At 44.7% G+C, this 72,089-nt stretch overlaps 1 protein-coding gene and 1 long non-coding RNA gene across 2 annotated transcripts; one reads left to right on the top strand and one right to left on the bottom strand.

The window, feature by feature from the left end:
• Positions 1-28,924: 28,924 nt before the first annotated feature.
• JUN (Jun proto-oncogene, AP-1 transcription factor subunit) lies at positions 28,925-30,692 on the bottom strand. The gene has a single exon (XM_070367949.1). The coding sequence runs from the start codon at positions 30,690-30,692 to the stop codon at positions 29,685-29,687; it is 1,008 nt and encodes a 335-aa protein (XP_070224050.1). The 3' UTR covers positions 28,925-29,684.
• Positions 30,693-31,853: 1,161 nt separating this feature from the next.
• LOC138987245 (uncharacterized) lies at positions 31,854-70,564 on the top strand. Its single transcript, XR_011463712.1, has 3 exons — positions 31,854-32,762; positions 40,403-40,522; positions 67,805-70,564. It is a non-coding gene; the product is annotated as an uncharacterized lncRNA (long non-coding RNA).
• Positions 70,565-72,089: the final 1,525 nt, after the last annotated feature.

Raw genomic sequence — 72,089 nt, 5'->3', positions numbered from 1 at the left:
CAGCCCTTCCTCTGCACCCATGTCCTGCACAGCGGGTCCCATGTGCCTGGTGAATGGCTCTTTCCGTGTTCATACCTGAGCATGCTTGTGTTCTTGGAGGGCAAGAACTCTGTTCCATTCACTTGTGCATCTCTCCCCAGGACCCAGAGACATACTCAACATTGGTGGGCATTTCATACGTGTTTGTAGACTTGCCTTTAGCTGAGAAGAGGCAGATTTGGAAAGAGACTTCAAACAAAAACTGCGGTAAAGGAGAAGTGCTTCCAAGGTTTGCTGCAACAGAGGCTTGGACTTTGGTCCTATAGTAAGTAATAGCGGAGAAGGCGATGGCACCCACTCCAGTACTCATGCCTGGAAAATCCCATGGATGGAGGAGCCTGGTAGGCTGCAGTCCATGGGGTCGTGAAGAGTCGGACACAACTGAGCGACTTCACTTTCACTTTTCACTTTCATGCATTGGAGAAGGAAATGGCAACCCACTCCAGTGTTCTTGCCTGGAGAATCCCAGGGACAGAGGAGCCTGGTGGGAGGCCGTCTATGGGGTCGCACAGAGTTGGACACGACTGAAGTGACTTAGCAGCAGCAGCAGTAAGTAACAGGGCTGACGTTCAAACCCCAGGACTGCATGCCTTCTAAGCCGTGTCCTACCCTTCCCCCATCCTTGCCCACATTCACTTGTTTATTCAAAATGCAGCTCAGTGTCTTTGGAGGCTAGGTGGACAAGCTTGGGAGTCAGGCTCTCTGGGTTTGAATCTCAACTCTGCCACCTGATGCTGTGTAACTCTGAGCAGGTATTTTAACCTTTTTACACCTCTATTCCTTCATCTGTAAAGCAGGGATGATAATGGTACCTCCCTCCAAGAGTTATTGAAGGAAAATATGTGAGATGATGCGTATAAAGCAAGTAGCATAAAGGCTGGCGTTTAGTATGTGCTTGTATGCTAGTGGTCACGCGTGCATGCTAAGTTGCTTCTGTCGTGTCTGACTCTTTGTGATCTTATGGACTATAACCCTCCAGGCTTTTCTGTCCATGGAATTCTCCAGGCAGAATACTGGAGTGGATTACCATGGCCTCCTCCAGGGGATCTTCCCGACCCAGGGATTGAACTTGTGTTTCTTATGTCTCCTGCATTAGGAGGTGGGTTCTTTACCACGAGCGCTACCTGGGAAGCCTAAAATGTGCTTTGAACTCTAAATCTGCTGTTGCTGATGCTGTTGTTATTGTTATTATTATTACTACTAGTAGTAGCAGTATTTGCCATACACTGGGTCAACAGTAGCAGTAGTAACAGCAGTAGAAGTTAATAGCAGTAGTCCTTGCCATGTGCTGAACGGGTAGTACCAGTAGTGGCGGCAGCAGCAGCAGTTACAGGAGTATAGCAGCAGTAGTATTAGTAGCAGCTTTGCCGTGCACTGGGCCAGTAATAGTAGTATTACTACTACTATTAGTAGTAGTAGCAGCAGCAGCAGTAGTAGCATTTGCTACACACAGGCTAGGAGCTGGATAACAAACAGACAAAGACTTTATTCCCATAGAATTCCCTGCGTATATTGCTGTAATTCCTTAAAGATCAGAGATGGGCCTTGATTCAAAAATGGAAGCAATCAGAGTGGTCCAGGTGAGAGTTGCTTTGTGTGTTAACCCAGTTGGAGGAGACACAACCCAGGACTTCATGAAATTACAAAGCAGAAAAGGAGGGAGAGGTGGCAATCCTGCCCAGCTGTGAAGTGTTACGTGCTAAGGGGGCAATCTCTTATATAAAGGTAAGATCTTTAGTCTATCACCACACCAATGAAAAAAATCTGAGATGATAGGGATCTTACAACAAAAATTAGATTTTTACAATAATCTAATTTCAACCTCTCAATCATAAAACCATGTCAGAGGTGCAAGAGTCCTTATGGATAAGTCCACTGTTTTACAAATGAATAACTGGAGGCCAGAGGGGGCTGGTGACCCCCTGGATGTCCTTCCCCCTTCTGGTTGCTGATGGAGTCAGGTCAAGATCTGGTTCCACCCTCCCCGTGGTTCCCTGTGCTTCACAGGATACCCGAGAGTGGTGGCAGGTTATTTGCAACTTGCTCAAGATCTTTCCTGATAGCTCAGTTGGTAAAGAATTCACCTGCAATGCAGGAGACCCCTATTTGATTCCTGGGTCAGGAAGATCTGCTGAAGAAGGGATAGGCTACACACTCCAGTATTCTTGGGCTTCCCTGGTGGCTCAGCTGGTAAAGAATCTGCCTGCAATGCAGGAGACCTGGGTTCGATCCCTGGATTGGGAAGATCCCCTGGAGAAGGGAAAGGCATGGAGTGGGTCACTCCAATATTCCGGCCTGGAGAATTCCTTGGACTGTATAGTCCGTGGGGTTGCAAAGAGTCAGACATGACTGAGTGACTTTCACTTTCAAGGTCACACACTTGGAAAGCAAAAATGGTGGGACATCTTCTCTCCCTTTCTTTTTTTCTTTCACTCAACATCTCATGAGGATGTCTGCTCCAAGCTTGGGTACTGCATACTGGTGGTTTTCAATAAAAATCTATCAGACAAAATGAGTTTTGAAGTAACTCAGAGCCCAGGAGTCTGAGAGATGTGGGTTCCTGTGCTGCCAGACCACTGACTACTGGTGGATCTTCAAGCCTCAGGCTGTGTAAAATGGAGGGGACAAAACTGCCCTCCCAGGCTGTTTCTGTGGGGTCATTTGAAGGTTTTATGATTAACCTAAATTAGAAGTAGAATGGGAGTTTCTAACACATCATGTCTCCCGTTGTCCTGCTTCATCTACTGTTCCGAGCAATGGGTTCTCTTCCTTCCTTATCTCCTTGGAAATACCGTGCTTGACCTAGATAACATACAGCCTTCTCTGTGTGGGTGGCATGCATTTGCATTCTCCACCAGATCTGTGGGATGTGTTTTCCAGCTTACTGAATAGACTGACCCATTCATCACATGAATCCGTTTGTGTCGGTTTGTATTTTTGCCCTTAAGTGCCACTGCGGCCCAAGCTAAGGTTGGGTCCTTGCAGCTCTCCTTTGCTCGCGATTGCTGCCTGCCAGCATCACAGAGCTTTCCTGGGGCTGGCATGAATTTCAGCCAGCAGACCCTGCACAGAGACCCAGGGCAATGGCTTCTGGTGGGAACTTGCTTTCAGTCACAGACACCACGATGCACTGGATGGAGAGCTGGCAGATGCCACCAGCAGATGCCCCTCGGAAGCTCTGGCTGTTTTGAAGCCTGGAGAAAAGCCAGGAGCAATGGGGCCCTGGCGGCAGCACCTCTGCTTTCCGAAAAGGAAGCTGGAGTGCTGCGGCCTCCCCCACGTGCACAGCGGCTGTGTCCAGACCTGAATGCCCCTCTCATTACTCACCGGAAGTGAGTAGGAACACTTCACGCAGGAAGATGACTCGCTTTTCTGACAAGATACAGAGAGCTTTTCCAAGGAAATGATTTGCAGGGTTTAAATATTCTATTTCTTAGTCTGCTTTTCCTCTGTTGAATCTGTTGCAAATTGATCCGGTGGTAGCATCCTTTGAACACCTTGGAGGAGTTTTAATTAGTACTTACATAGGTTATAAAACTTTAAGTGTAACTCCTCCCTTGATGCTTCTGCAGCATTTGCTGTGGAGAGGAATGGTTTGTCATAAGAGTGGGAAATGGCACAATGAGCCTGTTGCTTTTATAATTGGAGTTGAGTGACATAATGAAAAACAACAGCTCACAGTTGTCATGGGTCAGGCTGGAGTACAAGGCATTATGGATACCTAGCATGACTGAGTACCCACTCCAATGTTCTTGCCTGGAGAATCCCAGGGACGGGGGAGCCTGGTGGGCTGCCGTCTATGGGGTCGCACAGAGTCGGACATGACTGAAGCGACTTAGCAGCAGCAGCAGCAGTAGCAGCATGACTGAGTGAATGGGGAGATGAAACTGGGAGAAGGCAAGATGGGGGGATTGACCTCTCGGCCCCACTCAAGCCAGCTCAGGAGCAAGGCAACCTAGGAGACCAAACAGGGAAGCCACGGGAGTGGGTTAGTTTGCTTCTAACCCATTTACATTCATTCTCAAAGGTGCATGTGTCTGGAGAGGGAACTCCAGTTTGCATTCTCTGGAACCAGGTAGGAATTTGCCACCTTTGGGGAAGATCTGTCCACATGCAGGAGGTACCAACCATCAAGGACAGACTCCAGAACCCAGTCCCCAGGGAAAGGCGCTGAGAAAAGTCAGGCATGCTTCCAGGCCACCAACCAACGGGCAGGGACAGCAGTGGGCTCTGGGATCAGAGAAGAGGTACTTAGATAGAAGCTAGTCTTTACAGGATTGGGGAACGCAGCGTGGTATCACAGGAGCACATGCCTCTGCACTTGGAAAATCATCAATTCTAGTCTCAGTATTGGTATCTACTAGCTGTGTGATCTAGAGAAGGAAATGGCAACCCACTCCAGTATTCTTGCCTGGAGAATCCCAGGGACAGAGGAGCCTGGTGGGCTGCCGTCTGTGGGCACACAGAGTTGGACACAACTAAAGTGACTTAGCAGCAGCAGCAGCAGCAGCAGCAGCAGCTGTGTGATCCTGGGTAGGTCACTTTACTTCTTGGGCTGCTGTTTAGTCACTAAGTCATGTCCAACTCTTTGCGACCCTATGGCTGTAGCCCGCCAGCCTCCTCTGTCCATGGGATTTCCCAGGCAAGAATATTGGAGTGGGTAGCCATTACCAACTCCAAGGATCTTCCTGCTGCCAGGATCAAACCCGATTCTCCTGCATTGGCAGGAGGATTCTTTACCACTGAGCCACCTGGGAAGCCCTCACTTCTTGAGACACATCAGCAAAATCATTCCAAGAGAGGCAACATGGTAGCCAAGATCCTAGTTAGACAGACTTGGGTTCCAGGCTCTAGACCATTATTTATAAACCATAAATTCCTTAACTTCTGTAGTTACCTTTCATACTCTTCAGTCTCCCCATCTGTAGAAAGGGGATAAGAGTATCTCCTCATGTCTCATAAATCCGGTGTGAGGATTAATTGAAACAATGCAGGTAAAATACTTAGCATTATTCTCAGAACACAGAAAGCACTCCATGAATCAGTTCAGTTGCTCAGTCATGTCCGACTCTTTACAACTCCATGGACTACAGCATGCCAGGCTTCCCTGTCCATCACCAACTCCCAGAGTTTGCTCAAACTCATGTCCATGGAGGTGATGATGCCATCCAACCATCTCATCCTCTGTCATCCCCAAGTGAAGTGAGTGAGTGAAGTCGCTCAGTCATGTCCAATTTTTGCAACCTTGTGGACTGTAGCCTACCAGGCTTCTCCATCCATGGGATTCTCCAGGCAAGAATACTGGAGTGGGTTACCATTTCCTTCTCCAGGGGATCTTCCCGACCCAGGGATTGAACCCGGGTCTCCTGCATTGGAGGCAGATGCTTTAACCTCTGATCCACCAGGGAAGCCCCAAACCAGCCCCCAACTCAGCCACCACAGGGACTCGCTCTGTGCTCAGTACCATAGGGGAGGTGAAAAGCATGGGCCCTATTTCTGCCCTGCTGCAGTTTAATCACTAAGTCACGTCTGACTCTTTGCAACCCCATGGACTGTAGCCTACTAGCCTCCTCTGTCCATGGGATTCTCTGGGCAAGAATACTGGGGTGGGTTGCCATTTCCTTCTCCAGGGGATCTTCCCAGCCCAGGGATGGAACCTGTGTCTCCTGCTTGGCAGGTGTCTCTTACTTGGCAGGTGAATTCTTTACCACTGAGCCACCTGGGACATGGGTGCTAATAATAATCCTGGTGATGTAATAACAGTTACTACTGTTATTCAGCACTGTATTCAGTGCTCACTGAGGGTGCTAAGTGCTTTACATATGTGAAATAGGATTTATTGTATCCATTTCATAGAGATGATGAAAGGAAGGTTTAATGAGGTTGTTCCAGGATACTCACAGCTAGAGGAAGAGCTGGGATTGTAGTCCCTTATCAGTCTCTTTTCATTCCTCATGCCATCTCCCTTCCCTGACTGCTATGTTTTATTATGCAGTCAGTATAAGCCTAATTATATACAACAGACTATGAATCGTGCACAGTAGGAGCTGGGTATTCATTTCCCATCCCTCTGTCACTAAGCTACTGATGAAGCCCTTAGTGTTCAGATGTGACTAATGGGATTGTTCTTGTTCTGGTTTGATTTGAATTTCTACCTTGATTATTATGTAAGAACTTTAATCAACGGGGTGAACAATGGCATGAACAGTGCCCTTTTATAAATGCTGCTGTAACTGGCATTCGTTCTCACACTTTTTTCTCTCTTTTTTGAGTAGTTGTTCATGTTTTTTGACAATTTTTCACTTCAGTTATAAGAACATTTCATCTATCAGTGCTATAATGGATAAATAATTTATCTGAAGAAAATTATTTGAAGAAAATTAGTCTTATTTACTTGTCATATGTGTTAGAGATATGTTTCTCTGTGTTAGAGATATTTTTCCTACCCTGTCAATGATCTATTGACTGCATATATCATATTTGGGGGCATAACATAGTTCTGTATTAGTTTTAGGAAAGTGTTCTCACTACAAGAGAAAAAATAAATTATTTTGTATGCAAATCTTTTACTTTGTTTTCTGTTGTCTTCCACTGATTTATTGTTCTACTATTTCCCAATTCCAAATTGTTTTAATATTTATAACTTTATAATGTATTTTAACATATAAAATAAATGTTTTACTATATAAAAATAATATATTTTAGTGTATAACTACCTTTGTTATCCTTTTTCAGCTTTTTCCTGTCTTGTATATTGACTTTTTCTTAAAAAATACATATGCTATACCATTTTATAGAAAAATGAGAAGTACAGATTAAGTATAAAAATAAAAAAAATTTTTAATGAATATTAACACTATCCAAAAGTTACTGATACTAGTTTCTTGGAATATGTCATTTCAATCTTTTCCTATGTATAAACATACACACACATCTTTTTTCTAACAAAATTCAGGTCATGCTGTAGTAACAAATGTATTATCTGCAATCTGTATACCCATTGCCTGATTAGCAGGCTCATTGCCTAATATACTGTTTTATTTAACCATTCCTCTTTGTTGAGCATGCAAGTTATTTTTAATTTTTCACTCAAGCTACTTATGCTTATTTCTGCCTGTCTGTGAATGAATCCTTTGTACATTTCTCTAGCAAGTTGACTAACTTCTGGTCTAAGAGACTCTTTGGCACCTTGGGGTTGGGTTTGTGATGTCCACATCAGCTCATTAATATCTACTCAAAGACTCCTTCCTCCTTGAAAGAGACATTCAGATTTGCTCCGGGTGTAAAGGAAAACATGCACTGTGGAGGACGTTTGCACTGTGGTTAAGAGCATGAGCTGTTAAATCAGACAGAACCATGTGAATCTGGAGAAGTTGCTTAAACTCTGAGTCTGCTTCCTCATCTGTAAAATACAGATATCGATAGCTGCTCAGAGGATGACAGTGGGGATTAAGTGCGATTAGACTTGTGAAATCCTTAGCATTATGCCCAGCATACAGTAAGATGTTCAACAAGTGACAAGTACGCAAACGTTGTGCCCCTTCTGACTACTTGACCACAGCTGCCCTCCCTTGACCTTTTGAATTTTGCTGCTTGGCAGTCTGGAGATGAAGCCTCTGAGGATGGAGTCATATCCTTAGGAGCCTTGTGACACAGATATGGCTCCAGAACAAGGGGCATTTGCATCCCCCAAGCGTCTCAGAATCTGCAGAAAGGGCCCACTCAAGACCTATTCAATCATAGCTCGCATTTTAAAAAAGATTCCCAGGTGATCTTCACACATAATAAAGATTATGACTATATTGGTCCAGGTATCCAGGGAGCTGGTGGTGCTGTGTAGTGGGGGTAGGGTGGGGACACAGGAGCATATGGCATCTCTAGTCTTGAATTTTCTAGTCTGGAATTTGTGTTCTTTTGGTCTCAGGTCCATCACTCAGTAGCAAGGTGCTCTTCACAAAGCTCTGATGACCTTTACCACTGTAATGTGGTGGAACACACTCCATCTTCAGATTTAAAGAGACCTGAGTTTCAATTCCAACTTTGTTATTTAGAGGACTTCTTATTAGCCAGAAAACCTTGAGGTAAGTCATTTTGGCTTTCTGAGCCTAATTTCCTCATCTGTAAAATGTGAGTGATACACCTTTCTTGGGATGTGGTTAGAGATAACCAGTGACAAAGTATTTAGAAAGCTTGGCACATCATTGGGATATAAAACATATTTTGACTCCAAAAACCTGAGTTTGGATCTCAACTCCAGAAGCCACTTGACCAGTCACTTCCTCTCCTTGGACTTAAATTTCATCACCTATAAAATAGATGTTTAGATTAAATAACCCCTTAGGTTCTCTCTGCTTTGAAACCTGATAACTCTAAGGTATCAATATATTGCTGTACACATATTTGAATCCTAATGATAACTTGTGATTAGGAAAGAGACTCTCACCACCCTGACAAATCAGCTAAACTGCCTTTTGATTGGGAGATATGCAAAGAGGATAAATTTTCTATGTATCAATGCATTTGTTCCAACTGGTACAAATAAGAGACTCAAGGGAAGCGCTGACAGTTATTAAATGGAATTCCCATACCATAAGGACATTTACCTAGATGGTTATATGGTGGGTGCTGAGCTCTCCCATGCTGGATTTTGAACCTCAGGAGTGTTTGGAGCACCTATCTGAAACTGGAAGTTCTCTGATTTAAATTAGAAAACTATCAAGATCACCTTAATAGAAGATGCTTGATTGGGGGAAGAGAAATGAAAACCTGATTCTCACAAGGGAATCTTAATAAATGATAGACAAAGTAATTGGAAGTATCCTAAGCAATCCTTTCTCCCAGTCTTTTTTTTTTTTAAAGAATACACGATCAGGAAAGTCAAAACACACTTGAACTAGCAGTCTATATCACTGAGACAGAGCACTAATTCAAGCATTATTTATAATCCATTTGTGCATTCACTCCTTCATTTACCAAACTTGATTTGGGCACTACTATAGATAGACAAAAGCCTTTGACTGTGTGGATCACAACAAACCGTGGAAAATTCTGAAAGAGATGGGAATACCAGACCACCTGACCTGCCTCTTGAGAAACCTATATGCAGGTCAGGAAGCAACAGTTAGAACTGGACATGGAACAACACACTGGTTCCAAATAGGAAAAGGAGTATGTCAAGGCTATATATTGTCACCCTGCTTATTTAACTTCTATGCAGAGTACATCATGAGAAACGCTGGGCTGGAAGAAGCTCAAGCTGGAATGAAGATTTCTGGGAGAAATATCAATAACCTCAGATATGCAGATGACACCACCCTTATGGCAGAAAGTGAAAGAGGAACTAAAAAGCCTCTTGATGAAAGTGAAAGTGGAGAGTGAAAAAGTTGGCTTAAAGCTCAACATTCAGAAAACGAAGATCATGGCATCTGGTCCCATCACTTCATGGGAAATAGATGGGGAAACAGTGGAAACAGTGTCAGACTTTATTTTTCTGGGCTCCAAAATCACTGCAGATGGTGACTGCAGCCATGAAATTAAAAGACGCTTACTCTTTGGAAGAAAAATTATGACCAACCTAGATAGCATATTCAAAAGCAGAGACATTACTTTGCCAACAAAGGTCCAGCTAGTCAAGGCTATGGTTTTTCCAGTGGTCATGTATGGATGTGGGAGTTGGACTGTGAAGAAAGCTGAGTGTCGAAGAATTGATGCTTTTGAACTATGGTGTTGGAGAAGACTCTTGAGAGTCCCTTGGACTGCAAGGAGATCCAACCAGTCCATTCTGAAGGAGATCAGCCCTGGGATTTCTTTGGAAGGAATGATGCTAAAGCTGAAACTCCAGTACTTTGGCCAGCTCATGCAAAGAGTTGACTCATTGGAAAAGACTCTGATGCTGGGAGGGATTGGGGGCAGGAGGAGAAGGGGACAACAGAGGATGAGATGGCTGGATGGCATCACCGACTCGATGGATGTGAGTTTGAATGAACTCCGGGAGTTGGTGACGGACAGGGAGGCCTGGCGTGCTGCGATTCATGGGGTCGCAAAGAGTCGGACATGACTGAGCGACTGAACTGAACTGAACTGATAGATAGACACTGTTTTGGGAGATGGAGGGTCAGAGTGGAAATAAGTTAGACAGTTACAATGTGTTCTAAGAGATGAGACAGATACTCAGATAACTCTAATGCAAGATAAAAACTATCATCAGAGGGGAATGATGAAATGCTCTGAACATATAGGGAACAGAGAGATTACTTCTGGAGACTGGTACACATTAGACATGGCTCCTTAGCAGATGTAGCATCTAGTCTGGGTCTTGAATGATTGGATTTTATCCATCAATTCAGCAAATATTTGCTAGAAACCAGTTAACCACAATGAGTCACAGACGGTGTGTGTTCAGAGTTGCCTAGCTCTGAGGGAGTTGTTTGTCAATTACTAATTTTCTGTGATTTGCTCTTCTTCCTCTTCCGTTTACACCATCAGTTTGGGGAAGTTAAACTTGCAAATTTCTTGAGGAATTATCAAAACCAGCCGTTGCTAAATGTTAGTTTCTCCAAGCCAGACAAACCTGCACTCATTCAACACATATTTATCAGCTATAAACTGTGTGCCAGACATGATGCTAAGGAGTCAGAAATACAATGATGAGCCCAGGCAGTGTGCTTGTTATGCAGCTTACAGCTGGCTGGAAAGACAAGAGATGGTGTCAGATGATCTCACAGATACATGTGAAATTGTAATTGATGAGTGTAGAGAAGAGAAGAATGCTTTTGTTGCTAAAGAACTTATCATAAAGGGAGCTGATCAAGAGGGGGGCCAGGGAAGGTCTTGCTGACATTTGAACTTTGACATGCTTAAAGTGTGAACGGGAATTCATAGGGATGAGGGGAAGGATCAGTGTCTAGGTAGCCGCAATAGCCTGCACCTGAGCTACTTTCCAGAGGGGCTGGAGAGAGGTGTGAAAGGAAAGTGAAGCGAACTGAAGCTAGATCCATAGGGAGGTGACTGATCATGCTGCAGCCCTAGCCATAGAATTCAGTCTTTCTCCTAAGAGTCGGGAGAAGCCACTGAAAATGTCAAGCAGGAAAGGGAACGGTCAAGTTTATACTTTAAAAAGATCCTCCAGTTTGCAAGCCCTCAGTGTTAGACTAGTTGAGTTTATATACGTTCTGCCTGTGACAATGAGAATAAAGGCAGTACTTTATAGATAAGGGGGAGGCCTGTTAGAACTTAGCATTGTAGTTTAGAAGAAAGGTTGTGTTTTTCCGACTAAGGTGGTGGTGATGATGGACAGATTAGCTGGAGTTAAATGGATAGAATGGTGGATAGAACATGGGAAATGAATTTGAGCATCCGGGATATGTCTGAGGCTCCTACCTGCCAAGCATAATTGGATGGATGGAATATCTTTCACTGAAGTGAATCAACAGTTGGCCTTGTCTCAGGGCTGCCACAGACAGTTGTGTGAGTTGTACACTGCACAAGGCATCTGGCTGAGTGAAAAGGCAGGCAATGGGAGTCAGTCTGTACTCTGAACATTAAGCTGCGCATCCCGATTCAGGGCTATGTTGACTCAGTTCGGAGAAGGATTTGCTTAAAATTTGCAAAAAGGAGTCATTCATTTGGCAACACTAAAAATAACTAGACCTTTAAGCTCAGTATTGCAGGCATTCAGGCAAACCTGGCTGGGGTGCCATAAGTTGGGGGTGGGTGGGTGGCACGTTAGAGGTGGTAAAGCCAGGAGTAGAGTACCTGGATGGTGGGGGAAGGGGCTGGGGAAGTTGATGAGAAAATGAGAGGCTGCAAGGAACACCAGGCTCCATTTGTTTATTCTGCAGCAGCTATCTCTGGCCTTTCCTGGACTCCTGACCCACAGGGAGGGATCCTGCCTGTGGCTCACCCTTCCTGTTATTTTGACTCTTTTGTTGGATGCCTTTGATGAAGTAGATATGAAAACCCAGACTCACACAGAGCAGAAGCGGTTTAAGAACCATCTAGCTCTACTCTCTCAGTCTAGAGCTGAGAATGCTAAAGTCCAGGAGGATGGCAGGCTTTGTCCCATGGGACCATGCTGGGACTAGATCCCCACTTTACTTACTCACCACATCTTGCTGATCGTCCCTCTAACAAAAAGAATACATTTGAATCAGTTCTAATGAGGTGGATGAAACTGGAGCCTATTATACAGAGTGAAGTAAGCCAGAAAGAAAAACACCAATACAGTATACTTATGCATATATATGGAATTTAGAAAGATGATAACGATAACCCTGTATGTGAGACAGCAAAAGAGACACAGATGTATAGAACAGTCTTTTGGACTCTGTGGGAGAGGGAGAGGGTGGGATGATTTGGGAGAATGGCATTGAAACATGTATAAAATCATGTAAGAAACGAATCGCCAGTCCAGGTTCGATGCACGATACTGGATGCTTGGGGCTGGTGCACTGGGATGACCCAGAGGGATGGTATGGGGAGGGAGGTGGGAGGGGGGTTCAGGATGGGGAACACGTGTACACCCATGGCGGATTCATGTTGATGTATGGCAAAACCAATACAATATTGTAAAGTAATTAGCCTCCAATTAAAATAAATAAATTTATATTTTTTAAAAAAAGAAATAAACTGAGCTCTTGCAGGCAGCAAGGCACACCTACAGAGCACAGGTACTAGGCAGTGTCAAGCTGGATTTGGGGCCCCACTTGCCATTTCTCTGCTGTGTGATCTTGGGCAAGTTACTTAATCTCTCTGAGCTTCACTTTCTCTACCCGTAAGATGGAGATAAAAACACTCACTTTGAAGAGGTTTGTGAGAATTAACATAAAGCCTCTGGGACAGTATCTATGCACAAGCCATGGTCCAGACACCATTCTCCACTTCTGGTGTCTTCTCTAGCCCTTGTCTCCTCACCTACCCCTTCTCTGTTCCTGAGAGCTTGACAGGGATTTTCAGAAAACGTATTTCTTTGTAAGGTCTTTGTACAGCAGTACATAAATTCAGCATATCAGATAAACACAGTATTGAGAAATGACTCTACATTTCCACCTAACCTTGATTTGTGGATTCATATCCCTAAGATGCAAAGGGCAATTAAACTCTGGCTTCCTAAACCAGCCTTCTCCTTCCCCCTACCCGCCCATGATAAGTCTGCATGGATTTCAGGAAGCTTCATGCAGACTTGAAACCTGAAACACCTTGAAACCTGAAACAAAAGGAACTGGAAGGCTTCTGCAGGAAGTATAATATAAAAGCTAGCTTTGCAGAAGGTAGAGGGTGGGAGTTCAAAAAGAATAAGCAATCACCAGGAGGGTTTTGTTTTTTCTTTCAGAATGATTCTTGATGGCACATAGTACTTTCATTGGTTCCCTGACTTTGAGAGGCTGACAAATAGCAGTCTTATTTTGAAAATCTATTGTTACTCTTGAGGTTTTGTGCAGAGTGGGAAGGATTGTTTTGAACAATTTCTCATGGACAAGTGGAAGCTGTACTCTTGCTACAAATGATTCATCCGGGAGAAATGATATATAAACAAGACTGCCTGCTTGGAAAGCAGACGGGAGGGCGCAGTATTTTAGAAGGGTTTTTCACTTTCATGCCAGCTAATGATCAAAGCTAGCTCTTAAAATAGCGGGGGTGCTGTGGAATGGAGACTTCAGAAAGTTTTTTTTTTTTTTAATCTTACATCTCACAGTTAATATCAAAGGAAGTAGTTCTTAAATCTCTGACTAAGACCGTTTATTCTCACATGGTGATCATGTATCAATAGGTTGATTCAGTCCTTTTAAAAAGAACTCTTTCTTTTGTACTGGAATATATAGCTGATTGGGGCTTCCTAGGTGGTGTTGGTAAAGAACCCACCAGCCAATGCAGGAGACTGAAGAGATGCAGATTCAATTCCTGGGTCAGGAAGATCCCCTGGAGGAGGGCATGACAACCCACTCCAGTATTCTTGCCTGGAGAATCCCACGGACAGATAAGTCTTGGCAGGGGGTACAGTCCATAGGGTCACAAAGAGACAGGACGGAAGCGAATTAGCGTATACGTATTGTGAATAGCTAACATTTATTGGACACATTTATTTAATGGCCAGGTCATGGGAAAGCTCTTTTGTAAAGTGTTCACTATTATCCCATGCGTTGAGTATTATTATTTTGGCATAGACTGATAGGTGCCTACCCAGTGCTCATTCACCCATTCACAAACATTAAAGACTGTATTTCCCAGACTTCCTCGCAATTAGAAGCGGACAATGAAATGCACATGGAAATTGCTATGTGAGCTTCTGAGAAAGCTCTTTAAAGCTGGTAGGGTACCTTTTATTGCCCTGATAGTTTCCTCTGTCTTGGTAGGAATGGGGACTTGATAGCTGGAGGGCACCTTATCACCATGAAGTAACTTCAGGATGGAAGCCATGCGCAAACAGCAGGGGAGCACAGAGGAACCCGTGCTTCTGAAGACCGAGAGCTGCCGCCCCATCTCTATTCTCTTTTTGTGCAATAGAGGAAATAGATGTCTAGCATTTTTAAAGTCACTGTTATTTGGCTGTTCTGTTTTACTCAATAGCACCTAATCCTGATTGATTTAATTATCTTAATGATTATCTCATGAGGCAGACACAGATGGTACTCTCTAAGTATCTCTATGCTCCTCTACCTTTCTGTTTGCCTGGCAGTTGGATTGGATGTGTCAAATTTTGGCCAATGGGCTCTGAGCAGAAATGACATGTGTCACTTAAGAGCCAGTGTGCCCTCTCCAGCTCTCTCTTCCCTATCACAGCGTCATTGGAAGCCACACAATGAAATGGGGTGGTAGTGTCACAAGATAGAAAAAAAATGGGATCCCTGAGTCACTAGATGTAGAAGAGCTTCCATTAACCTGCCTTTTGTGAGACTTTGGGTGAATGAGAGATTTACTTTTGTTTTGCGAAGTCAGTGAGACTTCAGAATTTGTTATTACACTGTAGGCTAACCTATTCTGACTAATGTACCTTATTTTATAAATAAAAAAATTGAATCTTTCAGCATTTAAGTCACTTACCCTAATCAAAGGGGCTACTTAGTGACCAAGTCTATCTGACTCACAACAGCCAAATTCTGTGGTCTCCATATCTGCCTTGGTATTGGCCACCAGGGTATTTCTCATCCTGTTGGGTTCCTGTCGTTTGGTTCCATCCAGGTTGTTCCTCCCATCTCTCTGCATCTGTCTTTGGCCTAGACAAACTACAGTCTGCATGTCCAAGTCTTAAGCTATGACATTAAATCATAGAATTACACCTCATATTGTAATTCTGTCTTGGAATTTGAGTCTTGGCTGGTTGAGTTGGCCAATACTGAAAATGGCTGCTTAGCATCTGGCTTCTATTTGGTCTTTGGCTAAAACAAACAAACAAAAAAACCCTCAAAATTAATTTTCATCACTGAGTTTGTAGTATTTTCTGTTTTCTTCCCTGAGCATAATAAAGAAAAAAAATGTGAGATGTGACTATATCGCTGTAACTGAATCACTCAACTTGGTGGGTTGGAACAACTTGCTCATAAGAAAAACTCGTGTATTCAACAGATGTTATGTTGCAGAGGCCCTGATAGGTTCTGGGAATTCAAGGTAAATTTTTTACAACAGCCCTTGCTTTAAAGCAGTGCACAATCTAATGACCTGTATAAATAAATAAGAGGGAAAAATAATGTGATAAGCCCACAGGGAATAAGGGTGTATCAACACCGTGATGACACAAATGTGAAAGTTGTCTTGTGCACCTAGAATGGTCTGGATTCCCACATGAATGGGTTAGTGCCATGGCTGGAAGAATTTTTCAGAGATTGCTGAATAGTGAATGTTGTGTTAAGTGGTTTCCATAAATCAACTCTCCACACCCCCTTCCCCAACCACGCTTTACAACTATTACATCTATTCCAAAGATGAGTAAACTGTTGTTCAGTAAAGGAAAGAGCCTTGCCTAAGGTCACACAAGTAGGATTTTTAACTCATTTTTGTCCAACTCTAGAACTTTTCCCCCAAGTATACCAATCTGGTCTCTCTAATAAGACAGATGGGTTTATTTCTACAACCTCTGCTGTCTAATCCAATGAATTCCCTGAGCCAAGCCCTCCGCAGCTCCATCGCAGCTTGGGCTTCTTAGAAATTCGGTGCTCATCCTCAAGGGCTCGCTACCTGCTGAGCCTTCTTATTGATTTTGAAATAAGAGCTGCCCTATAAACAATATCTGCTGCTTACTTCCTGGAGTCCGGCTGGTGGGGTAAGAACATTTTCAGTGCACATGCTTCCCTATTCTGTAAAACTGTGTTTATGCTTGGTTCCCCTGAAGGCAAACGATGCCGGTACTTTTGTCTCAGCCAAATTTGTTGCCTGGGCTTTTTCTAATCGTTTACACCCCGAGAAGCAGAGCACTGCGCGTGCCCTTTGGCGCCATCTACTGGCACTATTGGGAGTCTGACGGCGTCTCCCGGAGAGGCTGCTACAGCTAAGTCGCTTCAGTCGTGTCCGACTCTGTGCGACCCCATAGACCCCAGCCCACCAGGCTCCCCCGTCCCTGGGACTCTCCAGGCAAGAATACTGGAGTGGGTTGCCATTTCCTTCTCCAATGCATGAAAGTGAAAAGTGAAAGTGAAATCGCTCAGTCGTGTCCGACTCTTAGCGACCCCATGGACTGCAGCCTACCAGGCTCCTCCGTCCATGGGGTTTTCCAGGCAAGAGTACTGGAGTGGGGTGCCATTGCCTTGAGTTGTGATATATTCAGTAACTAATTCAGTGAATTCTTTTTTCCTACACGGACTTGACAGTGACCAATTAGTAAAGAGAGCAGATATCAAATACACTGTTGTTACTCAGTTGCTCAGTCGTGTCTGACTCTTTGCGACTCCATGGAGGCAGCATGCCAGGCTTCCCTGTCCTTCACTGTCTCCCAAAGTTTGCTCAAACTCACGTCCCTTGAGTCGGTGATGCCATCCAACCATCTCATCCTCTGTCTCCCCCTTCTCCTCCTGCCCTCAATCTTTCCAAGCATTGGGGTCTTTTCTAATAAGCTGGCTCTTCACATTAGGTGGCCAAAGGATTGGAGTTTCAGCTTCAGTATCAGTCCTGACAATGAATATTCAGGGTTGATTTCCTTTAGAATTGACTGATTTGATCTCCTTGCAGTCCAAGGAACTCTAGAGCATCTTCTGCAGCACCACAGTTTGAAAGTATCAATTCTTCAGCACTCAGTCTTCCTTAGGGTCCAACTGTCACATCCGTGACCTAGTACTGGACCTAGTAGTCTAGTCAAACCATAGCTTTGACTAGATGAACCTTTGTTGCAAAGTGATATCTCTGCTTTTTAATATGCTGTCTAGCTTCATCATAGCTTTTCTTCCAAGGAGCAAGCATCTTTTAATTTCATGGCTGCAGTCACTGTCTGTGGTGATGTCAAATACATTATCTTACTTTAAAGAGACTAGAGTCTCCTCTCTCTCTCACTTTTCCCACCCCACCAGTTGTGACATTCTTTCATCTTCAACCCTCTCTCCCTTTAAAAATATTTATTTTCTTACTATATAGAGATCAGGGCATGGGGCACACAGCCACACACCTGAGCAAACAGAGGGGCTAACTGATTTGCTGGTATAATGAAAAACATTGTTTTTCAGCTCATTACTGTGATTCCACAATGGGCACCAAATCCCATTTGGGATCCACCCGGGAAGCCTTCAAAGGGACACTGTTCCAGGTCTGTACCTGGCAAACGTGCCGACTCTCAGAGTCTTTGCAAAGGAATAACCCATGTTTGGAGACCCAGGCCTGTCAGATCAAAACCAGACCTGGCCTCCAGACCTTCAGACAAGTCACAACAGTGAACTCAACTCATCCATTTTCAAAATGCGGCCTGTTCTCTTCACAGAATGGAGCAGAGCCTCTCAGATTGGCGCTGGCTGCTATATTTGATATATTAGGGAGAATCCTGACTCCTTCCAGATTTCTGCCGGTCTGTTTTAAATCCAAATAGCTTGGCTGAGTGTGGTTTTTAGTTATTTTTTCATTTGAAATGGAATTCAAAACAGCAGGGGCATAAAGCCCAGATACGAATGGGAAAGAAAATAAAAGGGTCCCTGGAGTTTCCCCTTCACCTTCCACATTAAGGAAAAGGAATATCATTGCAAACCAACTTTCTGTCAAAGTACCAGGCAGGGAGGGTGATATTGCTGAGCTGTTGGAATTTTACAATATTTCTAATGCTTTTGGTTTTCTTCAGAGGTGGTTTGATGGAGGGATCAGGGGCTCAGCTTTGGAGCCAAATCTGGGACTGCCTCTTACAGTCCCAGGGCCTTGGCCCTTTTCTGTAACCACCCAGTCTCAGTTTCCTCACCTGGGAGCAAGCTTGCCATAGTTACCTGATAGGGCGATTGTGAGGTTGAAACAAGGTAATACAGAAGGCATTTAGCATGGGCCTGGGCACATCACAAGAGCTTCGTAAACAGTTAATGTTATGGTCAGTCTCTCATAGCCAGAAATTGGAGCTTCTGCCCTGAGAATGAAGAGTGTGACTTTCAGACAAAGACTGGGCAGAGGTTTGTTCTAAATTTTCAATAGTTACATCACTTGCTTTCTAAGGATAAAACAATGACAGTTCACTAAACTCCTGACGTATCTTTATAATATCAACAGAGAGAAGTCATGAATATTAGTTGACTTGATTGAAATCAAGACATATTCACCAACACCCAAGAAAAAGTATAAGAAATGCTTCCTGGAAAAATCATATAATTAATTTATGTCCATGTTTACTAAATGATTAGCCTCTGTTTTGTAAACCACAGAAATCACAGTTCTCAAATCATTACATCAGAGGAATGACAATCTTTCTGGATGCTTGTAATCTGTATTTTGATCAAGGATCACAGAATGGATTGTAAAAGGCTTTATTTAGACTATGTAAATTAGTATATGTTAATTAATAAAACTGAATGGTAAAAAAAAAAAAAATTCCTGGGTCCTCTTTTCTCACTGTCATCTAGCCTTTCAGATTAAGACTTGGAGTTTGGGCGCTATAATTGGACATGCCACGCTCACTGCACCCCTTCTGGATCAACCTGCCCCATGACTACCTCCTCCACTCATCCCCTCCCACTGAGGGAACAGTATATTCTAAACAAATTGGTCTTCTTGTTACTTCTTTTTTTTAATTGAAAAAATAAATACATTTATTTATTTTTGGCTGTGGGAGTCTCTGTTGCTGCCGGGGTTTTGCTCTAGTTGCAGCGCGCAGGCTTCTTCTTGTGGTGGCTTCTCTGTTGCTGAGCACGGGCTCTAGGGCACATGGGCTTCAGTAGTCACGATGCCCAGGCTCCAGAGCCCAGGCTCAGTAGTTGTGGCTCACAGGCTTAGTTGCTCCAAGGCATGTGGAATCTTCCCAGATCAGGGATCAAACCTGTGTCTCCTGTATTGGCAGGTGGATTCTTTACCACTGAGCTTCCAGGGGAGCCCCTTCTTGTTACTTCTAACATATGCTCTAGCCTAAGACAGCAGTGCTGTCCCCACTTACCCCATGTGCCTGACTAATTCCTTCAGGCTTCCTCCAGGAGGCCTCCCTAATTTCCTGGACTGAGGCCAGCCCCTCCTCATCCCTCAGTGAAGGCTTGGGTTGTGGCTTCCCAGTCTCTGCAGGCACTGCTGTACACATTTTCTGCAGCACTCTGTAAAGGTCTGGGCTGGATAAAGTAATTGTGATAATATCTTTAATAATTTATTTGGTCTCTCTCTTTTTTTTACCTGACAATATGTGGGTAGGAACTCCCTCCATTTTGTCTGTGAATAGTTGACACTTACCTTAGTCCCCAATGTCCCATCTCCCTGGGGCACTATCTCCCCATTTTCCTATCAAACGCCTACTCATCTCTTTTAAGATACAATTCTAAATAGGCTCCTCAGTGAAGCCATTGCTGAATTCCCTTAGGTTGGGTTCTTATTCCTGAAGTACCCTGTATTTGTCTCTGTCGTGACAATTATGTATTGAAGCCACCTGACTTTGATAGCAGGATCCAGGTTTTATATAAATTCTCACCTGCAGTGCTTAGCAGGTACCTGGACAGAGGAGATGAATGAATTCAATAAGCACAGGGTGAATGAATAGAGCACGTGACCTTCTGAGAGAGTGACAATCATTAAGTCTCATAATGCTATCCTCAGGTGGAAAGATTTTAAGACTATTTATGTCAAGAACTGGTTACTATATTACCGCCCAGCAACGTTTTAAGCCACACAGTAGATACTCATCAACCTTTCTTGGCATTTCCTACTTGCAACACTGGATTTATCATTCACTTATGTTTATAGTCAGTTCTAAGGATTTTCAAAGATCCTTCTCACATTCTGGTTCTTGGGAGTAAAGATCTTTGATTTGTTGTAGGGAGGAAAAAGTATATTTCATTTTATATTGGATTCTCCTTTTTCAGGGTTCGGTCATGATGATAATTGATCTCAGACTTTTTTCTACTTCTACTACCTTAATGATTGAATTGTGCAAATCCTGGTGTAGAAACTGATACTGATACAGTTCAGTGGGTAGGGTAAGTAGAGAAAAACACAGACCAGAGATATACCTGGAGGGCTTCTTGATGTTTCAAAATCTTGCTTGGAGGATATTCAATTCTCTCTTTTAATTGGCTTATGTCAAGTTTTTACAGTGAATATCATAACCGCAACTAAGATTAATAATTTTTTCACAGAATATTTTTATGTGTTTATATCATTGAATACATCCCTCCTGAGCATTTTCCATCCAAGGAAGCATGTTCTTGATTTATATCTGGACTCATCAATTCATTAAAAGAGGTAAAACTGTGGATCGTGAGTGCCAACCTGATTTTGGAAGTGAAGTAGATGCCCCTTCATCCTGGTATGGGTTTGATAATAATAACAACAGATAATAATAATCTGTTTGACCTCCAGAACCTACTTTTTTGTAGGTTCTGATTGTCCTTTGAAGATCTTCTCCCTTATTCTCTTCTCTGGCCATGTGGTTTAATGGAACTCCCATCAATACTTAGGTTTTAGAGGTGGGCAATTGACCTACATATCTCAGCCAACCTAGTACTATAACAGTATGTCCTGTATCTGATTGGTCCAGGGATGGATATGAGGCCCAGTCAGATCAATGAAACACCATCCTGGGAGCACATGAGGAACTGCTACCTCCATCTCACTTATTCCTATGGGCAGAGTGGGAGCAGCTGGACACTATCACGTGGAGACTGGGGATGAAACTAACTCTTCTCTCAGCAACCTGAGAGAGAAGAGATGGCTGAGATGATGCCACACAGCCCTTCTGGCTGCTTTGCTGTGAAGTCATGGCCCTTCTCTGCGTGCCACCAATCGCTTCTTCCTTTCCTGGTCCAGAGCCATCCTCAGAGGCTCATTTGACAGCTCTCAGGGCAACCCAGGCTGAGAGGCACCCTGCTTGGATAAGGCATTTCACCGCTCGGGCATTCATGTGCAGCTGGCTGTTTGAAATCCTGCCTCTTCTGACTTCACTTCCTGAATGTGCTGACAGGCCTCTGAGCCAAGCCAAACAGGTTCCCAACGCCGTGCCTGCAGAGTATTCCCCTGTGAGTGCAGCTGGGGAAACAAAACTTTTCTCCAGCCCGCAGAGAGGACCTGCCAGCCCTTATATGACCAAGAAGCAGGTCCTAGGAGACCTCGTTGAATCTTAATGGAAAATGTTTTCATTTCAGTCATGGTGGTGTGGGGTGTGTATGTGTGTGTGTGTGTGTGTGTGTGTATGCATCTGCACTGGTTTGGGCAGGGAGGTGGGATTCCTGATCATTTCTTCTTAAGTTAACAAATCTACAGTGGAAAAATGACTAACTATTGCTTGCCTGTTCTATACGGGGCATCTGAACCTTCCAGCATATATCTGAACATTTTCGGCAACCTTCTGAGGTAGCCATGGCTGGCCTCATTTTTACAAAAGAAGGACTTAGCAACATTAAAGAAATTGATCTGCACCTCCCAGCTTTGAGCTTCCAGGCTGAACCCCTGGGTACCTGACTCCAAAATCCCTGTGTCGCCACTAAGTCCTAAAGCTCCACTCCTCTCTTCTAGCTTGTAACGTCTCGACTCTTCATGTGGTCAGAAGGGTAGCAAGGAACTATGGAAAGGGCAGAGTCTCTGGTGTGTTCCCAGTTTTGTAGTCTTGCAAGTTAGTTTTCTTCTCTGAATCTCAGTTTCCTCATTCGCAGTATGCAGTGATAGCAATGCCTATGGCAGGGAGGCTGTGAGGTTCCACTGAGATAGAAATTCATGTGGCAGTACTACTCAAGGGCAAGGTCATAGGTGAGCAAAGCAAGCTCTCTGGAATTAAGAAGAACCTGGATTCACTTCGAGCTTCCCCAAGTTACTTATTTTTTGAACCTGAATAAGATAGAAACCTCCATTTTCTCATGTATTACAATAAAACCCTAACATGTACCTTGTAAGTCCTTGTACAGTGTCTGCTACATAGTAGAAATTTACTGTTATGTATATTGAATATTTTACAGGTTTTTTGATTTAACTATACGTGTGGCAGACACTGTTGTTTCCTACTGGAGCAGTTAGGAAAGTCTAGGTAATGCTACAATAACAAGATGTCCTCAAATCTCTGTGTCTTAATACAACAAAGATTTAATCCTTGCGCCTGTTAAATGTCTACTGTAGATGCTGGGCGTGGGGAGGGACTCTAATCTGCATCAACGTCATTTAAGGACCAGGTTAATAGATGTTCCATCTCTGTGCTTCCACAGTTGCCAAGGCTGGGAAAAGGAAATGTGGCAAACCTCACACTTCCTCTTAAAGAAGTCAAGGATGTCACCACTGCTGGTATTTCATTGGCTGACAAAGTCACAAGGCCTCTTACTCAACATCCAAAAGGTAGAAGATAGGGAAGTACTACCCTACCTTGTACCCAAGAGGAAAACTGGAAATATCTGGTGGAGAGCAATAATGACTATCTACCAGTCCAAAAGCCATCCTCCAACTCAGTTATTTCTTACTATCAGAGCCTTGATTTTTACTTATTTGGTAAAAAATCATTATTTATCTGGCTGCATCAGGTCTTAGCTTCAGCACACAGGATCTTTCCTTGTGGAATGTAGGCTTAGTAGCTGTAGTACACGGAGCTTGTCCCAAGGCATGTGGGAGCTTAGTTCCCAACCAGGGATCAAGCCCCCATCCCTTGCACTAGAAGGCAGATTCTTAATCACTGGACTACCTGGGAAGTCCCTGTTGGTGCTGTCTTGAGTCCACACAAGGAGCATCTCTCACACCCTGAGGATGGTGAAAGGAAAAGATGAAAGCCCATGATGATGTTGCTGAGCTGCTATATTCGCCTGGGACCTTGTTTAAATTGTGCCTTCTGTTACTGGCCTGTGTAAGCATCCTAACTGGTAGCGTGATTGATTATATAATGGTCTAGGTGCCTGCTTATCTTTTTTCAAGATTTGCCATAAGGTCAGGATATTCCTTCCTACAAGCATGAATACAGGATGAATCAAATACACCCTGGAAGAGATCTGCTATCAGCAGAAGCTAATGTACAGAAAGTCCCAAGGAGGCCTGGGAAACACCCAGGTTCTGTCCAAGTAGCTAGTGAATATTTATAGCCCAAGAAGGCAGTAACTCAGTGATCTGGTAACCCAGTTTTTTGAAGGAATGATGAAGCAACCATCAGGCAATGTCTTTTAGTGGATGTACATGAAGGAAGTTTGTATAGCAAGAAATTGTCAGGGTTCTGGTCCCTCCAGAGTGGATGGGTTTGCATCAGGGCAAGGAGAGTTCATTAGACGTTACTAGCATGGATGAAATATCCCAGGAGACTATCTGATTACCTTTGCTCAGATGCTGTGCACATCAAAGAACCTTCTGATGACTAATTCAGTTCCTGAGGGTCCTTACTGTAGAATCAAGGTGTCCCGGGATCACCAGGCCATCTGGTTTGTGGAACAACAGAGGAGAACGATATGGTTCTTGATGGCTGGGGACCTAATCACGGCCCTGTCAGTCACTGGATGAGGAGCCTCATCAGAAACTCTTAAAACTCACTGGGAGCCTCAGCTTCTGTTCCTGTGAAACACAGTTACTAACAATGATGCATGCAGGGTAGTGGTGAAAATAAAGTGAAACTGAAGGGGAGAAAGCGCATTGGAGAGGACAAAAGTATAAACTGGTCAGCACCAATCTCAGTGCTCACTCCTCTCCTCTGCTCACCCGAATCCAAGGAGATAGGCCTTCCCGTCACGCTTGGGGCACCCTAGAGTTTTCCCCAGGCTTCCCCTCATGCTGACCCTTCCTCTCGAATTCCTTACCCTCTCTTTTCTACTCTTGACATGTTGAACTCTTAAATCATCTCGGTTCAGTTCAGTTGCCCATCACGTCTGACTTTCTGCGACCCCATGGACTGCAGCACGCCAGCCTCCCTGTCCATCACCAACTCTCAGAGTTTACCCAAACTCATGTCCATTGAGTCGGTGATGCCATCCAACCATCTCATCCTCTGTCATCCCCTTCTCCTCCTGCCTTCAATCTTTCCCAGCATCAGGGTCTTTTCAAATGAGTCAGTTCTTCACATCAGGTGGCCAAAGTATTGGAATTTCAGCTTCAACATCCGTCCTTCCAATGAATATTCAGGACTGATTTCCTTTAGGATGGACTGGTTGGATCTCCTTGTGGTCCAAGGGACTCTCAAGAGTCTTCTCTAACCCCATTTCAAAAGTATTAATCCTTTGGCGCTCAGCTTTCTTTAATCAGTCTCAATTTGAGTATTTTTCCATAAAGACTAGGATAACAACCAAACCTTGGCATGGAACAGATAGTACTTGACAAATGAAACCTTAAACTTTTCTGCTTCTCCTTCATTTTTCTTTTCACATCTTTATTTCCAGCCTCTCTAAGCAGCTTACAAGTCCCCCGTCACATGTTTTCTGATGCCTTGTGCCTTTGCATACAGGTTCCTCATCCATCGTTTTCTGCCTGCTGAGTTCCACCAAGATGTAACTTCACATGTGAAGTCTTTCCTGATAAAGACACCTCCTCCTGCATTTGGCACCTCTTTCCGCTTCATCTCTGTACTCCTCCCCACCAGACTGGGAGTTCCTAGAGAACAGGGTTTGTGTTGTAGGCCCAGGGCAATGCCCTTTTTGTGATGTCAAAAGTCCAAAACCAAAAAACTAGAGCCAAATTCCAGAGTTAGGAAGGGATTGTTTCATCTTCTGTAGCTATCCCAGCTTCTAGCCCTCTTCCCTTCTTCTATAATATTCTACTTGATACATACAGAAGTAGGTGGTGGGAGCAAGGGGTGAGCAAGACTGAAAGACATTTTTTTCCTTGGTTCAATCGATGTGCATCTTCTCTAATAATAAAATTACATGGGGATTAGATACATTAGCATGTCTCCATCAAGTAAACCTTGAGTACTAACTTCAGGACCCCTGAAATACATTAAATTTGCAAACAGAAATTTCTTTCAGTCATTACCAATGAAATAGTTGGTTTTAATAAAGCTACATCTAGAACTATTTTTTGTGCCTTCCTAATGATCACATTTTATCCTTCCCCATCTCCACCTCCAAGCCTAATGCTTCAAATAGGCCCATTTGATATAAGAAATGCCCACTTGCATTAGCAGAGGATGGAAGGGACATTCTGTGTGGCTGGGGAAGAATGAATGTAGTTTAGTTGCTTAGTTGTGTCTAACTCTTTGCGACCCCATGGACTGTAGCCTGCTAGGCTTCTCTGTCCAAATTTCCCAGGCAAGATTACTGGAGTGGGTTGTTATTTCCTTTTCCAGAGGATCTTTCCAACCCAGGGAACAAATTTGCATCTCCTGCACTGGCAGGTAGATTCTTTACCACTGAACTACCAGGGAAGCCAGGAAGAATGAAGGTGCTAACCAGTTTAATTCTCTTAAGAGCGCCCCACTCCAGTACTCTTGCCTGGAAAATCCCATGGATGGAGGAGCCTGGTAGGCTGCAGTCCATGGGGTCGCGAAGGATCAGACACGACTGAGCGACTTCACTTTCACTTTTCACTTTCATGCATTGGAGAAGGAAATGGCAACCCACTCCAGTGTTCTTGCCTGGAGAATCCCAGGGACGGGGGAGCCTGGTGGGCGGCCGTCTATGGGGTCACACAGAGTCAGACACGACTGAAGCGACTTAACAACAATAACAACAACAAAGAGCACTCATTGAGAACTAGGCTTAGTACCTGGTGATTGTCCAGACTTGACTTTTCTGAGGGTCTTCAATCCATTTGGAGTAGTACACTTGGAAATGGATGAAGTATATTGCACTAGAAGAAATTAACCTAGAATTATTTTGAAGCATTTACGTTCAATTGTCTATCCTGTTAACACACATTTATTTTATGAACATCTATGCAACGAGGAACTGTACTAGGAGTCTGGGGTCCACAGATGAATAGAGTAGGTTCTGACCACGACACAGGTTCACAATGATAATCCTTTGATAAGTGCTATCAGAAGTTTTGATAAAATGTTAGGGATGCTCAATGGAGAATATTCATTCCACCTGAAGAGGGAGTTAGCACGAAAGGCATCACAGAGAAGGTGCCACTTTTGCTAAGCCTTGACAAATGGGTAGGATTCAGCAGTTGAGCCAGAAGGAAAAGTATTCCAGGCAGAGAAATGTGTACAAGAAGCATGAAGAGGTGAAAATGCATGAAATTCAAATTCACACACAGATATGTTTTTCATAGTGAATGTATAAACATTCAGCTTAGAAATTAACCTTTTTTGAGTCATGGAACTTTTTGAGAACTAAACAGAGCTAATGATCTCTCTCCCTAGGGGAGTATGTGTGTGTGTGTGCACACACGTACACACCCATATGCAAACACAATTTTGTAGGCATTTTCACTGAGTTCACGAGCCCTCTGCCCCAGTGGACACAAAGAGTTAAGAATTTCTGAAATATACATATGTAAAACAAAGTAAAAGAGGATTCATGGTTTCATGTACCACTGGTTTCATCTTCTCCAACTGTTAGTGTTACCCAAACAATAACTCACTGATTGTCAAAATAACATTGACTTTTTTTAACATTGACTTTTGAGTGTCTGCAAATATCTGATTTTCTGTCTCCAAAGTTTATAGGAGATCACTGGTGAATTTCCTCTACCACAATTATTTTTTTCTGTCTCTTTTGTTAGAGTTTCAGGGATATACATTCAAAGCCATAATTGAAACAAAGGGAGTGATAGGTATAAGTTTCAGGCTTTTTTTTTCTTTTAAACATCAGAGTCTAAAGCAAACTGGGGAGTGGTGTGGCTTTTCTGTGCTGCTCTGTTGTCTGGGCTGTCTACCTTTGCAGGTAATTAATTCCCCAGCCTGCTTATTTTTTCTAGTTGGCTCTTGTTTAGCTTCCACAGAGCCCCACCCCAGAGTGCTTTATTGTCCCTCTGCTCACTATTCCTACATATGGTCAAAATAAACTCACCTTCCGGGTTGCTGACATCGGCAAATTCACTGTTTGGCAAACTCGTCTCTGCTCCCAGTAATCCTTTGTTAAAGAAGTATTATTACAATGGAGTATCTGATAGGTAACAACTCAGTCCAATCCCTTCCACTCCTAGATAACCTCCCAAGAAAAACTCTTTGTGTCTTTGGATTTACAGCCACAGGCAGGATATTAGCATTCTCAGACCTGTTGGGTACTAGAGCACTGCTAATGAGCAAACGGCCTGCCTCAATTAGTGGTTTGTGAAATATTCCTGGATATCAAATTGCTTGTGCTGCTTGATAATCACACTGGCTCTTGGGATTAAAAGCAACCAAGCAAAAATTGTTCCCTTGTTGAGTTCTGCCTTATTGATCTCCTAAGTTTTATCTGCAGACAGAATTTAAGTTTGCCATTTCCCCAGAGTGAAGGTTTATTAATACATAAGCAATCACTGCATTTATGTTCATGTTTTTTCTCTTGTGGATCTTTTTATAGTATCTAGATTACCATCTTTTGAGAGTCTATAATAATTTAAGCAAGGTTATTTTAGAGAGGAATGAAGAGACTATAGAAGAATTTGAAACAGTAAACTGCTATACTGGTAATTTGTCTAGGCACAGGTGTTTATTTCAGGGAGGGGTGAGTGGAAAGAGAAGTAGAGCGGGGAGAGAGAGAGAAAGAGAATGAATGAAGCAGGGAGAACATTTCATCCAGACTGCAACTTCTGTGTTGACTTTTCCTAAATTCTTTGCTTCTTAATTACCAAATAACTTCAGATGGCAGTAATGTTAACCCCAGCAACTGAAAAGAAAAGCTTCAGAAGAGAGCTTGGGAAGAAAAAAAGTAGAAAAGGGAAAGGAAATCAAGATCTGTTATTGGTATTTGAATACGTTTATTGTGACAAGAATGCTGTTATAAATATTCATAAGCAAAGACCATCTCTTTTATCTAGGAATTGTTAAAGATTCCAAATTGGAAGGATACAGCTTTTGTAAAAAATCTGCCACCGTTCCTGCTTTGAGAATAAGCATCTATTGTTTAAATTTCTACTAACATTATAAATGGTCACAGCACATGCCACTTGATATAATCCAAACTAAAATGTTAGATTTCCCAGTGGGCTGTCCCTCTCCACCACAACCTCCCTTCTCTCATCTTCCTGAAATGCTACACTATCCTTTGTAAGCAACTCTATGTAGATTGTTGGGGAGGGAAAAGTATGACTTGATGACAGCATCAGCTGCAGTTCTTTCTCAAGAACTGTTGTCCAGCAGACAACAGTTTTCAGGGCCTGCTAGTAAGAAGCACCCACAGTTATTTTAATTGACACTTAACTCTTTCAACTCCACCTACACAAGTAATCTATAGATAATGCAGAAAAGAGGTTGGGGGAGGGGTAACTTTTTCAATATTTTATTGTATTTTCTTAAATATCCTTTCTGGAATTTTCAGAAACAAAACATAAAAAAATTATATACTTTATTACAAATGGTAAACTCAGAGTGCTCCAAATCTCTTATTTACAAACAAGGCTGGGCAGGACACCCAAACAAACAAACATGAAATAACTTACAAAGGCATGAAGCTGTTTATTGACAGTAATCAGCTTTCATCAAATTAAAAAATATATATATGTACATACACAGTTATGGAAGGCAGGCCAGAAAGAGCTCATCTGCAGGCTGGGCCTCGCTCTCACAAACCTCCCTCCCGCCTCCCCTCCCCCACCCCCTTTGTGTTCTTAAGGAGTACTACAGAAGCGATCTACAGTCTCTATTGCAGTTTGCAACCCCCTCCCCCACCCCACCCCTTTAATACTGAATGAGATCGAATGTTAGGTCCATGCAGTTCTTGGTCAATGTTAAAGAAAAGTCTAACGTTCTGTTTGCGCGGGGACAGCCCGTCCGCAAAGCGGGGCAGCCCGCGAGCGGCCGTTCCCTGGCTCCTCGCCAAGGGAGGGCGCGCCAAGTCCTTCCTACTCGTGCACACTGGGGGCGCCGTCAGGACGCAACCCAGTCCAACTTGGATACCCTGGGCTTTAGTCCTCGGACACTTTTTTTTCTCTCTGTTTCCCTCTCGCAACTTGTCAAGTTCTCAAATCTGTCTGTGTTATTTATATTTTTTCTCCGTTGCCCCTCAGCCCCCGACAGTCTCGCTTCAAAACGTTTGCAACTGCTGCGTTAGCATGAGTTGGCACCCGCTGTTAACGTGGTTCATGACTTTCTGTTTAAGCTGGGCCACCTGTTCCCTGAGCATATTGGCCGTGGACGCCAGCTCCGAGTTCTGCGCTTTCAAGGTTTTCACTTTTTCCTCCAGCCGCGCGATCCTCTCCAGCTTCCTTTTCCGGCACTTGGAGGCAGCGATGCGGTTCCTCATGCGCTTCCTCTCTGCCTTGATCCGCTCCTGGGACTCCATGTCGATGGGGGACAGGGGCGGCGTTTCCCCGGGCATCTCGGGCACCGTCTGCGGCTCCTCCTTCAGGGCCTGCAGCCGCGGGTGCTGCACAGGGATCTGCTGGGGCAGGTGGTGCGGCGGCTGCGGCGGTTGCTGCTGCTGCTGCTGGGGCTGCGCGGGAAAGGCCAGGCCAGCCGCGCCGTAGGAGGGCGCCCCGCCGCCGCTGCTCAGCGAGCCGGGGTTGAAGTTGCTGAGGTTGGCGTAGACCGGCGGCTCGCTGTGCAGGCTGGCGCTGAAGCCACCGCTGCCGCTGCCGCCCGCCACCGAGGCCACCGCCGGGGCCACCAGGCCCGCCCCGCTGACCGGCTGCGCCGCCGACGTGACGCTGGGCAGCGTGTTCTGGCTGTGCAGTTCGGCCAGGGCGCGCACGAAGCCCTCGGCGAATCCCTCCTGCTCGTCCGTCACGTTCTTGGGGCACAGGAACTGGGTAGGGGTCGGCGTGGTGGTGATATGCCCGTTGCTGGACTGTATGATTAGGCGCTCCAGCTCGGGCGACGCCAGCTTGAGCAGCCCCACGTCGGGAGAGGTGAGGAGGTCGGAGTTCTTGGCCCGGAGGTGCGGCTTCAGGCTGCCCACCGGGTCGGCCAGATTCAGGGTCATGCTCTGCTTCAGAATCTTGGGGTTACTGTAGCCGTAGGCGCCGCTCTCAGACTGGAGGAACGAGGCGTTGAGGGCATCGTCGTAGAAGGTCGTTTCCATCTTTGCAGTCATAGAACAGTCCGTCACTTCGCGTGGGCTTAGTTTAAGCTGCGCGCAGAAGTTTCGGGGCCGCAACAGCGCGCTGGCAAGCGGGGGACACCCGCGCCTCCCCGGGCGGTAAGCAAGGAAAGTTTCTGGAAGAGCGCGCGCCCCCGCCGGCTGGCAGCCCCCGCCCCCGGCGTCCTCCTCACCAGCTCAGTCCGGGGGATCGCAGGGTTAAGGCGCCGCCCGCGCTCTTACTTGTCCGCTGGCGCGCGCCGCCCGGCTTTGAAAAGTCGCGGTCACTCACGGAGCTCTCTCGAGCGCAGCGGTTCCTCAGAGCCCGCAGACGAACTCGCTTCCCGGTGATAGGAGGGAGAGCGGACTTCGCGGTGGCCGGCCGGAGGCGGGTGTCCGCCGCCCCGACTCGGAACACTGTCCCCTCCTCCGCTGCGAGGGGGAGGGGGCGCCCGGCAGTCGCGGCTCGCGCTCGCCCAAGTTCAGCAACCGGTGCCAGCGAAGCGGAGCGCACGTCCTCCTCTCTCCGCCGCCTCTTTTTCTTCGCCGCCGCCGCGGCAGCTTCGGGCGGAGGCAAGGTTTGCAAAAGTTCGTTCCGGGACCCGGCGGCCACTTGTCTCCTGTCTTCCTGGCCGGGAAAAGTTCTTGCCGCTGCAGCCGCTCTCCGGACTTCCCCGGGCGGACAGTAGCCGCTCTCCGCGCTGTCAGCAGCGCCCGCGCAGCGGGGCTCTCCGCCTGGGGGCGGCTGGAGAAGGGGCTCTCCCGGCGCTCCCCAAAACACCAGGCCGGGAGCCACAAACGCTAGCTCCGGGCAGTTGGAGAGAAATTGGAGAATAGGATTTGCAGTCCTTCCCGACTGACTGTGCCTGTCTGCCTGCCTGCGTCCGCGCACCTCCACTCCCGCCTCGTAGCTTCAGCCACACTCTGTGCAACTCTGAACCCTTATCCAGCCGGAGCGCAACACTTATCTGCTACCAGTCAACCCCTAAAAATAGCCCATGATGTCACCCCAAGGCCTTCCCATTGGCTCGCGTAGCTCTCAGGGGGGCGGGCCCACCCGTCGCCATGGATACCCCACCCTAGAAGATTCTTCTCTGGGCCCGCGGAGGCTCACGGGATGAGGTAATGCTCCGCTGCCCTCCTACAGTTGGGCCCTTCTTTCTCCTCCTTCCCCCCCCCGACCCCCCTCCGCGCGACTCGCGCCCCTCTCTTCCCCCTCCCTCCCCGGCGCGTCTTTCCCGGCCCGCCCGGTGCATTGTGGGCTGACGTCTTGGGGTTTGACTGTCTAGTGACGGTGGCTGCCGCGAGCCGGGCGGACTCGGGCGCTCCCAGCCTCTGAGGGAAGTGGGCTGAAGTTTAGGGCTCGGACCGGAATGCCAGGGATGCTAGGACCCAGGGGGCCGGGGGAACCGAGCCAGGTGTCTGGGGCTGAGGGCGCGGGGCGGGTGGTATTTCCCCACTTGGGGGCTCGATGTCACCCGCCGGCACTTCGCCGCCGCGCGGGGCGGGCCGGGCCGGTTGAACGCCCGGGCCCCTGCCCCCCCCCCCCGCACTTCCGGGGGGCGGGAGCACCGCCCTTAAGGTGGCTCTGTTAAGTCCCCTGTGGGGGCGAGTGAAAGTGGTTTTGGGGGCAGTTCGTGCGAGTCGGCCCCCCACGTTGAGAATGCCCTGAAGTTTGTCTCCTGGTCAAGTTCAATAGCGACTGTCTGGCTATGTCTGGAAGCCCAGTGATTTGCATTGCTTGAAACTGGGTGTTCGGCTAAGTCCCCTCGGCACCCCCACCTCACCCTCCCGACCGTGGGAGAAAGGGTGCGGGCGTTCGCATCTTTGCCTCGGAAAGGTTTCTTACAGGAGGTGGATTTAGGGGGCAACTCGCGTCTAGTTGTGAACGAGCGTTTAGGGAATCCGAAACTCGGGGAACCCTGGTGATAGTCTACTCCCCGCCCCCGCACAACATGCATAGACACACCGCACATCACATGTACACACAAACACACACACGCACACGCCACTCCTCCCGCCCCGATTTGCTTCCGGGAAAACAAGTCCGAGAGCAGCAGACACTTGCCAAAAGTCACGCAGCAAGTGAGTAGAATAAAGATTTAAAATTTCTCCGCTCCCGGCCGGGTGGTGGGCCCATATCCTGCGTAGCCTCTAGGAAGCGCTAGACCCATGTAAGTGGTTCCTTTTTAGTGGTTGTTATTTTCTCCTCCCCCAACCCCGCGCCCCTTAGGGACGAAAGTGTACGGTGGAAAGAATACCGAAGTCTGGAATCGTGGGTTCTCTCCTGGCCAACACTGCCGCGGTGTGAAGGGAGCGAATCAGAGAACTTCCCTGAGTTTCTTCATCTGCAAGTGGGGCTGGTGAGACCCACCTCAAAGGCCTGGGTTAGTGTAGAGTCATCGCCTCCAGGGCTAGGAGGTGGTCACCAACAGCCCCCTTCCCTGCCCTTGATCGGAGCTTCCCGGAGCGTCCAAAGAAAGCGAGGATGTGTGACTTGGCAGGAACAGGTGGATTTAACCTGTGAGGAGGGTGAGGGAGGAAAGGGTCAGAACTCAGCTCCTTCCAGGGTTTTCTCCAGGACCGTGGTTTGACGTTGGACCTGCAGCAGTTTATGTCCCTAGGTCCTAATTCTGGCTTTTCAGCTTCTGAGCTTGCATAGCCCGGAGCTTTAAGGTATTTGTGGCTTTGAGAGTTGAGATTCAGCAGCCCAGCAGCAGCTGGTGTTAGGGACATCTTGACAGCTTTCCTTTACTTCCTTTACTTGCCCCTCATTCCCTCATGCAGCAGGGAAAACAGTGGCTCCTGTGAGCCAGGCAGTGCGGTGGGGGTGGGGAATACAGTGATGACAAGATGCAGTTACTTTTCTCCAGGAAGGAACATTTTCCTCTATATTGTTGCCCTGAATCATTTTCTTTTGTAATCAGGGAGATGCTGTTTTTTTATATATATATATATAATTTTAATGATAACAGTAATAAAAATGGATATCATATAATAAACACCTACTATCAGCCAGGCCTTCACCAGAGCAATTTATATATGCTGTTTCTCCCCACAACTATCTTGAGCTACATATATTATTATCCAGATTTAATATATGAGGAAGTAGGCCCAGAGACTTTAAGTATCCTGCTCAGGTCACACAGGCAGCTGGAAATTGACTTCAGGTGTTTGTTACATTCCCTTTTTATATCTTCTCTGCTATGGGAGACTTTCTTGTAAAGTATTGATTGTCTGCAGAGGAAACAGTGTTTAGATAGTGCGATGGAAGAAACTGTCTTGCCCAGTTCTCTGTAGCTCCTTTCAAAGCCTCCTTTCAGAGCTCCTGTATTTAGAAATTTCAAAACTTAGGACATTATATAAATATATATCTTTTGCCTAAGGGTTCTGTGTGTTCCTCTCTGCCTTATGTGGTTTAGTAGGCTGATTTTCTTCTTATGTTGAGAAATAGCATATTTCATCCAAAAAATAACAGATCTTTTCATGTTAACGCCCTTGCTTGGAAGCCTTCACTGGCTTCCCCTCACAACCAGGAGAGGGTTCAGATGCCTTTGTGTGGGAGGGGGACCTTTCACAGCCTGGCTCCTGCTCTCTAGCCCCATCCCTCACTCCTAGGATCAGGAAAGCCTGGGCTCTGTTGCCTCAACAAACAACCCTACCATCTCAGTGGCTTACCCCAGCAAGTTTGTTTCTTCTCATGCCATGTCCCCACTGTGAGTCTGCAGGGGAGTTTCATTCACCATGGGCTTGGGCTGAAGAAGGCTTCATCTTGATGCATACGTCTTGTTGCTGTCTCGGCTGGGTGGAGGGGAGGCAGCAGATCATTCACTGGCTCTCAGAGCATCCACCTGGAAATGACACACTGCACTCCTGCTCACGCATCCTTGGCCAGAGCCAGTCACGTGGCCTTGCCTGACTTTAAAGCTCTGTAATCCTGCCAAGTGTCTTGAAGGAAGAGAGCCAGGAATATTTGGGGAACAACACTAATGATTCGAACAGTCTCCCTTTCTGTTCACCAAATGTTTGGCTTACTGTCCTCCCTCAGGCAGAATTCCCTCACACTCTCAAGGGCGTTGACCCTGAAGACCCATCTAGTCACAGTATATCGAGCTCACTTTCCAGGTAGTGGGTGATACATAGTAGACTCTATATTGGCTCCAGGTGTGCCTATTCATCCAAAGGCAAGATGTCTGCCCAGCACACCCTCAGGGTGTAACAGTGGGACAGACAGGATAACTGCAATGGATAAACCAAAGTGAAGGAAGGGGACACCACTGTGGACTTTAATCCACAGGGCAGACATGTTGCCCATCCCACACCTCAACCAACACCCTGATCAGACCTGGATTCTGCTCCCTAAGTGTAGCCGCCCTGGCCATTGCTTTCTGTGACCCCTGGCCTTGTACTCTGAGAGACTCTTCCTTCTCTACATATAAAGCAGGCATAGGGAATAGGTTTTAAAATCAGCTTTTAAAAATAGGGATAGACGTGGGGGAATACAATCTCCTTTAATCCAGGCTGATATTCTTCTGGCAGTGTAGCTCTCCCCATAATGTACATTTCTTATCTATTTGATTCCAGGCTTTCTATGTGCCAGTAGCTGCAGCCAGTTCTTTTCTAGACAAGCATCCATGGTTCCCATGTTTCTTTGCTTTCTTGCTGTTGTGGCTGCTAATATCTATCTCATTCATCTCATTCTCATATTCTCTCTCTGTTTCTCTGTCTTTCTGTCTCCCTCTCTGCTGACTTGGTTTTGAGTGCTTTGGGCTTGTTGGGCTTAGGTGGGAGAGTCTTACTTTTCCTTCTTTTTCCAGAGCCCCTTTCTCTAATTGAAAGATATGCTGAGTAACATCTTAATCTATCCAGAAGTTTTAACAATAGGTTTGAGGCCATACCTTTAACTTTAGCCATACTTCGAGGCTGTTTTTCATTGGCCTTTTCTTGCTGAAAACCTTCCTTCATTTTATATTTTACTAGTTGAGATGGAGAAACAATACCTTCCTCTAACCCTTCATATCTCTGAATTTATAGTTTATCTGCACTCATTCCTGCCTACAAACTGGCCAAATCTTCTCTGCGCTCACCTCGTTTTTGTAATGTTTCTAAGTGCATCCAACAGCCACCAACACATGCTACTAACATTTTGTTTTACAACCTCTTCCTTTAGTTCATTAGGTTCATGATATGCCTTCTAGATTATCACAGTTCATCAAATAGATCCCCATCCTTTTACCTTCTGATAACAGAGTTCTTAATTACTGCCCTCTAAACAGTTCAATTATTGTTGTTATTACATTACCCTACGTCTAGGTGCCAGTCTTTATGTCTGTCAGGATAGGCTAGATTTGCCACCATAATAACCCTAATATCTCAGTGGCTTAACAAAACACTTTTATTTCTTGCTCATACTACTTGTTCAAGGTCAGAGGGGCTTTTCTCAATATACTCACTCAAAGAGAGTCTGAAGGTTTCATCTTGAAACGTGTGCTTCTACAATCACCCAGTCACCTTAACAGGAGAAAGAAAGCAAGTTGAATTTGTATTGGCTTTAAAAGTTGCCTCCAAGAAATGACATATGTTACTTGTGTTCATATAGTGTTGGTTAAAAACTAGTCATGTGACTTAGTCTTACTTAAAAGGTTCAGGAAAGTGCAATCCTACTATGTGCTTGGAAGTTAAGAGCTGGAAATGCACGCGTTTGTATAGGCCAGGCTATGCTATAGTAGCGATGCAAAAATCTGACCCAATGACAACCACAGAATTATTCCTCACTCCTGCTGCATGCCCATAACGGGCTGGCCATGTCTCTGCTTCACATGCATCATCTTTGCTCTGGGACCTTTTCGGAAACACTGCTGATTGTCATAGCAGAGGGAGAAGAACATGGTGCTTTAAAGCTTCTGCTGCAAGCAGTTCACGTGGCCAAGCCTGTTGTCTGTGGGGAGGGGCAGCAAGTATTTGCAAATAGTAATACAGTCTACCACACCCTACACTACACATTCCTCCCATTCCATAGTCTCAGCTACCCTAAGCATTTTCCTGGTTTTCCCTTTATTATATTTATTCCATTTATTTATTATTATTTTTCCATGTATTAAATTTCATTTATTATAAAATATCCTTAATCAAAATGCTATCTGGCCAACTCCTACTCATCCTTCAAGACCCTGCTTAAATAATTGCTCCCTCTGAAACTTGCTTCCACCCTCAAATAGTTATTATCTTCTTTGGCTCACCTCACTCAGTACACACCTGAAGCTGCGAATGTACCTCACGTATTCTGCTTACAACCCTGACTCCAAATACAGGAACTGTGTCTAACTCACTTTTTTGTGTTTCCAATGCTTAATGCAGGGTCTGGCACATGGAAGGAGAAAAGGTGCTCAGTAAATGCTTATTGATGGTTTTCTTAAAAACAGTCTTTTCTATACTGGTATTTGGTGTCTTAGTCAGTAAAGACTCTGCTTGCAACGCAGAAGACTCGGGTTTGATCCCTGGGTTGGGAAGATCCTCTGGAGAAGGGAATGGCAACCCACTCCAGTATTCTTGCCCAGAGAATCCCATAGACAGAGGAGCCTGGCAGGCTATAGTCCATGGGGTCGCAAAGAGTTGGACATGACTGAGTGGCTAACACTAATACACACATACTGGGATTAAGGGGGTATTTTACTAGTCAAATAGCAAGAGTAACTTGTTTTAATACATAAAATTTGGAACATGTCAAATTCCCCCACTGAACCCTCCCTAAGCACATGCTATTGGACTTGGGATAAAATCCAGATTCTTTACTTTGCCTATAAGATCCTACATGATCTGAGCTGTCCTACCTCACCAGCCTGAAATAACTTGTACCTATCCCCTCACTATTCTGCAGCTACACTGGCTATGATTGTATCAGTCAAGATAGCCTAGTAATGCTCCAGTAAAAAACAACTCCAGATCTTAGTGACAAAAAAGTCATATTTCTTCTTTCTGTTCCACATCTGTCAAGGGTTGTCAGGAACTCTGATCATTTTGCCTTCCTCTGGGATCCAGTCTGATGGAGGAGGTACTTTCAGGAACATTATAGATCTCATGGTAGATAGAGGGAAAGGGAGCTTTGAAGGACTTTGTGTGTGTTAGTCGCTCAGTCATGTCCGACTCTTTGTGACCCCTTGGACTGTAGCCTATCAGGCTCCCTAAAGGGCTTTAGCCAGGCAATTAGGTACATTTTCCAGGGGATGTCACATGACACTTCTTACAATTCATTGGCTAAAACAAGTCTAGTCACAAGCGGACCAGGAAATGCAATCCTATTTGCCTGGAAGGCAGTGAGCTAAAAGTTTCAGTCCTAATAACTCCTACACTAGACTTCTTCAGTTCCTCAAACAAGACAGACTGTTTCTTGTCTAAGAACCTTTATATGCACCCTCCACCTCTTCCCTGTTCCTTAGTCAATTTCTGTTTCTTTAGAGGTTAGCTTAAATGACACTTAAAGAGGCTTTCTTTCATACTATACCCCAACACCCATGCCCATCTAAATTAGGTCCCTCTCTTATGCTTTTTCATAAGTCTCTATGTTTTTTATAGAAGTTCAGGAGTGTGATAAATCACACCTCTTTCTTTCTCTCCCAAGTTCAGAACCAGCTGAAAGTTAGATACAGGAATCAGATGAATGGGGATTGCAGTGTCCACTTGATAGCTGATATGGGCTGGATTGGAGGGCATGGCAGACGTAATGGATTTCCTCATGTTTCACCCTTAATTAAACTTACCCACTGCTCTCTGGCAAAGGCAGGAAGTTGCAAAGCAAAGGTGAAATTAAAAGTGGCTCAGTTGTGTCTGACGTTTTGCAACCCCATGGACTATACAGTCCATGAATTCTCCAGGCCAGAATACTGGACTGGATAGCCTTTCCTTTCTCCAGGGAATCTTCCGAAACCAGGGATCGAAACCAGGTCTCCTGCATTGCAGATCTTTTCTAAATGGACATTGACTGTGTGCATCCTGTAGACAAGTCCATTCTGAGAAGAGAGAAAAGTGGCTGGGATGAGCACGCTGTTGTACACACCATCCCCCTGACTGTGATGTGTTTTCAGCACTCAGAACACCTACAAACTTTTTTTTAATTAATTTATTTTAATTGGAGACTAATTACTTTACAATATTGTGGTTTTTGCCATACACTGACATGAATCAGCCACAGATGTACGTGTCCCCCATCCTGAACCCACTTCCCACCTCCCTCCCCACCCCATCCCTCTGGGTTGTCCCAGTGCACCAGCTTTGAGTGCCTTGTTTCATGCATTGAATTTGGACTGGTCTTCTGTTTCACATAAGGTAATATACATGTTTCAATGCTATTCTCTCAAATCATCCCACCCTTGCCTTCTTCCACAGAGTCTAAAAGTCTGTTCTTTTTATCTGTGTCTCTTTTGCTGTCTTGTGTATAGGGGCATCATTACCATCTTTCTAAATTCCATATATATGCATTAATATACTGTATTGGTGTTTTTCTTTCTGACTTACTTCACTCTGTATAATAGGCTCCAGTTTCATCCACCTCATTAGAACTGATTCAAATGTGTTCTTTTTAATAGCTGAGTAATATTCCATTGTGTATATGTACCACAGCTTTCTTATCCATTCATCTGCCAATGGACATCTAAGTTACTTCCATGCCCTAGCTATTGTAAACAGTGCTGCGATGAACATTGGGGTACACATGTCTCTTTCAGTTCTAGTGTCCTCGGTGTATATGCCCAGCAGTGGGATTGCTGGGTCATAAGGCAGTTCTATTTCCAGTTTTTTAAGGAATCTCCACACTCTTCTCCATAGTGGCTGTACTAGTTTGCATTCCCACCAACAGTGTAAGGGGGTTCCCTTTTCTCCCCACCCTCTCCAGCATTTATTGCTTGTAGACTTTTTGATAGCAGCCATTCTGACTGGTGTGAGATGGTACCTCATTGTCATTTTGATTTGCATTTCTCTGACAATGAGTGATGTTGAGCATCTTTTTCATGTGTTTGTTAGCCATCTGAATGTCTTCTTTGAAGAAATGTCTGTTTAGTTCTTTGGCCCATTATTTGATTGGGTTGTTTATTTTTCTGGTATTGAGTGGCATGAGCTGCTTGTATATTTTGGAGATTAATTCTTCATTAGTTTCGTTTGCTATTATTTTATCCCATTATGAAGGCTGTCTTTTCATCTTGCTTATAGTTTCCTTCGTTGTGCAAAAGCTTTTAAGTTTAATTAGGTCCCATTTGCTTATTTTTGCTTTTATTTCCATTACTCTGGCAGGTGGGTCATAGAGGATCTTGCTGTGATTTATGTCAGAGAGTGTTTGCCTATGTTTTCCTCTAGGAGTTTTATAGTTTCTGGTCTTATGTTTAGATCTTTGATCCATTTTGGGTTTATTTTTGTATGTGGTGTTAGAAAGTGTTCTAGTTTCATTCTTTTACAGGTGGTTGACCAGTTTTCCCAGCACCACCTGTTAAAGATATTGTCTTTTCTCCATTGTAAATTTTTGCCTCTTTTGTCAAAGATAAGGTGTCCATAGGTGCATGGATTTATCTCTCGGCTTTCTATTTTGTTCCATTGATCTATATTTCTGTCTTTGAGAATACCTACAAACTTAAGGGATCATAAAGTAACAAGGGCCCTTAAAGCCATGTTCCAAGTCGTGCCCTTTCCCCAGTGCAGGAATCCCTTTGAAAGCATCATCTTTGCTTAAATCATTCTAGGGATCCTCAGAGCTGGGGCCTGATAAGCCTACTGAATACTGCTGATAGGACCTCATTGGAAACATTGTGGACATAAAATTGTGATCAATCCGTGAGATCTCAGAGAAGGTCAGCCAAATGGTAAGCAGCTCAAATATATGTCCAGTGGAGAAGAATTAAAGGAACTGGGAATATATACCCAGGGGGAGGAATAAAAGACCTTGAGACCATGTAGAGAAGTCTCCAAATAGTTGTGCAGCCATCACATGGGGGAGTTAACTTCTCCTGTAGGTTTTGAGATCAGAGCGAGAATAATGACTAGAAGTTACAGAGGAAAACTGCTGCAATTAAGGAAGAACTTTCTGAAGTTATAGCTGTTTATCAATGTGACAGTTGCTTTTAAAGTAGAATGGAAAAATCATCTACTCAATACATACTTACTGCTTACTATGTACCAGACTCAGTACTGGTTTCAGTTCAGTTCATTCGCTCAGTCGTGTCCGACTCTTGGCGACCCCATGAACCATAGCACACCAGACCTCCCTGTCCATCACCAACTCTCAGAGCCTATCCAGACTCATGTCCATTGATTCGGTGATGCCATCCAACCATCTCATCCTCTGTTGTCCCTTTCTCCTCCTGCCCTTAATCTTTCCCAGCATCAGAGTCTTTTCAAATGAGCTAGCTCTTCGCATCAGGTGGCTAAATTATTGGAGTTTCAGCTTCAACATCAGTCCTTCCAATGAACACCCAGGACTGGTCTCCTTTAGGATGGACTGGTTAGATCTTGCAGTCCAAGGGACTCTCAAGAGTCTTCTCCAACACCACAGTTCAAAAGTATCAATTCTTCAGTGCTCAGCTTTCTTTATAGTCCAACTCTCACATCCATACATGACCACTGGAAAAACCATAGCCTTGACTAGATGGACATTTGTTAACAAAGTAATGTCTCTGCTTTTTAATATGCTCTCTAGGTTGGTCATAACTTTCCTTCCAAGGAGTAAGCGTCTTTTAATTTCATGGCTGCAGTCACCATCTGCAGTGATTTTGGAGCCCCCCAAAATAAAGTCAGCCACTGTTTCCACTGTTTCCCTATCGATTTCCATGAAGTGATGGGACCGGATGCCGTGATCTTCGTTTTCTGAATGTTGAACTAAAAGCCAACTTTTTCACTCTCCTCTTTCACTCTCATCAAGAGGCTTTTTAGTTCCTCTTCACTTTCTGCCATAAGGGTGGTGTCATTTGCATATCTGAGGTTATTGATATTTCTCCTGGCAATCTTGATTCCAGCTTGTGCTTCTTCCAGCCCAGCATTTCTCATGATGTACTCTGCATAGAAGTTAAATAAGCAGGGTGACAATATACAGCCTTGACATACTCCTTTTCCTATTTGAAACCAATCTGTTGTTCCATGTCCAGTTCTAACTGTTTCTTCCTGACCTGCATACTGGTTTCTCAAGAGGCAGGTCAGGTGGTCTGGTATTCCCATCTGTTGAGGAATTTTCCACAGTTTATTGTGATCCACACAGTCAAAGGCTTTGGCATAGTCAATAAAGCAGAAATAGAAGTTTTTCTGGAACTCTCTTGCTTTTTCAATGATCCAGCAGATGTTGGCAATACTGGTTTAGTGTATGATAATTCCTAATGATCTTTTAGTAACCTATAGTATTCAAGTTACACTTATTTATTTTCAAAATTTATAAAAACCTTTTAAAATATTCTCTTTTAGAATTTGGGAGTGGTCGCCAGTATTAGTGGCTTTTGTTTCTCAGTTCTGGAACTGACCACCCTGTTTTTTTTCCTTTCAAAATGTGAAAACCTGAGATATTTTCTCATGTCAAATATTAGTTATATGGACATTCTTCTATCAAAACAAGTGTTTTTAATGTCTATAAGTCAAAATTACCTGTACTTGGGATCACTTACGACTGAATACTCCTGGGAATTCCCTGGTGGTCCAGCAGCTAAGACTCTGAACTCCTAATGCTGGGGACCCGGATTCAATCCCTGGTCAGGAAACTAGATCCCACATACTGTAACTAAGACATAGCCCAGCCAAATAAATTTAAAAAATAAAGTTAAATCTTAAAAGACTAGATAGTCCCTTACTATTTGTGGAAGAAGAACTACAAAGTTTTTCTAAAACTCCTTTTCCTTTCCTCCTGAGCATACAGCCCAGCCACATTTCCCAGCCTCCTGTGTAATTAGGTGTGGCCACGTGGCTGAGCTTAAACCAGTGCAAAAGAGGTGAATGTGATGTGTGCCACTTACAGACCTGGCTCATAAAACCATCTCTCCCCATCTTCTGGTTCAATGTCAGGTTCGAGGAGAAGGGCAGACCATAGGTAAAGGAGCCTGGATCTTGAATGACCACATGGAAGATTAATTGCCCACTGGCTAAGTTTTTTTTTTGCACTGGACTTTACCTGAATGAGAAATCAACTTTAGTGTTGAAACTCTGAGATTTTTGGAGTATATATGTTAAAGCTGTTAGTGTCTTCTTATTCCAACTTGTGCTGTAAGATGCCCTCCAAGAGAGAAGAAACGTGGAACTGAAGTTAGGGATTTTATTTCACCCTTTCTTGTTTAAAGAGAATCAGTGGAGGAAGCAGAAGTAAAAGACATCGCAGTTAATTACACACTGATGCTTTCTTTTTGCTCATGTTTTCTTCCCAAATGATTTATAAATTTAATGAGACATGTTGCTTTGTCTCTTATATATTTAATCTTTCGGTGGGTATTTATTGAGCAATTCCAGGTGCTTTGGGGATTTCAGAAGAAGTACAGGTAGCACAAATTATTAAATGTTATTCATTATTCAACAGTTTTTGAGAGTCCACTATGAGCTAGCCACTGGGAAACATTGGTGAACAAAAGCAACGGTACCTGCCCATAAATTGGGGTATAGCAAGGAAAATAGAAATAAAGAGGCAAGACTAGTTGAGCATGACAGTGCTGTGAGAAAGAAGGACAGGATCTTCTAGGATGCACATAGAAGGGACATCTGCAGCGGTGGCAGTCAGAGAATTGTCCTCTATTAAGGTAGTGAATGGAGAAGGAAATGGCAACCCACTCCAGTATTCTAGCCTGGAGAATCCCAGGGACGGGGGAACCTGGTGGGCTGCCATCTATGGGGTCGCATAGTCTGACACGGCTGAAGCGACTTAGCAGCAGCAGCAGCAAGGTAGTGAATATGTTGAGACCACGAGGATGAGTAGGATTAGCCAGAAGAAGAGGAGACAGTAGAGACAGGAAGAGTATTCTAGGAAGAGCAAATGCACGTACAAAGGCCTAGATACAGGCTTGAAGATGGGGGTGTGTTTGGAGGGACCATAAGGTAAGCTGAAAAGGAAGCATGGAGAAGATGAGCATGAGAGGAGGAACTCTTAATTTATGTATGCACATACTTGATAAATGCATGTGGAAGACCTGGTACTTTATATGTATGCATTTTCTTGTTGTTCAGTCACTAAATCCTGTCGGACTCGTTGTGACTCCATGGACTGCAGCACACCAGGCTTCCTTGTCCTTCACTATCTCCTAGAGTTTGCTCAAACTCATGTCCATTGATTCAGTGATGTCATCCAACCATCTCATCGTCTTTTGCCCCCCTTCTCTTCCTGCCCTCAATCTTTTCCAGCATCAGGGTCTTTTCCAATGAATCGGCTGTTCACATCAGGTGGCCAAAGGATTGGAGCTTCAGCTTCAGCATCAGTCCTTCCAATGAATATTCAGGGTTGATTTCCTTTAGGACTGACTGATTTGATCTCCTTGCTGTCCAAGGGACTCTCAAGAGTCTTCTCTGGCACCACAGTTCAAAAGCATCAATTCTTCAGCACTGCGCCTTCTTCACGGTCCAATTCTACTTCCATACGTGACTACTGGAAAAACCACAGCTTTGCCTTTTGCTGGCAAAGTGATATCCCTGCTTTTTAATGTGCTGTCTAGATTTGTCATAGCTTTTCTTCCAAGGAGCAAGCATCTTTTAATTTCATGGCTGCAATCACCATCCGCAATGATTTTGGGGCCCAAGAAAATAAAGTCTGTCACTGTTTCCATTGTTTCCCCATCTATTTCCCATGAAGTGATGGGACTCAATGCCATGATCTTCGTTTTTTGAATGCTGAGTTTTAAGCCAGCTTTTTCCACTCTCCTCTTTCACTCTCATTAAGAGGCTCTTTCATTGTCTTTGCTTTCTGTCATTAGGGTGGTGTCATCTGCATATCTGAGGTTATTGATATTTCTCCCAGAAATCTTAATTCCAGCTTGTGCTTCATCCAGCTCAGCATCTTGCATGAGGTACTCTTCATATAAGTTAAATAAGCAGGGTGACAGTATACAGCCTTGACATACTCCTTTTCCAATTTTGAACCAGTCCGTTGTTCCATGTCCATTTCTAACTGTTGCTTCTTAACCTGCATACAGGTTTCTCAGGAGGAGGGTAAGGTGATCTGGTATTCCCATCTCTCTAAGAATTTTCTACCAGTTGTGATCCACACAGTCAAAGGCTTTAGCATAGTCAGTGAAACAGAAATAGATGTTTTTCTGGAATTCCCTTGCTTTTTCTATGATCCAGCAGATACTGGCAATTTGATCTCTGGTTCCTCTGACTTTTCTAAGTCCAGCTTGTACATCTGGAAGTTCTTTCTTCACCTACTGTTGAAGCCCAGCTTTAAGGAGTTTGAGTATTACCTTGCTAGGAAGTGAAATAAGTGCAATTGTGTGGACAGTGTATGCATTTACCTAGAAGAAAATATGGCTGATTTACCATCAAGATGTCAACATTTGTGATATTTGAGTAATTTCTATTTTTCCCCTTATGTTTAACTGTTTGTTTTAAAACTGTATACAGTAAACATATGTTACATTAGGAATTTTGAAACTCAAGAGTATATTTTCTCCTCAGTTGTGATTGCACCTGCTGTACATCATCGGATCCTCAGAGTGGTTGTCTGAGCAAGGTGAGGTCCAGAACTGATGCGCAGTGGTGCTGGAATTGGCTTTCCTCCGGTCCCATTCATTCTACTTCATCTCCATTTCGTCTGCCTCCCTGGCTATTATCTAAGTACTGAGGATGGCTTTTCGTGGAACTACTGACATTAGTGCCATGTTGCATGTTCTTATGTATGTTGTTTGCAACTTGGAGAAATTGGATCCACAGTCTCATGATCCTGACTGACATAAGAGGCTTGCCACATGCAAAAAATGCTTCTCCACCTACTGGACTATGTCATTAGACCTCTCATTTCTGTGATGCTCTCATGTCCTTTGCATAGTGATTTGGCAGCAGGGGAGAGGGCTATGGATAATTTTAAAGAATGAAGTTAGGGAGGAAATAGTTTCTTATTATCCCATCAACCCACATCTTGATTGGCTAGCATGTTGCTGCTTGGTCAAACCAGTGACAGTGAACATCCAAACATTTGAAAGTCTTTTTTTTTTCTTCTTTTTTAATTTTATTTTATTTAACTTTACTATATTGTATTGGTTTTGCCATATATCAAAATGAATCTGCCACAGGTATACATGTGTTCCCCATCCTGAACCCTCCTCCCTCCTCCCTCCCCATACCATCCCTCTGGGTCGTCCCAGTGCACCAGCCCCAAGCATCCAGTATCGTGCATCGAACCTGGACTGGCAACTCGTTTCATATATGATACTATACATATTTCAATGCCATTCTCCCAAATCATCCCACCCTCTCCCTCTCCCACAGAGTCCATAAGACTGTTCTATACATCAGTGTCTCTTTTGCTGTCTCATATACAGGGTTATTGTTACCATCTTTCTAAATTCCATATATATGCGTTAGTATACTGTATTGGTGTTTTTCTTTCTGGCTTACTTCACTCTGTATAATAGGCTCCAGTTTCATCCACCTCATTAGAACTGATTCAAATATATTCTTTTTAATGGCTGAGTAATACTCCATTGTGTATATGTACCACAGCTTTCTTATCCACTCATCTGCTGATGGACATCTAGGTTGCTTCCATGTCCTGGCTATTATAAAGAGTGCTGCGATGAACATTGGGGTACACATGTCTCTTTCAATTCTGGTTTCCTTGGTGTGTATGCCCAGCAGTGGGATTGCTGGATCATAAGGCAGTTCTAGTCCCAGTTTTCTAAGGAATCTCCACATTGTTCTCCATAGTGGCTGTACTAGTTTTCATTCCCACCAACAGTGTAAGAGGGTTCCCTTTTCTCCACACCCTCTCCAGCATTTATTGCTTGTAGACTTTTGGATTGCAGCCATTCTGACTGGCGTGAAATGGTACCTCATGAAAGTCTTGAAACACTGTATTAACATTGTCTAAATTATATTGTGGCAACAAACAATCCCCCTCCCCAAATCTCAGAGGCTTGAAACAGTGAGTTTAATTGATGTGCGTGTTACCTATCCATCCTCATTTTGGGCTTAGCTGTTTATTTAGAGACCCTAGGTGAAGAAGTGGCTCCTGGATGAGATGTTGCTGGTTTGTGTCACAGGGAAGGGAGAGGTGCCACCAGGGTAGTTCTTAAAGCCTTGCCCACAGTCACTTCCTCTCTGAGTGGTCATAGCGTGTCACAGGCTGATGAGGAAGAGCAGCCAGTGTTTTGACAGACACCTTCTTAGCTATCTGAGTCTTAGCTTCTGTATCTTTAAAATAGAAATAAGTAAAAAATTATTCAAACTGTGGAATATTGTATAGCCATTGTAAAAAATGGGTAGTTGCCCTTAAAAAAATGAGTTGACCTGGAGAAAAGCCCATAATATAGTGTTACAGAAAGCAAGTTATACAGTATAACTTGGTCTCATTTGTGCATAAATTAAAAACCCTATATCTGAGCATATTTGTTTACATGAGAATATTAATAAAAGCAGCGAATGTTTAAGGAATGCCTACATCATATGCCTATCCTGTGCTAAGTGCTTTTTACATGCATTTGCTCATTTAATCCTTGCAAAACCCAGAAAAAGGAGTAGAACATTATTAATAGAATGAATGGTTTTTGTTAGCTATCTTACTTGGGGGTGGGATGAGAGAGATTTTATTTACTTTTAAAAGTAAATGATTTCTGTACATTTTTACTGATTACCATATGTGGATTAATCAACTTTCGTGGTGAAAGAAACCACAGTAACACATGAGTGCAAAGTATTTTGTTTTCTGCTTACGCGTCTGCAGTCAGCTAGTCAGCATAGCCTTTGAAGGTCCTGCCTGGCTTGCTTTCCTCCCACTGCGTCTGCCTCCCCTGCAGGTTTCTAAGTAGTGATGATGACTTTTCCTGGAACCGCTGACATTAGTGCCGTGTCGTGTGTGCTCAGGTGCAACCTGGAGAAGCAGTGCTGAGGGTCAAGTTCAGGTCTGTTCCATATGCCTCATCTTAGAACCCATCCTGGAGAAGCAGAATCTGCCAGGGGTCTGTCCTTCTCTTGATAGAGGTGCGGGCAAATGGACACATGGGAAGCTTGTGAAGGCCGGGCTTGGAACTGGCCTAATGTCATTTGGGCCCACATTCTATTAGCTGAAGCAAGTACATGGCCGAGTCCAGTAGTGGTGAGGCTGGAAAGTCATAGAGGTTTGGAAAGAGAAAGTGAATATTCACTGTATAGTAATCTACCATCAACATTCATTGCTTTCTTAGTTAAAAAATAAAGTGAGGAAAAGAATATTTACCAGGGATAGTTTAAGTTGTGTTTAATATATTACGAAGTCACTTTATACATTTCTTAAAAATACAAACTCCATATCTACAATTATAATGAGCACAGTGATATTAAGATGGACGTTTAATTAACCAGAGAACTCGTTGCCTAGTAGGGCAGGTAGACCTTTACACCAGTTGGCTTGTGCTGCCCGTGGTGTAACATTCTGAGCATAATTCGGAGAGTGTTTAATGGCCCTGTGTATACATCACTGCAACTTGTGTGGCCATTTGCAGTCCAAAGAACTTAAATCATAGAATCACAGACTCCTGGACCTGGAAGGCTCTAGTGCCTATGGTAGGCAGGTGCCTCTTAACTCATATGAACAGCTGCTTTTGCCAGTTACAGTCATTCTTGATTGGATGTGTCTCACGTTGCTGGGAAACGGTTATGGAATCAAAATTCTTTCAGGTAGCCCATGGGGACAGGGAGACCCCCCAGCTGTCACTTACCTGAGTGGTCAAGATAGGATGGAAACCTAAACGTCTTGAGTGGGCCCAGGGCCTCTCATTTTGTTTCTCTGCATAACATGAACAATCAAGCACATGGAGCATTTGGGAATAGTCACTAGACCCTGAAACTAACGCTACTCTGTCTTTAAAAAGTATATCAAGCCTCCTTGTTTTATTGTTTCCTTTGTCTTAAGAGAACCCAAGTACTGCTTTGACCAACTACCTCTGAGTCATGCAATGAAACGCCATTGGCACAGACTCTGAAATGAAGAGAAGCATGTTAAATTTCCTAAAACACTCCCAGGAATCATGCCTATTTTAATTTCCTTTCTTTTCTAGGTAATTTAGAAATATCTGCTGATATAGCTTATGGGAATCAATTGCATAAAGCAAATGTTTTACTGAGGACTCTATTTGTTAAGATTAAAAATTGTATTTCTCAAGTTTCAGTCATTTACCCATCACTTTTTCTATTTTTCTCTGTCTACTTACTTCTTTCAAATCACTATACTTACTAGTTTTCTTTAAATAGATTCACTTTTTTAAAACTTAAACATATTTTTATAGATGATATATTACCAGTATAAATTGATAAAAAGTATTTACTTGCCATAAACATTTAGACAACTGTAAAAATAAATACATAACAGGAAGGCAAGGCAAAAGTTGTTTTCGTTTTCATTTTATGTCTTTAGAATGACAGTGCTCTGAAGACTATATGATAATTAATTAATACATACAATGGCACAGAAAAATCAGTTAAAAAGTATATAAAGTGCTTACCATGTGAAAGACACTAAGAATCTCCTCAGTGAATTTATAGTCTACAGTGGAAGACTAGAAATTAAATAAGCAATTATATTAAAATAAACAATAAAATCCTAAAAAAAAAAATACATAATCATTACAGTAGATAACTTGTCTCTTATTCTACACAAGGTAGGTGTTTTTCCATTGATATTGTAGAAAGGTATGGTCTCTGGACAACACTTCCCTGGTGGTTCAGTGATAAAGAATCTGCCTGCAATGCAGGAGACGTGAGTTTGATCCCTGGGTTGGGAAGATCCACTGGAAAAGGAAACGACAACCTACTCCAGTGTTCTTGCCTGGAGAATCCCATGGACAGAGAAACTTGGAGGGCCACAGTCCATGGGGTCACAGAGTTGGACATAACTTAGCGACTAAACCTCATTATCAACAGGGGCTGTGCAATCAGGAAGACATGGGTTAAAATCTCAACTCATTCTCTTCCCGATAGTGTGACCTTGGGCAATTTTCTTAATTACTGAGCATCAGTTTCTTATCCATAAGATGGAGCATCATTTTAATCCATGAAATGAAATAACCTAGTGATCAACTGCCTACATGTACTAGGTAATGTACTAAATGCGTGGGTGCTATGAAAACTGAGTAAATGGAGTTGAAGACTTGGATTCCAGTCCCATTTTATCTCCTTTTGGATAAGTCATTTAATATCTCTGAGCTTCAGTTTCCTCGTCTGAAAATGAGTGTGGTGGTTGCCATTTATGCTACTTCAAAGAACTTCTGGGAGGAATGACATCATAATGAGTGGGAAAGTCTTTGGGTGTTTAGATACAGGTGTTTCTGCTATAATGTGACGTGTACATTCCTGAAACACTGTGTTCTGAAGAGTTGTACATTTTAAAAAATTGTACATTTAAAAGTTGTTTAAAAATCCAAATAGGGTTAAGGTAGACCACTGACAACCTGCACAACCATACTGCTAAGATAAAACTCTGAATATCCTAATAAAAGTAATAGAGCTAAGGAGATCTATTAAATTTTGACTCAATAAATATACACATACCCACACATACTACAGCAAATGTAGGATTTTAATCCTGCATTTAAACCTTAAAGCTGGCAAAGAGAACTTGACGGAAGACATACGGAAGACTGGGCTGCTGAAGCTATGGGGTCAACAAGGGCAAATCCTCAAAGATGAGGATGCACCATGCAACAAGCTCTCTCAAGGAGTATGCAGGCAAACAGCCTAGCAGGAGGATGGAGGGTGAAAGGGCATTCTGTCTCCCAGATCTGTGTGCCTCTGAGGCAACCACATTCCACTCTGTTAATGTCGTTTCTGCTCAGTCACTGCTCCTCGGTAGAACAAAACATTAACATCCTGGGAAAAATCAGTGTGGATAAAAGCAACTTGCATGTTATACTGCTCTTCTTCCTCTAGTGATCAGCCTTACCTTGTCTTCCAGCAAAATGGGTCACAGTATCATGTACTGTAGTAGGGCAACCCACATGTGCAGATGGTGGGGAGGTGCAGTTCTCAACTGAACGCCCAATTCCTGGTCCCAGACTCCATAAGCAGAACAGTCAGAGACTCCCAGAGGTAGAATTCATCCAGGCCACGAGTCTTCCTCTCTGTGCCCGCTTTCCTTTCTTAGTCTGAACTGTCTAACTTCTTTTCCTCTCCTTGGTTTCACACTTGCTCTTCCTCACTAGCCTGTGAGCTCCTTGAGAGAAGGCTCTGGCTTAATTCATTGATGAGCTCTGAGGACCCACACATGGGTCCTCGAGCAGAATAGTTGCATTACAGTTGAACCTCAGAACTTGCCGAACGGTCCCTGGGCTCATCTGAGGGCATCAGAACCACTGGGCCACCTTGAGATGAGGATGGAGGCACGTTCTCCATAAGGACAAAGACTGTGTCTCATTCAGCTATCCCTACCGTCCCTGTTGCTCTGAAGTGAAGCAGGGAGTCCTCCGTGGGTCCCAGCCCCACTTTACCTATGAGAAGTCCACAATGGGGCTAGCAGCACATCCTCCTCCTCCCTCCTCCTCTCTCCCTTCCTTCCTTCCAACAAACATCCATCAGGTCCCTACCCCATACTAGGCACTACAAGGTCCTGAGGATGAAATGGTGGGCAAGAAAGACATGGAATCTGCCTTTATGGTGCTTCTGTGTTGCTTGGAGATTAAGGTTACTTAACTTCTGGAGCCAGGTTGCCTGGATCTGTTACCTGGCTCTGTCTTTTACCCACTGTATGAACTTGGCCAAATTCATCTCTGAATCTCTGTTTCCTTACCTGTAAAATAAAGCTCATCAGATCAGATCAGATCAGTCACTCAGTTGTGTCCGACTCTTTGCGACCCCATGAATCGCAGCACGCCAGGCCTCCCTGTCCATCACCAACTCCCAGAGTTCACTCAGACTCACGTCCATCGAGTCAGTGATGCCATCCAGCCATCTCATCCTCTGTCGTCCCCTTCTCCTCCTGCTCCCAATCCCTCCCAGCATCAGAGTCTTTTCCAATGAATCAACTCTTCCCATGAGGTGGCCAAAGTACTGGAGTTTCAGCTTTAGCATCATTCCTTCCAAAGAAATCCCAGGGCTGATCTCCTTCAGAATGGACTGGTTGGATCTCCTTGAAGTCCAAGGGACTCTCAAGAGTCTTCTCCAACAACACAGTTCAAAAGCATCAATTCTTCGGCGCCCATCTTTCTTCAGAGTCCAACTCTCACATCCATACATGACCACAGGAAAAACCATAGCCTTGACTAGACGAACCTTTGTTGGCAAGGTAATGTCTCTGCTTTTGAATATGCTATCTAGGTTGGTCATAACCTTCCTTCCAAGGAGTAAGCGTCTTTTAATTTCATGGCTGCAGTCACCATCTGTAGTGATTTTGGAGCCCCAAAAAATAAAGTCTGACACTGTTTCCACTGTTTCCCCATCTATTTCCCATGAAGTGGTGGGACCGGATGCCATAATAGAACCCAATTCAGAGAGTTGTTATGAATATTAAATAAATGGACATATAAAATACTTAGAATAGTACCTGACCTAGAAAGTGCCCAATAAATATTAACTGTAATTACTAGTATTAGAGTTGTTGCCTATAGATAATAAACACATGCATATAAAATCACAATAAGCTATAAGTATTATGAATGAAAAGAGCAGAATAACCTGGAACTGTGTGGTTCTAACTAACTCTGTAGTTAGTAGACTATGCAAACGTTATCTGATAGGGGAGTGGGGAGATAATGGAGCCTGAGGACCTGGAAGATTTCTATACATTTGTGATTTGGAAGAAGATCAACAGTCGGAAACTTCTTAAAGAGGGTTATCTAAAAGGGCTCTCTGAAGAGCAGCTACGATATAAAGCATATAAGTGCTGACTCCTGAAGTAGCAGGGTAGTGTGGGAGGGGCATTCCAGGCAGAGGAAAGGCAGGAAAGAGCCATCACCGGTGACCAAGTGTTGAGGAACTCCGCCTATTGGTTCTGCACTTGGCCAATCTTGTTAAAAAATCCTGTTTCCAGTTGGTCATATTTACTGTCTACTGTATTGGGAGCCCTCAGTGGTGGCTTTCAAGTACTGGTACTAACCACAGCCTGAGGAATCTAGAACTCCATATCTTTTCAGGCTACTGTGACCCCTTCTATACTGTCAAGCTGACCAGGCCGTTGTTTATTGTTTTTTTTTGGCCAGTGGCATGGCAGTCCTAATTCCCTGACCAGGGATTGAACCTCTGCCCCCTGCAGTGGAAGCATGGAGAATTAACCACTGGACCTCCAGGGAAATTACCCAATTATTTTATTTCTTAGGTTACACTTGAGCAGATTAAAGAAAGGAAATATAATGAGCATGCATTTCTATGTACCATGGTCTAAATTCACTCCCAATGCCTAAGTTTTAATTAGTGTATGTTACCAACCACATACAAGTTGGGTAACCTTGGTTAGGTCATCTCATTTCCTATTATTTACCAACACTCACTCAATGAATACCAACTTAGCAAGAAGTATGTGCTGGTGTGATAGGGTAGAGAGGTTGCTTGGGGCCTCAGATTCTCACCAATAGCATGAAGGCTTGGGCCAGATCACTGGTTTTCAACTGAAGTGTTCACTCCCAACCTCCATGCTATTAGATGGAGCCATATTCTTTAGTATATTGAAAAGTTTTCTCAACTCCTGGATTGACAAGTAGCAGCTGGACAGTTTTACTACTGTGACCCAGAACTTAAGTTTTCTCTGCCTACATTGTTAGGCTATGTGAGCCTCACTGTCATAAGGACTCCATGGAAGAGGCTGTGAACTGCTGAAAGGGATGTTCTCTGAAGTCCTTTTAGTTCTGACATTCTCTGAATTCTGTGATTATTTTTCTTTTCTCTTAGTTTCCTTTCATTTAACACCATCTTATATGCAAGTTTCCAAGAATCCATGGGGTTCTCCCCCTTGTCAGCCTCAGGGGTTCCCTTCTCTTTGCTTAGCACTTTCCCTATCAATTATTCCGCTCTTGATTCCCTCTCCTTTACAGGCCTTTTCAGAGCCTTCATTTCAGTGAATCCTAATTGTCTGTGTGTATATATCTCCCCACACGTAAGGTCTGTATTCCTGGCACTAGTAGGCACTCAGCAACTGTTGGATGAATTAGTGAATTAGTGAATTCTTAATGATTATCAAGAACATATACATTCATACACTTTGTAACCTTTGATCATTTGACTTCTTTTGTGAGGGTGTCAATTTGGACAGAATTGCTAGATTCAAAGTTATAAGCTGGTTTCCTGCTTTTATTACCAACTACCAGATTGCTGTGGCTTTTGTTTTATGTAAGTACTAGTATTGCTGATGATAACATGTGTGGTAATTATTTATAACATAATATTAAATAATTAAATCCAAGAGTACTTCCTCTCTCTCTTTCTCTCACCCTTGTTTCTGGGTATCGATATCCTTTTTATCCCAAACTCCAGTGGTTTCTGTAAAGCCACTCTAATCATTGCTCCATGTTCTGCATTTACCCAAAGAAAAAGAAATGGGCTGTTCCAGTGCCAGATGCCCACAGTGTTTGTCTCTTCTTTGAACTCTGCACCCTTTTGGAAGTTCAACATCAGCTTGGCTGGGGGTTTTCTGCTGTGTTGATGATGATGGTGATGATGATAAGGATAACTACAATAATCCCACTTTATAGATACGGAAACTAAGGCTCCGAGATGTGACATGGCTTGCCCTCAGTCACACAGCTAGGAATTTTCAAAGACAGGATTTACATCTGTTTCCAACAGAGTCAAAGATGGTCTTTTCCCACAAAACTACACTACACGGCTCCCCAGGTGGATGTATAGTGTCAGAAGCCTTGTGGGAGCAGCAGGTCTGTCAAGTTCTACAGGCCTGAGCTGTTTATTGCTGCTGAGGACACTCATCAGTACGCTAATTACATTAATTGCTGCCCACTCTGCGGCTACGTAGGTGGTTTAACAACACCTAGCAACCTGGTAATGATGCCTGGGCCTGCCTGCCTTTGTGAAAACATCTGACTGCTTTAAAAAAAAGAAAAAAAAATCCTTCCGGTGGTGGCCAAAAATAGTAATTATAGGTTCTATTGGTTGAAAGTTAGTGACTTTCTACCTTGTAGGGAAAAGGTCAAGACACTGAACTTTGACACTCCATCAGCCTCAACTGTGTGCTTGACACTTTATTTAAGGGATCTTTTATAATCCTCATGATAGCTTAGAGGTAGGTATTATCCTTATTTTGTTTCTAAGGGAACCCAGTCACCTGCTTGGGTTCACATAGCTGGGAATGGGTTTAGAACTGTCGGAGGACAAATTTAGCTTCCACACATTTCCCTACACCATAGCACCTCTCAACAGGAGACTTTTGCTTCTGATGCTTGGAATTGAATTACATACCAGCGGGGCAGAGTCTGTATTTCCAGAGAGGAAGCAAGGCGTTGAAAATCGGTGTTTCACAGAGGCCTCCATTGCTAGGGGAGGATACCAACATTTCAACCTTCTAACTCCCATCTCGTCCCGACCTTCTCAAGGAAATGTTAGCAGACTTTTCCAGTTGACTTTTTAAGAAGTAATTTGAAGACTACATCCAGTACTTCTTGGAAATGGACAAAGTGGCTTTGGCAATTTATCATAATTGGGTAAACAACTTAGCTTCCCCAGACAGCCAGATAACAGAGGCTAATTTAGGAAGTAAATGACTTTGGAATGTTGTATATGCATGCAGTTTATAGGTGTGTCCATATTGTGTGTCAATAAGTGTAGTCTGCAAGTGCATGCATGGTGTGTGTTCTTCAGGAAGTCTTGAGATACTGGTGTACTTGGATGATTTGGTTCATTACCTATCATCCAGCTGTAAATGAGGCTTAAAAATATATTTCACTAATATTCCAAGCAACTATATTATATGATGACTCAGAGTAGTGGTTAAGATATTGGAGCTTGACCAGGGTTTGAATTATGGCTCTGTCTCTTACCATTTGTTGTGATTTAGGCAAGTCACCTAACCTCTCTGGGCATCAGTTTTATCATTTCTAAAAACAGGGGTTAAAACAGTTCTGACCTCATGGGATTGCTGTAAGTCAGGGAGATTTTTTTGTAATTTAATTTTTAATTAGAGGATAATTACAATATTATAATGGTTTCTGCCATACATCAACATGAATCAGCCATAGATATACATATGTCCCCTTCTTCTTAAATGTCCCTCCCCCTTCCACCCCTCTAGGTTGTTACAGAGCACCAGTCAGGGAGATTTTTTAGGGCAGGGACTACATCTGTACACTTCTCTGCACCCAGTCAGAATGAGATTTGGAAAGAGCAGGCTTTGAGTCAGACAATTCCTCAGCTTTGATTCTAGCACTTTCATACTGACTGTGTGGCCCCGGAGGAATTACTTAACTTTTCTGGGCCTCAGATTCCTCAACTATGAAATAAAGGCTCATTATTCCCACCTCAAATGATTGTCACGTGATAAGGTGGGACCTATGGAGACCTAGTACCTCGGATAGCGCATTGGAAGTATCTGTTTCCCTTTTTCCCATTCCAGAGGCTGACATTCAGGATGGCTGTGTTCTTGTTTGATATGTAAAACACATTCTTTTCTCTCCTGTGAGTGTTTGTCGCTCAGTCGCTCAGTCGTATCTGACTCTTTGAGACCTTGTGGACTGTAGCCCAAGGCTTCTCTGTCCAAGGAATTCTCCAAACAAGAATACTGGAGTGGGTTGCCATTTCCTTCTCCAAGGGGATCTTCCTGACCAAGGGATCAAACCCAGATCTCCTGCACTGCAGGAGGATTCTTTACTGTCTGAGCCAGCAGGAAGCTCCTTTTCTCATACTCCATCTTTATCTTCTCCTTCCCACCCTTTTCCTTTATTTCCCTTCTTCCCTTTTTTCTTTTTCTTTTTCGGTCAGCCTGCATCTACTATGACTCAGCCCCTCTATCCAGGGTCACCTGGTCCCTGGATTGTAGCAGCAGCTCTCCCTGGCCTCCATCCCCCTCTCCATCCAACACTCTGTGGTTGTATTCTCCACACAGGGTATCCTTTCATAACCTGACCCAGACCTTGCTACTCCTCTGTGCCACTCCTTCCAGTAGCTTCTCATCACACTGAGAGCAGCCTGTGACCCTCACCATAGTCCAAAAGGCTCTGTGTGTGAACTGTCTTCTGGCAAACTGTCTGATTCGGCTTCCTAGCACTTTTTAACTCTGCTCCAGCCTCAAAAGCCTTCTGACGATTATGGGAACTTGCCAAGGATGTTCCAGCTTTGGGTCTTTTATAAGTGCTGTTCTCTCTCCCTCCAAGCAGTTATAGAGTTCATTCTCACTTCCTCACACCTCTGCCCACATGTCACCTTATCAGAAAGGTGCTCTGTGATGACCTTACATAAAATAACACCCCAATCACTCTCAAGCCTCCATTTCATTTATCTCCTCATTTTTCATAGACAGATTCTAGATTTATTCCTTTACTTTTGATTGCCTCTCTCCCCACAATGGAAGGTAAGCTCTATAAGAACAGACTTTGTTTTCTGCTATGTCCCCAGAGCCCAACACATAGTAGGTGCTCAATTAATATTTGCTGAATTGATGAATGTGTGTGGCCTCTGTATGAAATGATAGGGAAGAGCCTGCATAGATGTTCCAGGTGATTCCAGCCCTGATGCCTCACTGACCAGTATTTATTGTATCCAAGCCAAGGTGATGAGCAGTGAAGAGGAAAATTAGGTGGCCTTTTAGGGACCCACCCTCTTCATATATGCACCTTCAAGACCAGACCTGTCTCATCTGTGGCAGTGACATACCTGGTTTTACACTGCTTCATGCAGAGTTGCACTGTTGTCTGGAATTCTCATGGCAGCTTTGTAATATGATTAATTTTGCTCATATAGATAATGTATCGATCATAGATAAAGATCACTCATTTTTTTTGCTAATGTTTTGTGTTTAGTATACTACCACAACGGAGAAGGCAATGGCACCCCAGTCCAGTACTCTTGCCTGGAAAATCCCATGGATGGAGGAGCCTGGTGGGCTGCAGTCCATGGGGTCGCTAAGAGTCGGACCCGACTGAGCGACTTCACTTTCACTTTTCACTTTCATGCATTGGAGAAGGAAATGGCAACCCACTCCAGTGTTCTTACCTGGAGAGTCCCAGGGATGGGGGAGCTTGGTGGGCTGCCGTCTACGGAGTCGCACAGAGTCGGACACGACTGAAGTGACTTAGCATACTACCACAAACTGAAAGTTAGAGATGTAATATCTGCTTGTTCCCAGACTATGAAAACAAAAACACAAAGTCTGCTAGCACAGAATCACTCTTAGCCACCTGGTCTCTCCCTGCCTTCACCCTCCTGTCCTGATTTCTGTTCCTGTATAGTAGCTTAGTGGAGGGCACAGTTGTACTGGGGTTCTGGGTTTCCAGTCCCAACGCCACCCCTTATTCACTGTGAGATCTTGAGCACTTACCCTCCCTCCCTGACCTTCAGTACCCTTCTCTGTAAAATGGACCTTGATGACAGGTGCTCAGTACTCTGTGCTGAATGAAAGATGGCAAAAGGTAACACTGAGGAAGAATGGTAGCCATGGTGAACCCTCATCAGCGCTAGTGCCTCCCATGTGCACTGATTACATGACTGTGATATAAACTTACTTTGGCTTTGGTCAACCTTTGGGATAGACTAGCCACCTAAACACAGAGACAAGGCCTTTTGGAAGCGGTACTGCATAAGGCTTTCATAGAGGTCCTACTGTTTGCATGTTGTGATTAGTTCTGTCCGACTCTTTGCAATCCCATGGACTGCAGCATTCCAGGCTTCCCTGTCCTTCACTATCTCCTGGAATTTGCTCAAACTCATGTCCATTGAGTTGGTGATGCCATCCATCCATCTCATCCTCTGTTGCCCCCTTCTCCTCTTGCCCTCAGTCTTTCCCAGCATCATGGTCTTTTCCAGTGAGTTCTCTTTTCACATCAGGTGCCAAAGTATTGGAGCTTCAGTTTCAGCATCAGTCCTTCCAATGAATATCTAGGGTTGATTTCCTTTAGGATGGACTGGCTTGATCTCCTTGCAGTTCAAGGGACTCTCAAGAGTCTTCTCTGTTTGCATGGCAGGGTAGAAGATTCTGGGGCAGGTAGGCAGGCAGTGAAAGGCATGGTTCTGCTCCAATTAGTTTCCCAGGGCTGCTGTAACAAATGCCACAAGCTCGGTGGCTTTGAACAACAAAAATTTCTTCTTGCATAATTCTAGAGGTCAAAAAATTAAGGTGTTAGCAGGGCTGCACTCCCTCTGAAGGTTCTAAGGGAAGATCCCTTCTTTGCTGCTGCCAGCTTCCTGTGACTCCTGATAACACTTGGCTTGGGGCAGCATCTCTGTAATCTCTGCTTCCATCCCTGCCTGCCTCCCATCCATCCCCTCTAGGTATTTCTGTGTCTCACGTCGCCCTCTCTTTTCTAAGTCACTAGTCACTGGATTTAGGGCTGACCCTAAATCCACAATGAAAGCCTTAATTTAGTTTTACCCACAAAACCCCTATTTCTAATCGGGTCATATTCCCAAACACTGGGGGTTGGACATATCTTTTGGGGGCAGGGGGGACACAGTTTGATCTAATACAATTTCTTTGAGAATTTCAGATTAAGCAAAGGGACAGAATACACACAGCTGAGCAACCAGAGTTTCAAGTAAAGAGTAAAACAAACCCTTCTGGAAGACGGGTAGGGGTTTGATTCATTCATTCTTTGATCCAGTAACACTGCTGAACCCCTGCTGAGCTGGGTGCAAGGAAGTAGAAATGATAAGGTGACTACCAACTGGTGGAGAGGGTGGTGGTAGTGGTGAGAGGGGTGTGTGGGGGATGGGTAACAGGTAGAGAGTAACAGGTGTTTCCAACTCAGCATGGTAGGGCTTGGAGGAGGTGGACCCTGAAGCTGTGGGGGCTTAGCAGAAAGTCTGGAGATCTGGAGAGCTCTGGAGGCATGGTGGTCAGAGAAGTCTTCTTGGAGCAGGAGGGGTAGTATCTCACAGGAGACCTGAAGGATGAGGTAGTAGGAAGCAGCCATGCCCAAAGAGGGAGGAGTTCTAGGTAGAAGAAAAGGAATCCACAAAGTAGGGGGTGTGAGCTGAAGAGGCAGGCAAGGGGTCAGATTGGACAGGGTGCTATAAGCCATCCAGAGAGTAGTGGAGAGATAGACATATCTGTCTATTAAAAATAAAAATTAGAGAAAGCCTGTAATGGAAAGTGACTTTGTAGTAGATTTAAAAATTATATTTATCATGTCGTGTTTTTGTTTAAGAAGTATAACATATATGCAGAAAAGTGCACAAGTGGTAAGAATGTAGCCTGATGAATAAGTGTATAGCCCTGTGTGTACACCACCTGGGTTGTTGGATTGTCAGAGAAGAGGCAGAATAGAGAAGCATTCAAGATGGGTCAATGACTCAGAATTCCTCTTCCTTGTCCTATGGAGAAATGACCCCCATAACAGGAAGAAGCAGGGATCTGGATGAGGAAGACTCCATTTTGAGCACCATATCTGGTATTCCCCTGTTGTGTGACCTCAGGCAAGTGGCTATACTTCTCTTATCCTTGGTTTTACCATCTGTGGAATGGGCTAACAGCGTCTGCCTCACCAAGATGGTGTGAAGGTGAAACAGCACAAAGTTGAGGAAAGTTCTCTATGTTATGCAAAATATGATTCTCAAATTTGAATATGTCTCAGAGCTGGATTTCTTCTTTTTATTGTCTTCCTTCTCCTCCTGACAATGTTTCAGATAAATGAGGAGGGGAATAGGGGGAGAGTTACTCTTTTTGGAGCACTTTTTTTGTTTGTTTGTTTGTTTCCCATTCCAAAATATGTATTCCAGATCTGGACTGTAAATCCTGTGCCCTTCTTTATCTTCACCCTTCTTGCTGACTATAGTCCCTCTCACCCAACTAGGCTCAAAGAGGCAGAGGGAAGAAGGAGGGGATTAGGACCATGGCAAGAAGTTTGAGGATAAAGATAAATCCAATGCTCGTTTCTCAGCCTTCACTGAGGACCTGCTGTCTCTAGCTCTGCCGGGCATTTGGGATCGTGGGTGGGAGGTGGGGAGATGTGGAAGGGAAACAGCATTCACACTCAGATCGTCTCCTGGCTTATTTGATGAGGTAAAATGGAAACAGGTCCATAACAGTAAAATCAATTAAGGTCAAGATCTTACTGTCAAGAGGCAAAAAGCTCCTAAGGAGCTGAGAAACAGAAAAAAGGTAAAACACCATAAAGAAGGTGAGTCCAGCACTGGACTCTCCCTCTCTCCTCCCTTTTCAGATTCTTGGCATTTCTGCAATAAATACCTTTAAGCATCTGTTGTGTATCAGACCATTCTTTTACATACATTGTCTTATACCATCCTCAAAACAAGACCAAAAGCTAAGAATTGTGAATATAGTGTTTCAGATGAGGGGGACTGAGACGCCTAGAGACGTGCTCAAGATCATACCACTATTAAAAGACAGAAACAAGTCGGAACCCACATTCACCCAGCTCCAAAGCGTCTGCTCTTTCCATTCTGCTCTACTATTTCACTGAATGTATGTGGAAGGGTGCCACGCATTTTATCTGGCTGCATCGCATTGCATGCATTTTTAGTATTTGTGAGCACATGTCAACAGGCATGTTGACGTGCCTGCTAGGTGAGTTGTAATGATTGCATTTTGAGTGCTAACTGCATTTTTTGCTGGCAAAACCTGCCTCAAGGAAAACAGGAAAGGGAGCACACAAGCCCACCGTGTGGGAGGCCAGACACATGGTGAGGCTAGTCCTTGAACAAGCCAGTGGGAAGTGGCTCTGGGGGCCCCAGCGGAACTTTACTTTGCTGCGGTCGGGGGGTGCAGTTGGGGTGGGTGGGAAGCTGAGTTGTTCCATGACTATTCTATTTCCAGAGCACAATTCATTTCCCATTCTTTTTTTTTTTTTAAAGGAGCTATTATTTGTTTGGCACTCATTATGGGCCAGGTGGGCATCCCTGGAGGCTCAGACGGTAAAGAATCTTCCTGCAATGCAGGAGACCTAGGTTGGGAAGATCCCCTGGAGAAGGAAATGGCTACCCACTCCAGTATTCTTGCCTGGAGAATTCCATGGACAGAGGAGCTTCGAGGGCCACAGTCAATGGGGTTGCAAAGAGGTGGACATGACTGAGCAACTAACACTTAACATTTATGGGCTAGGCATGGTACTGGGCACTTTACATCTGTGATATCATTGGACTCCCACAAACCCTGCCAGGGGCCTCCATTGGTGCCCTGTGTGGCCCAGGAGACAGACTCAGGAAGTTGGGGCCATCTCCCCAAGATCACTCAGTTGGTGTGGAGCAAAGCAGGGGCTCCTGTCCAGTGCTGTCCAAACAACAGTTACAGTGACATTTTAAGGTTATCAGTGGCACATTTTATTCTTCAATAAAGTTATAAATGATCTCTAATTCATGAACCAGGATGCTGGCATGCTGACTCTGCCCCTGCTCTTTTAGAGAAAGAAGTGCTTTATCTTTTCATTCTTGAGTAAATGGGCTATTTTGTCCTAGAGATATAAATCTTCACCCCAGGTCACTTAAGTGTGATGTCTGGAGGTACAACAATGGCCACCCTTGCTCATTTGACCCTATTCTCTCTTTGTCTTTTTTTCCCCTAAGGCACTGGCCTCCTTTTAAGACTGTCCCCTACCATCACCATAGTTATGTGGTTGCTGAGGCAGCGTTAGCCATGACCAGGACCTGAGGCCTGGATGATCCTGTGGTCAGAGAGAGCTGGTGTGGCCAGGGTCCTAAAGGGACCTTTGAGATTTGTGATGGGCATTAGTAGTCTTCCAAAGCCCCCTGGCCGCACTCAGCAGTGCCCCTCATAGAAAGTAGATATCCTCAGTGTCATATTTGAACATTTAAGATAAGCATTTGGGCCACCAGCCCCCTTTTAGAGTAGATGACAATTTTGAATACCTGAACGATATTGATTAATACCTTAATGGTCTTCATATTTTGCACTGGGCACACAGATTAACCAGATCTTCCAGAAGCAAGATGAATAATAAAGACAAAAGTCCTTGAAATCCTAGAGCCTGTCTTTTCAAATCTCTTTCAAGGCTCATAAAAGCAGAGAGCCGTGGGGAGAGAGAATGGGGTAGAAGGAGCTCTGAACACAGGCTGTGACAGGAAAAGCCCGGGATTCCAGCTGTGTGACATTGGGTACACTCCACTCACCTCTCTGAGCCCCACTTTTCTTTTCTGCCATTTGGCAATGGCAATGCCCTCCCTTCCCCGCTCCCAGCTCCAGGTGCCTGCTGTGAGAATTAGAAAAGAATATGTTCCTGGAGGCGGGCATAGCAGCCCACTCCAGTATTCTAGCCTGGAGAATCCCCATGGACAGAGGAACCTGGCAGACTGTAGTCCATAGGGTTGCAAAGAGTTGGACATGACTGAGCAACTAAGCACAGCACAGCATGTTTATGGTTTGGGGGTAGGGTCCTAATACGGAGAGGGCGCTGAGACAAAAGTCAGGAGGCCTGAGCTATCCTGTAGATCTTCCCTAGACTTTGTATCTCCTTTTTCTGGGTCTCCGTTTCTGTAGAATGAAGGATTTAGAGTAAATTTTATTTCCTCTGGGTTCCCCTTTGATCTAACATGCCATGATTCCTATCTCTAAGTGGAGGATTAACTTTTAAGAGATGAATGGAGCTTTAGTATTCAGCTGTTCAACAATCATTTCATTAAAGGCCAACCATATGTCAGGGATAGTGCTAGGTGATGAGTTTGTGTGTGTTAGTTGCTCAGTCATGTCTGACTCTTTGCAACCCCAAGGACTGTAGCCGCCAGGCTCCTGTGTCCATGGGATTTTCCAGGCAAGAATACTGAAGGGGGTTGCCATTCCCTTCTCCAGCGGATCTTCACAACCCAGCTATCGAACTAGGGTTTCCTGCATTGCAGGCAGACTCTTTCCCATCTGAGCCACCAGGTGATGGGTATAGAGTGAGAAACAAAACAGATACAGCCCCTGCCTTCTTGTCTAGTATGAGATAGTTGGGGGAGCTTCCTCATCTCAGATAGTTGAAGAAGTGCCAGGGCTCCAAGGGGAACACTGTTAGCTGAAAGAGCAGCGTAATAGAGGTAGGAGACAGGCAGATAGTCAATCAATAAATCAATGCAAGCACCTTAGTGAAGCTCTTGGGGTGGAGTCGAGGAGCAGCTCCTCAGAGTCAGGAAAGGCTGTGGGTGCTCCATCCAAAGGCATGTGTAATTGCTAAATAGTTTGTTTGTTGAGACACCTGAGAACAGGAGGATCTGCTCCTACCTGCCTGGTTCCCAAGGGGGCCATTTACTGGGAACAAGGAACGAGGACAGCTTCCCATGCCCTGACTTTTCCCCAGAGGTGGAGCCAGTGCAGATGCTGCAACCCAAGGGAAAAGAGAGGAGTGGCCAGAGAAAAAAGGCAGCGTTAGGATGACATTTGGGTCAAGTCCAAAAGATCCCTGGAAGTTATGGAGTTTCGTCTATATCCCTTTTCAGAGAGAACCTGGGTCCAGTTGGTGCCTAAAGCTACATGAGAGCTGAATCCAGAGCCATGGTCAGGAAGCTGTCTGGGGAGATGGAAAAAACCTGGGCTTAGGAGCTGGAGATTAACTTGGGTTTGAAGGCTGTGGAACTTTGAGCAAATCACTTAACCTCTCTGAACAAGCTTCCTCATGTGTTAAGCAGACATCATAATGTCCTCTCTAAGGTGTCATGAGATATAAGCTGTCTCAGGCACCTAAAATCAGTCCCGGTGACTAACTATAGGCTTGATGATTGGTATTCATAAATATTCCACTATCGGGACCCAGAATCTGTTTCTGTAAAATGTGGAGAGGCAGTGCTAAGAACAACTTCAATAAGACAACTTAGAAGGAGGTTGTATTATCTTCAATATAAGTAAAATAGTGAAACAAGATGGGACTTGGAAGAATTTATCTCTAGCTCAATTCACCCACTAACCAGCTATCTGACCTAAGATAGGTATTTTTGCCTTCTTTGAGACTTGGTTTTCTCCTCTGTTAAATGGAGATGATCTTCATGCTCAACATTTTCTCATCCATCCATTAAATTTTTATTGAATGCCTGTTATGAGTCATACAATTCTTGGTGCTGAGAACACCATCCCTGACCAAGGAGCTCACCATCTAGTGGGAGAGACTGTTAAACAGATACTTAGAAGAGAGTGTAGTCAGGCTTAGCCCTGTTTGAGTGGACAAGGAGGGCTTCCTGGAGGAGGTGACATCTAGCTGAGAGCTGAAAGATAAATAGTATTTAACCATATAAAAGTAGGAAAGGAAGTGAGGAGCTGGGAAGGGCATTCCAGGAAGAAGGAATTGCATATGCAAAGGCCAGGAGATCAGTGGAAATAGCAGATGTGATAATGTGACTAGCTGAGTCTGCCTTTCCTCAGTGTGGACTCTAAAAAGGCAGTGGGAGACCACTGAGAGATTTTAAACAAGAGAGTTGTAATAACATAGTCACATTTGCACTTTAGAAAGAGCACTCGGGGTTGAATGCACATGTGTCAAGGTTTAATGTGGACACATAATTATTATTGGGATAAGCTGATTCTTTCCTCCTCCTTTCCCTGACCACAGACGATGGCTCACAGAAGATGAAATAGCCCTCATGAGCATGCCTGGTGTAGGGTCTGGCACACAGTAGCTGTCCAGTTATAATCCCCCCTTGGAGAGAACAGTCCCTGAAAGCACAATCCCCAGCATGAAGTGCAGGTTGGGGCAAGAAGGCTGAGGGTGTGGCTGCTTGCATTTTTTGGCTGGTGTTCTGGTAGAGCCCACAGGATCTAGGTCAAAGGAAGTTCCCCAGACAGTTCAGTCTTAACCAGTCATCTGGGGTTTCAGGGAGGGCAGATGAAGGTCAGAATATCTCCCCTATTTCAGGAGGCTTCTCCTCCCCAGGATCCTGGCTTTGAAAACTTACCAGACATGAGCCATCCTGTTAATTTGTCCAAGTCAGCTTCCTCATCTGTAAAATGGGTATGAAGTTACCTGAGCACCAACCACAGTGGGGGTGGAGGGTTGGTGGTTGTCATGCAGACTAGAAGAAGTATGTGAACCACAAACGACAAAGTAATACAATAGATTCCACTCATTAATAGCTACCATGGGCCAGACCTTGTTCTATGAAGCTGGTATTATCTTTATCCCTATTTTACAGATAAAGAAAGTGGAGTTATGCACTCCAGAAATTATGCAAATCATCCAGTGGCACAAAGTAAGTGGCTGAAGCCAGAGACCTGATGTTTTAAACACGACACCCTAATATCATCGACTGCTCCTTGAGCTCTCAGCATGGTGCAGGTACTCCAGAAATGAGTGCTGAGAGATGAAAGGAAGAAGGAAAAGAGCAGTGTTTGAAGCCTGAGAAAGTTTTTCCTAAAGCTTCCTGACCCCACCTCTAACCAACTCAGGGTCTTCTCCCAGACAAGCGCCAGGAAATGGTTCTTTGCCCCGTATTAAAATGATCTGTTTGTTACCTGGCTGACTCACTAAGCTAGAACTGCTGAGAGCAGGTTCTGTGTCTGGGTCATGGTGATCTCCCCAGGGCCTAGCACAGTGCCTGGCACTCAGTAAATATGTGTGAGTAAATTCTATCTGAAGGGTTTTTTGCCCAAGCTTTCCTCTTGGCCAAGAGGTCTAAAACAGAGGAGCCAGGCTTCTGAGAAAGTCCCCAAGAACCCTGGGCACATGAGGATGGAGGGCCAGTGGCCAGTGACAGTGTGCCGCCCCCAGGTCAAGCCTGACACTGGACTCCCACACCCCCCATTGCTGGGTGGACCCAGGCGGCCGGGTAACTCATCCCATTCTGCTCACCTTCCCCTTGGGACCTGATGCTGGCTGGCCCTGCACAGAGCAAGGGGCCCAGGTGTCACCTGAGGAACCCTAAGGGTTTGCTGGGTAGACCTCGGTGCACAAGCTGGTGTACAGTGCCTGGTGGCTTGAGTTGGGGCCACCCGACTGATGGCTCGTCCACGAGTTGCCTGCGAACCAGAACGATCCTCAGGCACATTGAGCAACCGGCTTCCCTTTGTCGCCCGAGGCGGGAACTGGGCCAGGGAAAGTGAAGAAACCTGTTCTGGGCCTCCGCTGGGGTGGGCGTGGGCGGGGCCCTGCCGGGAAAGGAGCAGCTGGACCAGTTTCCTTGGCTCCTGGACCGGATGCAGCCCCGTGACTAGGGCGGAGGCTGGAGAAATACGTGCCCTGGGCGCACCTGTGTGTCCTCTGGGCCAACACTGGCTTTGACAATGATAAGACTAAGGGCTCTAGGTCAGCTGTCGCCGGACTTGCGACTTCCGGCTGCTAAATTAGGCGAGCGGGCGCGGCAGCAGCGAATCAGCTGATAGGTAGAACTACAAGAGGCTTTGGATATCCTGTAGGTAGGTAAAGAAAAAGGAGGGAAGGGGCGGCGCCAAGAAACAGCTAGGTCATCGCACCAATGTAGTTGCAAACGCGCCTTTTGCGCTTTATCCTTGCCCCCTGCCCGGGGCAGCAAGGTTGGGTGGAAGGAACCAGGGACAGAACTGTATTGGAATTCAGTCCCATCTATCGGCTTTTGTGTTCTGGAGCAGGCAACTTCCCCTGCCTACCAGAGTACGGAATCCTGCTCAAAGCGTGGTGTGAGGAGTCGTGAAACCGCATAGGAACAATGCCTAGCACATGAGTAGGTGCTCATAAAACGGGGTTCCCTTTCCCTTTGTTTCAGACCCAGGTCTCACTCCCAGCCCGGAAGGTGCGCCCCAGAGGCCACCCTAGGACCGTAGGATCTGGGTGGCAGGCGTCCTGGTTTGATAATAACTCCAGAATCAATTTGGGCCTCTTTGACAAGTTATCAGATAGGGTGGGACGTGTGGGAGGATTCCGAAGGCTGCCTTAGGGTCCGGTTTCTGTGATCCTAGGAGGGCATTTCAATGCATTCTTTGATTCACGTTATTTATTTATTCACAGATTCCTATCAGAACCGCTTTTACTGCCTCCCCCGGCGACGTTCCCGGCCCGCCAACGTTTCTTTCGTCCTTACAAGGCCAGCTTCCACCCGCTGCTTTTGTGTAAATAAAGCCTGGCCTTCTGCCTGCAGGTTGCCGCCAGAAGCCGGCCGGTGGGGGAAGGGTTCGGAACCGGTACGACCGCCTCAGCTGCGCCGGGAGAGGCCGAGAGTCCGCCACGCTCAGCCGTCGCGCGGGGGCGGTACTCCGGGCCCCCCAGGATGAGCCGAGCGGAGAAACCCAGCACGAGAAAGTCCCCACCCACCTGCACCCTCTTCCGTGGGTCACCCCGCGCGTGGCAGGCCCTTGACAAATATCGTCCTGAATTCTCCCCGCGATCCTGGGAGTATCCTCCCCATTTTATAGACGAGAGACTGAGGCTCACCAAGTGTAAGGGGCTTGACCGAGGTCCCATAGGCGAAAAAAGTGGCAAACCAAGAACTTCTAACCGAATATATCTGGCTGCAAAATCCAGTCTTCTCCCATCCCACCGGTCACCAGTGAGACTGTAAAGGTCTTAAAGGAGAAGAATAAAAAAAAAATAACCACACGAATCAGATTAACAGATCGTAAGGAATTGAAAGGGCCTTCCAGAGCTGCTGGTATTTCAAACAAGTGGACTCGAACCACAGGATAAGTAACAAACTACTTTTCCTGGGTGACCAATCATACTTTTTTTTTTAATTAAAAATATATTTATTAAAATAGATTACGATGGAGAAGAATATAATTTTCAAAATAATGATAGCTGAAAACAGAAGACTTAAAAGAAATGTCAGGCTGTTTCCACCTCGCACCTTTCGTTCGATTGCACACACATTCTTGACATCAAGCACATAACAGGCAAACTGAGGCCCGAAACCAGTCCCACTGAGAGCGAGAGGCCGAGTGGGAGGAGAACCGAGATTTCCGGGCTCTCGGCCTGGGGTGCTTTCGGCTGGGGGCGGGGGTCCTGTTTGTAAACAGGTGTCCTCGGACAGCCACTGCCGATTTTTGTCACTCTGCCAACCGAAGGGACGATTCTGAGTAATCGCTAGCAGTCAGCGCAGCTGGGGCTAAAAGCGAAAGGGACGCGCGCGCGACGGGCCCGGGAGGGCGACGGGTAAAGCGCGCAGGCGGGGCCGCCGCCGGGTTCCCGTGGGGCGACCGTGCGGTAGGCCTCCTCCCGGACCGCTCTCGACGGCCCCGCCCCGCGCAGGCGGCGGGCGCTGCAGGCCCCGCCCCTGCTCCCAGCCCAGGGGACCCATCCCGGACCTGAGAATCCCGGTCCCAAACCCCTCCTCCCAAAAGGGGCTAAAAGGTGCAGGGGGCTTTTGACCAGCCCGTCCAGCTTCAGGTCCTGGGACCGGCGGCCCTGTCCTTGCGCGTGGGAACAGTCAGGTACTTAGGCTTGACCTTAAATCCGCCCCTGGTATTTGCTAACACTAAGGTCTTAAGAAAATGACTTAAACTCTCTCTCTCTCTCAGTTTCTGCATCTGTAAAATGGGAGTTAGCGAGTCTTACCTCATGTAATTGCTGTGAGAAGTAAATGTGTACCTAGCTGTGAAGGTCTAGAACATTAAAAAGAAAAAAACAATTAAATGCTGTTTTACTGTTATTGCTAGGCGGGCCTGGGTGGGACTCTCAGGCCAATTCAGAACTGGATGACCTGGGCAGATGGACTTTCTTAGTTCCCCCACCTGGAAAAGACAGCTTCATTACAATTACCATCACAGGGTGGGGATGAGGACAGACGGCCTCCCCAGCATCTGGCAAGACCACACGTGGTTATGTTTGCAACTCTTATTATTTGCCATCATTGTCTTAAGCATTTTGCACTTATTAGTGCCTTTCATCCTACACAATTACAGTATGACAGAGATATTACTATTTTCCATTTCACAAATAGGAAACTGAGACAGAGAGGTTAAATGATTATCTAAGGTCTCTCAGCTACTAAGTAGGATTTGCACAGAGCTGCAAAATCTGGCTTCCTATTCCGTGTTCCTAACTCCTACCAGATGTAGGAGGTAGGGTCTGGGGATGCAGACAGGAATAATGATGGCACACAGCCATCTCCTCAACAAAGGGCAAGATCTCCTTTCTTAGTTTTCCAGCCTTCCTTGCATATTCTTAAGCATTGTAGGCACTTTATCATATTTTATATGTGCATTGTGTGCACCTGGGGCAGGGAGCTATTTGACATTGTTAATTTCCCTCTTCCCCTGTTTTTGTGGTCTAGTTACAAGTCTTTACTTGGAGGGTGGACATTAGATGTTTTAGGCGATAGAGAACTTGGTGTCTAGTAGGTGCTCCCCATACCTGAGTTCCTCCTTCCCTGTACTTAGCGAACACACTAAGGCTTAGACCTTTAAATAATAATGATGGCTTCTGCCTCTGAAAATTACTGTCTGTGCTGTGGGGTTCCCAGAACTGAGGATGAACTTACTGTATTTATCACTTAATCATTTCCAAAACAGCTTATGACTACGACATCTTTAATCAAAGGTGCAGAATTCTCCCTCTCCAGCCCTCCCTCTTTGGGGCGCCTGTGATAACTCTTGCTGTAAATGACTAAAGCTATTAAATATAGAATGTAGATCTTCCTGCGATGCAAGTGTAAGCTGTCGTTATATTCATTGCTTAAATGTTATGATCGTTTCAAGCTTGCCTTTTGCATATGAAGCCTTGAGTTAAATGTGGAAAGTAAGGGGGAAAAGTGCTTAACGGTTGGAAATAAAAGCATGCAGTGGATAGGTTTCCAGAGTAATAATAATAAAAAAAAAGCTTTAAATTTCAGAAGATTTGAATCCTGGTCTGGTTCCAAGCAGCATGCCCTAAATTCCCATCATCCAGCAATGCTGTATTCTGAGAGTTAAACCACCTTTAGACAATGCAATGAGCTCAACTGATGACAAAGCATTAAATTGTGAGTTTCTCCTTGAACATGAGATAGCTGTGGAGAGGGTTCAGCAAATGGTAGACACTCAAGGGAAGCCTTTATGATTAGGGACTGGGACGCAGAGAGACCACTGAAGATTTTCCAGTCAACTGATTTTTATTGAATGCCTACTATGTGCTAGATGCTTATAAGTCCATTATTTCAAATTAATTGCAAAATGAACTTGTGAGGAAAACATCATGTATAGAGGAAGAAATTGACACTCCAAAAAGTTCATTAACTTGCCTGTCTCACCAGGGAGTAAGTACTATAATCTGAGTTGCAATTTGGGTCTAATCCTAAATTCAGCAGCTAATTCATTGCACCTCTCTTCTTTTTTCCATATGCCTGGCTGTCAGTCATCTTAGACCTGGAGGCAAGAATCAGAGGGGACTTTAAGTTGCCCTCAACCAGGGTTTCTCTGCCTCTTTATGAAATCCAGGTCACTGTAGATAAATGCAAAAGCCTTTTCTGAATGAGTTTCAAATTCAAAATAAATATTATGATTCAAAGCAAAGCAAAGTGACAGCATTTTCACATTTTCAGGTTTTTTGTTGGTTCTTTTGCTTTGCAGCCATGTCCTGTGGCATCTGGGATCTTAGTTCCCCTACCAGAGATCGAACCTGTGTCCACAGCCCCCTGCTTTGGAAGCGCAGAGTCTTAAAACACTGAACTACCAGGGAAATCCCATCTTCAATATTTTGTTTTTAAACCTAATAAGCCTCTTCAGAGCTTCTGGTTCTAGCTCTTCACCTCTACCCACCCCAGTGAGAGCTGCTCACTCCCCTCACCTCCTGGTCAATTCCTTCCTGGGAAGTAGAGCCCAGAGAAGAATGAATTGCTAGTGACATGGTCAGCACCTGAACTCAGGTCTGACTGGCTGGCTCCCTTCATGTGTGGTGTCTTTTGTTTAAACACCCTGCTTGCTTCTCTGTTTGGTATCTCACCATGCCTTAGCTCAGGGTCCACACTTGAAACTGACTTGATCACCTGGAGTTCCAGAGTGTGTTATCCTTCCAGGCCTCATCCTCTGCCTGGAATGCTCTTAACCCCTTCCCTGCACCTCTTGTTTGCCGGGTAAACACCTGTGCATCAAGATGCAGCTGAAATGCAGCTTCCTTAGGAGGTTTTCTGGACTCCTACCTATATCCAAGTGAAGGGACTGATTCTTCTTTCCTGCCTGCTTGTGTAGAACCATCTCCTGGCATTTGTTATACTTACATGTTATTGACAAGTCTCTCCCTCTCAATCACTTATGATCTCCCTGTGCATCCTCCCACCACCACTCCCCAAATTGTGGTGATTGAGATGAACCAGGTTTTTGCA

Source organism: Bos mutus, chromosome 3 (assembly GCF_027580195.1).
Source record: "Bos mutus isolate GX-2022 chromosome 3, NWIPB_WYAK_1.1, whole genome shotgun sequence".
In the NCBI taxonomy this organism is placed as follows: domain Eukaryota; kingdom Metazoa; phylum Chordata; class Mammalia; order Artiodactyla; family Bovidae; genus Bos; species Bos mutus.
This window is presented reverse-complemented; position numbering and strand designations above follow the sequence as displayed.

Coding starts and splice junctions, on each gene's coding strand:
- JUN (XM_070367949.1), bottom strand. CDS start 30,692: ATGACTGCAAAGATGGAAACGACCTTCTACGACGATGCCCTCAACGCC.